The sequence below is a fragment of the Magnolia sinica genome, chromosome 2 (genome assembly GCF_029962835.1).
Source record: "Magnolia sinica isolate HGM2019 chromosome 2, MsV1, whole genome shotgun sequence".
Classification (NCBI taxonomy): Eukaryota; Viridiplantae; Streptophyta; class Magnoliopsida; order Magnoliales; family Magnoliaceae; genus Magnolia; species Magnolia sinica.
Window position 1 is genome coordinate 10,692,754 of NC_080574.1, and position 52,774 is coordinate 10,745,527.

The following is a 52,774-nucleotide window of genomic DNA, read 5'->3' on the forward strand; positions in this document are numbered from 1 at the left end:
GACAGATTCCTACTTGATGCATTGATGCATTGCATTTGCATTTAAAACAAAAAAATTTATATTGTGTATGATTATTGGCATCTATTATAATTTGATATAAAAAACATGTCAGGAATTCTTATTAGGCCTCGCCAACTTATCCTTTTTATCGATGGAAAAATCATACAGATGTGAATGAGGGTGAGCCGGTGGCTCAAGAATAGGAATACGTGGTCAAGCCGGAAATGACTTAAGGGACACGTGAACCTACTTGACACAGGAAGGAGTTGCTACCTTAGACTAATCATGATATTTTTACTTTAATTATATTTGATTTTTTTAGATTGTTAATCAATTTTTTTAAGTTGTTGGACGTACTTATTTCACTCATAATACTCCGAATGGGAGGGTCTTTAGTTATGTTTATGATAGATTATTGGAATAAATGATCATTTCTTATTTTTTTGAAATGTTGTTGAGTATGAATGGAATGTAAAGCTACGGTAAAGCTAGTAGGTAGATGAATAATTGTATAATTAAATTAAATTAGTACACTCAGTGTACGTGTCATGGGCCAAAACTCGGATCTGAGGATGCACACTGTACTCGAATTTCGAGACGTGACATATCTTTTTACTTAAAAATCAAGCCATGTCACAAGCTCAGATGGACCACACCATAAGAAGTATAATAGATGGCTAGAAAAATGGTTTTACCCATAAGCTTACATGGTAATTGTGGTTATGGGACCCATCACATGCGTGTCACTGTGTGAATGACAGGTGTAGATTTTAACATACTTAGGTCCTTATTCCCTTCACGGGATGCCAACTGTTCTTGGTTGCCTCAGATGTGGGCTTCACCGCCAACTTACCAATGTGGCAAATGTGTGACATTGGAGCCATTCATCAGGTGGGTTCCACCACGAGCACCCCCAGGAAAAAAAAAGATGCCCTCTCATCAGGTTAACCACTTAAAAAAAATTACTAATTGCTCCCACATTCCCATGATTAGGAATCCCAATCCTTTGTTTGCCAAAGGTAGGATTGGAGAAAATTAATTATCACTGTAAATGCCACCTTTTATCCCGCGCGTCTTCGTCTTCTATGAATAGTGCAAAACTTACCTTCACAACCTAGACCTTATATGTACGGATAAAGCATTTGAGGGTGAAAATACTTTTGTCCGTACGTGCAATGCTATGCGAAGAGCATGAGTATTTTCGACCTGAAATGCTCTGTCCATACATACAAGGTGTAAGTTAGGAAGATAAGTTTTGGACTCTTCATCAAATACGCTGGATAAAATAAAAGGTAATAGTTACAGTAGTAATTTTCTTACGGGAAAATTCCACAATCTAAATCAGCTGTATTATTGCACACTGTATTTAATGTAACTGTGATGACTGACATGTACCAATCACAATACAGTAAAATGGTATTTTTCAGCTTTTGCACAAAGTTCCTTGGTAAGGCCCACTGCAATGCATATGAGAAATCCATTCCGTTCATCCATTTTGAGAGACCAATTTGGGGAGGTGCTGAAAAATCAATTGAGTTACAAGGGAGGTAAAATTGGGAAAAGTAATTCCTACCATTGATATCTTCCTAAGCTCTACTTTGATGTTTATACGCTATTCAAACCTTTTTATAAGGTAATTCCCAATGGGATAAAGTAAAAGCACAGAAAAGATAACCTTATACAAAACTTTTATGGCCATAGGAATGCTTCAATGGTGCTCAGTGAATTCTCACTGTTTCGTTTGGTGTGGCCCATTTGAGTATTGGATACACTTCATTTTTGGTCTAACTCCTAAAATGATCTCGAACCACAGATGGACAAGTGGATTTCTCATAAACATCTAGGTGGGGCCCAACCAGTATCCTTCCGCAGGAACTCTGTACCGAAGGCTTTGGAAGGAAATCCCTGTCTGTATGTTTCTGCTCGTAGCAAGGAAAGGAACCGAATGTCATGATTAATTGACGGTGGTCCCACCAGATGAATTACCCAAATATTTTATATGCCCTTCACGTATGCAGTACGGCGGAAGCGGATTGAGCATCGAGATGTATTTGTGCCCGGGGGTGTGAAGTGCCCACAGAGATGTCTTTGACAAATCTACTCCTTTCATCTGTTTTGAAAGACCTCGTTAGGATAGGATTCTAAAAATCAGGTTTCGTGTGGATGAAGGTCGCGGTGACAGAAGTTTTTTATCAGGATGGTAATTGTTATTACAGTTTATCTGAGTGGCAATAACCATTTGAACGGTTTGGATGGCATATAAGCATGATGGTGAGCTCCAGTAAGCTTTCAACAGTGGACATTTCTATTCCCACGTTGGTATGGCCCGCCTAGGTTTTGGATCTTCCGGTTTTTTAGAATCTTGTCCTAGGTCTTTCAAAATAGATGGACCGAGTGGATTTGTCAAGGACGGACGTGGATTGCGTCCTACCCTGCCGGACGGATTATGGTCTGAGCAGGGCTTTGTGGGGCCCACCGTGATGTAAGTGTTTATCCACGCCTTTAATCACTTTTCTCAGATCATTATAAGATATGAGCCAAACACTGAGCAAGGAATAGGGTTTAAATGGACCACAAAGTAGGGATTTAATATCCACCATTAAAAACTTCCTGAGAGCTAAAGAAGTTTCGGATCAAGCTAATATTTGTTTTTTTCACTTCATCCACGTCGACGTGACCTTATTAATAGGTTGGATGATAAAAAAACATCACGGTGGCTCTTATAAAGTTTCCGACGATGGATGTCATTATCACTGCAGCTTCCTCCAATGTGGTCAACTGAAGCACCTATTTTGATTTTACACATATACCTTAAAATGATCTGAGAAAAGTAACGAGGTGGATAAAACACGCCTGTTTGGCCAGGTGCATTAGGTGGTATTAGATGGGATGGTATTCATGATCCCATCTAATACAACTGGTTGATATGTTTGGAATGGAGGATGAAAATCATTTTGAAATTGGTGTCCAAACACTATGGTTATGGGTGAGATTTTGCCATCCCTCTTGATTCTTTGAATCTCACCTCTACAACTTGTAAGGGAAGGGGCCTCCACTCGTGGGTCCCAACTTGATGTGTATGTTTCATCCAAGCTATCCATCCAATTTTCCATTCTGTTTTATCCTTAAAACCTAAAAATGAAGTCTATCCTCATCCTAGGTGGGCCACAGAGACTGAAAAACTCCTACCTCACACTCGCATGCATAGAATTTTATAGTGAGTTTCTACTTATGGGACCCATAATGAGGTAGTTGTTAAATCTACCCCATCCACCTCTTTAGTTAGGTTATTTTGACCACTAGAACCAAAAATCAAGCTAATCCAACCATCAGTGGACCACACTATAGGTGACGGTGGGTTGGTAAGACCCACTCACGTCACTGCTCGCGGAGGTGGAGTGGAGTGTCCCACTCGTGACCCTGCCATGATGTATATGATATATCCACACTGTAAACTAGTTTCTCTATATCATTTTAGGCCATGGGCCAAAAAATGAGGCAGATTCGAGTTTTAAGTGGCTACGTAGAGGGAAATGAACTCCTGCTATTAAAACCTTTCAAGGCTCTCTGTGGGGTCCCTAATCATCCAAACCAGTCAAAGTTAGGATCCATAAGACCTGCTCGAGCTAACTTACTTGGTGAATGGGTTGGATTGTCCAAATGGAGCCCACCTCGATGGTGACACAAAAAAATATATAAAAATGATTTATACATTTGTAATCCTATGATTTATCATTCCTAAACAAGATTTGGCTCCAATCCCGTTGGATAGAAGTTACTCCCATATCTTCCAAACATGCCGTTAAAAAGCATAGGATACACCCAATTCATACGATACCTTACACATGCACGCGTTTAATGCTACTTTTTCAAATTCCATCCAGCTTAAACCCACCTAATGCAGGTGGCCAAACGGGCCCTTACACCTCGGGCGTGTGTTAGACTCAATCCGCGTCCGTCAAGGACATCTCTTTGGGCCCCACACAGCCCCGGGTGCCCGGGGTCACAGGCAATCCGCTTCCGGGTGGCGCGAATCCACTATCCCGTATCCCAAGTAAGAGAGATTGCCCGAGATATTCGAGGAATACGAGGAACCAATGGTACTCCGCAAGAGTATCTAAAATACTATACACATGCGTGCCTCGGTCGTTCTTGTCCGGTAAATATTTAGATGGAAATGATTGTAGATTCACCGTAAACGTGGGACATAACTTAAGGTCACGCTGGAATCATGGTCCTACAGAGAGGATCAACCGACATTCTCCTGTCAATTTGAACCATTTATTTTCAACCAATTAATTGATTGGCACAGATATCTTTCCAACTATTCTAAATTTGTGAAATGTTTGGATGACCCATCATCAAATCTGAGATCCTTAAATTGAACAGTCTTGATTGAATGTAATTCATCTATACTTACAAAATATTCATGCATGTGTATGATTAATCATAAACTTGACGATTGACCCCTTATTATTTATAGGAATAAAAACCGACGTTTCGCTTTCGACGTGGGAGATGAAACAGTTGGAATACTACGGAGCCATATCTCACCGCAAGGACATTAATTGCCTGTAACCCAAAGCTTTGCGGGACTCAACAAAATGTCTCCGTTATATCCGCTCCGTCCATCCGTTTCGTCAGCTCATTTTATAACATTAAATATTAAGAAGATTCAAAACTAAAGTGGACCACATGAGTGATAATTGAACTTCTACCGTTGAAACCTTAGTGAGGTCAAATAAATCTTGGAACATAGTTATATTTGTGTTTTCCCTTCATCTAGTTAGGACTTCCGAGTCACTTTATGAACGGGTTGGATGATATCTAAGCGTAACGGTGGACCCGAGAAAGGCTCAAATTCAAATTGGGTTTCTTCATCCCCTGTTTCCTGTTGTAATGACCCACTTCAAGTTCCTCAACGGATCGACGAGTGGATATAAAAAAAATACATCGTGGTGGGCCCCACGGAGCAAAGGTTACAGACAAGTCGCATCTGCACAGTACACGTGGTAGGGTGATGCATCAACGTGAGCCGTCGATATAGTTATAAAGATCGCCATGTGTGGTATATGACATTTTTTTCCATTTCTTTCTTTTCTTTACTGTAACGGAAGTTTCCCTTTGAAAACTAGTGATCAGATGCTAGGATTATATTATCGATGTTTTCTTTGTATCAGGCTCCATCCAAAGCACGAAAAACGCTATGGACGGTCCCGATTGACAATCCACACATACCACGTCTTCTTTGAACATATCACTCTACCGAATCCCGGTTCTGCCTACTCTACTGTTTAAAACGTTTCCTTCAATGCTGCAATGCGGGAGCACCAAAGAATCTCTGTCGTACACGTAGCACTTGTGCCACCATGGTCAGAACAGTTGATTTGGTTGGCCACCATGTAGATGGGCCATACCCTAAAAATCAAGAATGGACTAATGCCAAAAAGAGGCGGTTTACAGAGAACAGAACAACGGTCTATATTCAGAAGGCAAAGCTAACAAGAGAAGGTCATAGACTCGTAGGATGCTCAAAGGAGTCTGAAAAGTGAGGTCCGTGGTTCCGTAAGCCAGACCATCAGTCCTTGTCTTCTGATCAAGGATGGACCCTATCTAGAAAATTTCCTTGATAGGACAATCCTAGCCATTGAATATGGGACTAGAATTAGACATGTCATACCCCAGAAATACAAAAACAGACCTCATTCAACTGAAAAACGTTCCATATCATTGGCCACGATTTACGAATCAAAGAGATGTTTACAACATGGTCCCCCCATTGTGGAAGCAGCATATGAATAATCAAAGTTACAAAACCGTTGGGTTCAAGTTGTTAGAAGGTAAATTGGGCAGAGTTTACAACAGTTAGACTAACCTAAAACTCAAGTGGGCCACACCACCAGTAAAACATTGGAGATGGGAGACACCGATTAGGTCAGTGTCGTAGCGATGTGTTGAGCTATATGGGACCTACCGTGATGTATTCGATCTATATTCATGTTGTCCATCTGCTTTGCTAGCTTTTTATTTTTTAACCCAAAAAATAAAGTAGATCCAAAGCTCAAGTGAACTTGGGATAATGAAACTCACCATTGAAACGTTCTTAGGAGCCACTATAATGTTTATTTGTGTTGGATAAGGTCACATGGACCTTGATAAGAGGAAAACACAAATATCAACTTGATTCAAAACTTTCATAGCCCACGAGAAGCTTTTAATTGTGGGTGTTTCAATTACCACATGCTCCTTTAGTGTGTTCTACTTGAGTTTTAGGTATATTTAATTTTTTATGTTCATGCACTAAAATGAGCTCAAGAAACAGATTGACAGTATGGATATAAAACACATACATCAATATGACTTTACAATGCCCAACACAACACCAACGCCACTTGATCTATGTCAAGACGCTTGCCATTAAAATCTTGGGCATGTAATGATATGTTTATATGCCATCCAATTCATTTATAAGATGAGTCATGCCACGAGGAAAGGAATACTTGTTTCCAAACTCCAGTGGGCCTAAGAGAGTACTAAAAGCTAGAATACCCATTCTCCATTCACTCTAGTATATACCCTATTAAGTTTCAGATCAGCAAGATAAACCCTAACCTGAGTTGTTACAAATGATGAAAGTAATGAATGTCACGCAAACACAATGGTGGCCTTGAAACTGGATTCAGTGAGGATAAGGAAATACCAAGTTGGGTAAGGCCCTGACATAGAAGGATTTGATTAGTCCAGCCCATGTAACTTGGGTCGAGTACATATTTGGTATCAACTTTCAAACATGCGTTTTTATGACTTCCATCTCTTATGGTAGTCTATAGTCCAATCAATTCCTGCTACATCAGAACCTTGCTTCACCGCTGGTTTCGGTGGCCTAACAAAACTTTTTGTTGCTGAAACTCCAGTGTTGGAGAATTGGATGGGCGGAGAGCGGATGCTACTTGCTTTGAACGCGGGTTATAGCAAATACTCTCTAAAAAAACTGAGCTTTATAAGGTTAACTTGAATTTTGTATAATATCCACTATGTAAATCCATTTCACTGTATTATCATAGAATATTAGTCTGAACATATGGGAGAAAATAGACACCATTGAATGCTATCATTGGACCCTTCTTATGACGTGGTTACCACCTAGATGGAGGGGAAAACACAAAACCAACGTGATCTAAAACTTATCTCACCTCAATCAGGTTTAGGTGGTGGGTGTTAAATCTCCACTAATTATTTTGGTTTGGCCCGCATGAGCTTTGAATTTGTCTTATATTTGAGATCATGCCTTGAAATGATTTGGAAAAACAGATGAACAGAGGAAATATAAGACAAACATCATGGTGTGCCCTATGAAGCTTGGCATTATATGGCAAATTGCATGGTTTGCTTTTAACCGGCCCTGTAACCTTCTTAACATAGATCCATGATAACATGCTGGGTGCGCTTATCATTTGGAATCCTACTGTGGAAAGTAAGATGCCTGCCTTTTTACCTACGCTGGCGGCATCTAAGAAATGTGGGGCTTAGGCAGCTTTGCATCAAGATTTGACAACTCAATTAAGAATTTGATGAAAAAGCATCATGCACCGCTTAAGTTAAGGTCTTTAATTTAAAAAGCAAAAGCATAATTTTGTGTAGAGAAATCTTTACTTCTCAAGGGTGTTCACTTCTAAACAGTATCATGTTGCTTTTCCTTGGACCGTTCCAAGGGCCTGTTTGGTAGCGTGGATTTGAAACCCCCTAGATTCAGAACCCCTGAATCTGAAATCCTTGGACCATTCTAAGGGCCTGTTGTGTTTGGCAGTCTAGATTGAGAGTTAACTTTAATCCAAAAGTAGCTATTCATAGTATATTTGTAGGGGTTTGAATTTAATTACTAAATCAACTTTAATATTTCTTATTAGTGAACTTATGTAATTTTTGACACAACAGTTATAATAAGCCCACTTAAATATATACTTTGCCAAAAAAATGATGAAATTTCAAGTCTTGGATGGGCCACAAGTACAAGATCACGTTCGAGTGATTAACTGACAATTTTTAGCCGTTGATTTACATGGACAATGTTTGGACGGTGTTGATCATTATATTAAAGTAATTATAGTGATGCAATTGATAATCTAGTTATTTTAGGATATCACCAGTGGGCCATGTGTTCAATAGATTAATAGTCTAGTAATACACATGTTACACATGAAACTATGGGAATGATTTTAGATGTAACCAAGGTCTCACCTTGGATTTGAAACCCCCTTGTTGAGGGGATTTGAAACCCCCAAGCCTGGATTTGAAACCTGGTTACACAGATCATCTGTGATTTAAGGCTATGTGGCCCGGTTTCAACACAATGTTGGTGTTATATCCATTCTGTCTCTCTATCTCATCAACTCATTTTAGGACATGCATGAGCCTAAAGAAGAGAGATCCAAAATTCAATTGGGCCATACCACGTGAAAACAGTGAGGGTTAGTGTTCAAGTCCCTTGGTATACATTGATAGGCCGTCCTATAACACCTCAGCTTTTTGATCAAGTGATGAACTGACATGGTATCATAGCAGAAGAACATTTCTCTCACTGGGGCTGTGTCCGGTGTGAGTTGGTTGTTTATGTACATTGATACCCCCATCCTGTAACGGCTTAAGCTCTTCAAACCCCACAAAGGATTAATTCAGTGGTTGTCATTCAATTCTTACTCATGTGGTCCACTTGAGTTTTGGGTATCCCTCATGTCCTAGAATGAGCTCATGAACGGATGTATAGAGTAGCCATAACCTAGCCTTAGGTGTGAGGGAAGCCACGTAACATGCGTGCAGACTTGGAAGGCAGGGGTAAGAAGGTGAGGCCTACCCTGAGGCATGGGTTGTATATCCACACATGATCCTACGCCTTCGACCTCATGGGAACTTTTCATGAGGTCGAGCTGTGTGGGCCCTACCATGATGTGTGTCGAACATCTACCCCATCAGTCAGAAGATGCACCATTCCATGGTGGGCCTCGGGCTTAAAAATTAAGTCAATCCGTGACTTGTGTGGGCCACACCACATACAAAAGTTGAGAGGGGTTACCCTCCATTAAAACATTTATAATCATTTATTGGCCCCATTGATATGTGGTCACAAATTCAGTCCATTCATTATATGTGTCCCACTTGGAAGAGGGGTGGAAGAGGGGTCAGACCAAGTTTTCGACGCATCCAAATTTTAGGTGGGCCCTACCAAGTGCTTTTATCTATTTGGACCGAACCCCACCTCCCACCAACCGCCCCCCCCCCCATGAAGTCGAGCTGCGTGAGCCCATTGTGATGCATGTTGTTAGATGCACCATTCCATGGTGGACCTCGGTCTTAAAATTCAAGTCAATATGTGACTTGTGTGGGTCACACCACATACAAAAATTGAGAGGGGTTACCCCTCCATTAAAACATTCATAATCATTTGTTGGGCCCACCGAGATGTGGTTCACAAATCCAGCCCATCCATTATGTGTGTCCCACTTGGATGAGGGGTCAGACCAAGTTTCAGAGACATCCAAATTTTAGGTGGGCCCCACCAAGTGCTTTTATATGTTTTAGGCATGTCTTCACATGATTTTAGATGGTATGGCCCACTTGAGTTCCGTATACGACTGATTTTTGGGATATCCCATAATTTAAAGGGGACCCATCAAATGAACGATGTTGATGTTCAACATGCATCACGGTGGGACCCACACAACTCGTCCTTATGGAAGTTCCCATGAGCTCCACCGTATAGAACCTTTTTCATATATATATATATATATATATATATATATATATATATTAAAAGGTACTATCTCTCGAGCTCACGATAAGCTCCCATGAGGTTGACATGTGTGGGCCCCACCGTGATGCGTGTCGACCATCAATACCGTGCATTTGATGGGTCCCCTTTAAATTATGGGATATCCCAAAAATCAGCTGTATACAGAACTCAGGTTGGCCATACCATCTAAAATCATGTGAAGACACCGTTAAAACATATAAAAACACTTGGTGGGGCCCACCTGAAATTTGCATGCGTCTGAAACTTGGTCTGAACCCTCATCCAAGTGGGACACACATAATGGATGGGATGGATTTGCAAACCACATCTTGGTGGGCCCAAAAAATGGTTATGAATGTTTTAATGGTGCACGGCCCCTCTCCACTTCTATATGTAGTGTGGCCCACACAAGTCATGAATTGACTTGATTTTTGAGACCTAGGCCCACGATGGAATGGCGCACCTGACTGATGGGGTAGATGTTCGAAACGCATCACGGTGGGGCCCACACAGCTGGACCTCATGGGACAGACTCGTGAGGTCGAGCACATGGTACCTTTTCCCATATATATATATATAGCAGAACGCTCACCTGAGAACCAGTTCGCACGGACTACCTACGAACTTTTTTGAGAACTCATCATATCTGATGATTCTTGAAAATCTGAACGGTCCACATGAAGAAGAACCTCATGAAACCCCCTGATACCAATTTTTACTTTGAACCAAAACTTTAGTGGGCCATAAAAATGCAAACAATTTCTTCCCTTGATTTGAATTTCTCTTTACTATGGCCCACCAGAATCTTAGATTAGGTTGAAAATTCACCCCCTAAGGTTTCATGGGATTCTGCATCTTATGGACCGTTCGGATTCGACACCCATGACATGTGTGGAAAGGTGCACACGTGCATAGGTGCGTAGGAGAGCATGCCTCTCTCTCTCTCTCTCTCTCTCTCTCTACAGGGAAAAGGTACTATGCGCTCGACCTCACGAGTCCGTCCCATGAAGTCCAGCTGTGTGGGCCCCACCGTGATGCATTTCGAACATCTACCCCATTAGTCAGATGCACCATTCCATCGTGGGCCTAGGTCTCAAAAATCAAGTCAATCCGTGACTTGTGTGGGCCACAATATATACAGAAGTGGAGAGGGGCCGTGCACCATTAAAACATTCATAATCATTTTTTGGGCCCACCGAGATGTGGTTTGCAAATCTAGCCCATCCATTATGTGTGTCCCACTTGGATGAGGGTTCACACCAAGTTTCAGACGCATGCAAATTTCAGGTGGGCCCCACCAAGTGCTTTTATATGTTTTAATGGTGTCTTCACATGATTTTAGATGGTATGGCCCACCTGAGTTCCGTATATGGCTGATATTTGGGATATCCCATAATTTAAAGGGGACCCATCAAATGCACGGTGTTGATAGTCGACATGCATCACGGTGGGGCCCACATGGATCAACCTCACGGGAGCTTATCGTGAGGTTGAGCGCATAGTACCTTTTCCTATATATATATATATATATATATATATATATATATATATATATAGGGAAAATGTACCGTGTAAAGTGGATTACGCTACTGAGTAACTTAGTACGCTAAGTGTACTAGTAAATTCTGTGGGGTCCACTGTGATTTATGTATTTTATCCGCTTTGTCCATCCATTTTTACAGATAATTTTAGGGTTCGAGCCTAAAAACTAAGTATATCCAAACCTCAAGTGTACCACACCATAGGAAACAGTGTGAATTGAGCATCTATCGTTGAATATTTCTTGGCGGCCATTGAAGTTTTGGATCAAACTTGTATTTGTGTTTTCCTTTCATCCATGTTTGTGTGATCTTATGAACAGGTTGGATAAGAAATAAACATCATTGTGGGCCCTAGTTAGGTTTCAATGGTGGAAGTCATTATTCCAACTGTTTCCAAGTGGTATAGTCTACTTGATTTTTGGGTATGCTTAAATTTTGGTCTCAACCCCTACAATAAGATGGAAAAACAGATGGACGGCATGGATAGACCAAATACATTTGCAGTGGGCCAACAAAGTTTACTAGTACGATAACAGCATAGTGAGTAACTCAGGACGCAATCCGATTTCACAAAATACGAACCATTAGGAAAATCCAACATGTTGCAATCTAATAAGACCCGAAAATCCTACTCGTTGCAATCAAATTGGACCATATCATCACAAAATAGAAACCATCAAGATGTTCCTTCTTGTGGCAAGTAGAGGGTCCGGATTCACAAATTACACATCACGGTGAACACCACAGTCAGCGTGAGTGTGTGGGGTGTGTGTGCGTGTGTTTTTTTTTTTTTTTTTAAAGCCTTGTCGTGTCGGTTAAGGCGGGAACGCACCTAATCCATTTGGCCTAGTCCGCGGCCGAGCGATTAGGCATTACCCACGTCAGTGGTGCTAGCATGACCGTAGGGCCTACTTGACCAATTTGTTATATATCCACCCAGATAGACCAGACTACATGATGCAGTGGTGGTTTAATGCCCGTCATTAAAAACTACTTAGGGCACAACTTAATGTTCATATTCTATCTACTCTGTTGATGAAATCAAACAAATTTGAAATAAGGGAGAATACAAAGATACGCATGATCCAAAGCTTTAATGCTCTATGATAAGTTTTTAATGGTCGATCACCACAGTTTATAGTGGCGCAATTCACTTGAGATTTGGATTTACTTAAGCGCGTGTTTGGCTGGGTGGATTGGAAGGGATTGAATGGTATTAGGGTGGATGGCATGGATTTCAAGGTAATGATGGTGTTGTCGATGGATTGTCCTAAGATCTGGGGATTGATATATCGTGTCCGTTTGGCAAGCCCGGCCAATCCCAGGATTAAACCTTCCCATCCCTTCCAATCCCTCGAACCAAACCAACGGATTAGGGTGGATTGGATGAGATTTAAAGGTAATAATGGTGTTGTCGGTGGATTGTCTTAAGATCCATGGGATTGCTATATCCCGGGATCAGATCACCCAGTCTGTTTGGCATGCCTGGCCAATCCCGAGATTTAACTTCCAATCCCTTCCAATCCGCCTGGCCAAACAAGCCCAAGTTTTGAAATTAAGTTATTTAATGATATGAAAAAAAAAAAAAAAAAAACAAATGAAGTAATTAGATATACAACAAACTCATCAATATGGCCCTCCGCGTAGGACTTGGATGATCCGTGCTCGAAAATCTAAGTGGGTCCGATTACTGTGCATGTGTTTTATCCACGCAGTCCACTCATTAAAAAAAAAAAAAAAAAAAACTCATGGTAGGAAATAGACGGAAAAATGAGGTAAATCCATAACTAAGGTGGAGTAGATCACAAGAAATGGTGGTGATTAAATGGCCACCATTACGAATTTATTAGGTGCACAATAATATTTATTTTCCATCTAACATGTTGATTAGGCCACAGACTTGAATGGGAAAAATACAACTATCCGCTTATCCAAAACTTTCGTAGCCCCAAAAAGCTTTTAAAAAACTTACCACTGTTTTCTACGGTGTGGTTCACCTGAGATTTGTATCTGCCTTATTATTTCCTCGGAACCTTAAAATGATATCTAGAAATGGATGAACGCTGAAAATACATACATCATCATGGGGCTCACAGAGCATTTCCATCACCGACTATCATGGACGTCGGTATTGGACGTGGATTACGTCTTGGCCCATTACCGTCTAGGCAGGGCTCCGTGGGATCCACCGTGATGTAAGTGTTTTATCCATGCTGTTTATAGTTTTTCTCAGATCATTTTAAGGTATGAGATAAAAAAAGAGGCAGTAAAAAGGCTTAAGTGGACCACAAATTTGGGATTGAACGTCCATCATTAAAAAATTCTTGTGAGTTGGAGAAATTTCGGATCAAACTGATATTTGTTTTTTTGCTTCATCCACATCTACGTGACCTTATGAATAGGTTGGATGGTAAAAAAAAAATAATCACGGTGGCCCTTAGAAAGGTTTCAACTGTGAGTGTCATTATCATTGCAATTTTCTTTGATGTGGTCCACTGGAGCAGTGAAACTACTTAATTGTTCTATACATTAAAATGAAATGAGAAAAATGATTAATGGCATGGATAAAATACTTACATCACGGTGGGCCCACAGAGTCGGTACTCAAAGGGATTCTAGGTGGGGCCCACTGTGATGTTTGTGAGAAATCTAATCGATCCATTCATTTTTTCTTGATCTCATTTTAGGACATTTGGCAAAAAAAATTAATGGATCCAAAACTCAAATGGTCAACACGAGAGGAAACAGTGAGTGGGATTTACTGACAACCGTTGAAATATTTATATGCCCGTGAAAGTTTTGTATTGGTCTAAATTTTTGTAGTTTTTACTCCATCCCAATAAAAATGGCCTTATAAACAGTTTGGATTGCATATACACATCAAATTGGAGCCTATGAAGGTCTCAACGGTGGGAATTCCTTTCCCCACTGTTTCATAATAAGAAGGTTGAGTAACCTTCTTATTTGTAGCATGTCATGAAATGAAATGAGGTCGAAAAATGGATGGACGGGTATTTTTCATAGACGTCACCGTGGATCCCGCCTCCCATTTAACTTCCTGTGGAAGGTTTTGGCAGGCAGGAAATCCGCGTCCGAGTACGTCTGTATATACGGGACAGGGATTGCGTACTACCCCGCCCGTCCCTAGCTCCGAACGGGCAGGTCTGCGGGCGGGCCCACCGTGATGTATCTGTACATCCAAGCCGTCTATCCCTTTTCTCAGATTATTTTAAGAAATCAAATAAAAAATGAGGCATATCCAACGATCAAATGGACCACACCACAGATAGCTCTAGCATTTAATGGAACTGACATTTAATGATTTGTGCATTTTAACGCAACTAAGCTTATTATTTGGTGTGGTCCACTTGATCGTTGGATCTGTCGCATTTTTTTTAATGCCGAAAACTAATCTGAGAAAAGGGATTGACGGCTTGGATGTACAGATACATCACGGTGGGCCCACCCACAGACCTGCCCGTTCGGGGCTAGGGACGGGCGGGGTAGGACGCAATCTGCGTCGGCACATACTGTGCCACGTGTACGGTTGAGGAGGTAACGGCATTAAACATGCCGAGCGCGGCATTGCATCTTTCCAATACTACAAAGACTTCTAACAACTGCAAGTCTGCGACTGTTCTTCTTCTCCCTCCCTTTTTATCCCAAAAGTCTATTTTATTCTTCTTTCATTTCAAAATTCTATGAAGAGGACATGGAAGGAGTAAAGCAAAAGATGAGGAGACAGCTCTGGATTCCCACCCGTCCCAACTTCGCCGTCGAACTCCACTCCGGCCTCCGGTCTTTCTCCAAATCCGACTTGGATACCCTTATCTCCGGCTGCCCTTCCCTTCCCGATCACTCCGTCTTCCTCCCATCCGGCCCCGTCGCTGCCCGTCTCTTTTTTCGGCAATGGCACGACGCCTTGGATGCCGTTGCCTTCTTCTGGGCCCGCTGCCTCGACGGGTCCCACCACCTAACCCCCACCGTCCGATCAATGCTATCCGTCCCCTCCGACAGCGACGAACTCGCCTCCCGCCTCAAGGAGCTATTCGCCGCCCGAGCCCGCGACCTTCTGGAAAGCGAGTCAGTACACCGGTGGCGGAAGAAGATCGAACGGCTGACGGAAGAGATTATACAAATTTCGACGGCTCTGCGGAACCTGAACCATGTGGAGGTATTCACTAGCCGCCAGCAGAAGAAGCGGGGGTTGGTAGCCGAGAGGGAGCAGATTGAGAAGAGATTAGAGGAATTCAAGGCCGCGATGTACTGTATCCTGGTGCAGCTCGATGGAACTAGGTGGGAGGAAGAAGAGTTGGAGGTTTTCGGGTTTGGGGGTGATTTGGACTGGGAACGGATTCATCATGTAATGGCTCGGGAGTGCCGGAGGCTCGACGAGGGCCTCCCAATTTACAGCTATCGGCAGGAGATCCTACGGCAGATACATTGCCGGCAGGTATGGTTCATATCATATCAATTTGATATTTTGAAGAGAAAGAACTGTCATTTGATTCTGGAGTAGTTACTTATAGAGGGGGACTTTCTATCTATTCTCTTCATGGAGTGGGTCCGGCTCCGTAGATCAGTGGTAAACAGGCTCTGTTTGAATACAGATCATGGGATCGAGTGCCTTTGTGGTGTGGGTGGGTCGGTGGGCTTTTTTGGAAAAAAAATCACTTCATGGAGTTCCTTGGGTTGTACTTGTTGCGCTTGAGTAGGTGATCAAATCACCGTTGATTTGGTGGGCCTCCTTGGGTCTGCCTGTATCATGGGAAAAGACCCAATGCTTCCCGAGTCATGGAATTCATGCCTCCATATCATGTATTTTACATGCGACTTGTGTATGATCTGAACCGTGCATCCCGTGGACTATTCCATTTGATTGGCCACTAACCAAAACCTTACACACACACACAGGGTTTTCTTTTGGTGACCATTTGTATGCCACTGATTATAGGTTCATGATCCTCTAGGCAGTTTTTTTTTTTTTTTTTCAAATTTTTTTAATATTAACCATTCACCATTGGACCTACTGAATGAATGATTCTGATCTTGTCCATGTATGCCTAGTTGGTATGAATGCCATTGAGGACGGTTCCTCCCCTGCAATGGAGTAACTGTATCAGCTCTACCAAATCATTCCCATTGAATAAGGAAGAGTTCGACTCTTTCAAGTAGCTGGCTTATTTTAGAGCAATTTTCCAAACTGGTTTTCTAGGCAATCCTTCCGGTCTGTTTAGGTGCCACTTAAAAATGAGTTAATCTCATTTTAGTTAATCTTAATTATGTGTTAGAGATCATATTTCTTATTTTAGTAAGGATTAAAGCTAATCTTGATAACCAACATTCATGATTTCTAATACCTAATTATGATGAACTGAAATGAGATGGCCCTTAAATTCACCTTATATTTCCTACTCTGCTATACATTATGATAATTTGGGAATGCTAATATACCAGATTGATTATAATTGTTTACTTCTCAGCAAGGTTGTTGACATTTATCATGATACAAATTATAATTCATTTAATTCAAATGGAACCAAACCCCATAAAGGCAATGTAGTTCTGCTTTCTCCAATACCTATTTGGGGCGTGCACTATTTTAGGTAACCACAGCTGAGGGGTTCATTTCTTCCCCCAAATGACATTGGTATGCCTTTGAGTTCGACTCAAAGTTATCCCGATGGTGAAATGGGTGAACCTCTTACTATCCACAACAACACGTAGAAATACCAATATGCCCTCTCAAATCTTTAGCTGTCCTTTGTTTTAGTTGTTCTGGGAAAGTTTGCCTCTGGGATTTTTTTTGGACATGTCAGTTTCTTCAAAGTATCATACTAATATGTTGTGATGTTCAAGTCTTACATTCAATGTTAATAGGTGTATGTAGTTCACTGTGTTTGAATCTTTGTGCCTTACCCATCCGAGCTTCAGCATACATCGATGTGTACGGATGTCTGGCATGTTGTCTTACATCTGTCAGTTTTTTGATGATCCATTTCCCTGGATACTAGTGTTCATTTGATTTTGATTGACCATGCATCCTGCAATGACGTTTGAACATCTGTTATGGAACTTTATTTCTTATGTTCTTGAGTGTGTTGTTTGCTTCATAGCCCGGGAATTTAGAGGACAGATGTTTTGAATGTGAAGGACTCTCTCTCTCTCTCTCTCTCTCTCTCTCTCTCTCTCTCTCTTCTTCTTCTTCTTCTTCTTCTTCTTCTTCTTTTTATTTATTTTTATTTTTATTTTTAAATTCTACCTGGTCTATTTGATTAGAGGAGCTATTTGATATTCTGGCATAGCATGGTGGTCTATTTGTATGCATACAGCCACTGTACATATGGCATGCATGTAACTCAACATAAAATTTCAAAATTGTGGGCTCCACTGTAGATGCATGTATTGAGGTTCATGTATATTGAGGTGCCGACCTGTATAGTTGCTGTTTGCATGGGTGTGGATTGTGAAACTCTGGAAGGGTATTGGGGAATTCCTCACTTGTCTATGCATGTCTTCATAATTTGCAAGTTTTCAAGCTTGATTTTGAATTTTCCGACATGCAGTAATGATCTGCAGCAGCTTTGCCGTTCTGGAGGCCAGCCTTTAATCTTTCCTTCTAATATGACTCATGCAGGTAATGATCTTGATTGGGGAGACAGGTTGTGGAAAGAGTACTCAGTTGGTTCAATTTCTTGCCGATTCAAGTCTTGCCACAAGTGGGTCAATCATATGTACGCAGCCCCGCAAAATTGCTGTCATGTCATTGGCACAAAGAATTAGGGAGGAAAGCAATGGTTGTTATGCAGCTAATTCCGTGAGTTATTTTGGGTCATACTCATCTGTTCAGAGACTCGATTCCAAGGTAATATTTATGACGGACCATTGTCTCCTGCAACATTTCATGAATGGTACGAATTTGGATAGCATTTCATACATCATTGTAGATGAAGCTCATGAAAGAAGCTTGAACACTGATCTCCTGTTGGCCTTGGTAAAGAAGTTATTGCTTCAGAGGCTTGATTTAAGGCTTATTATAATGTCTGCAACAGCAGATGCGAGCCAGCTTTCAGACTATTTCTTTGGTTGTGGCACTTTTCTCGTGAAGGGACGAAACTTCACTGTCGACGTTGAGTATGTTCCAAATGCATATGCTGGGAGCTCGTGGGCTGCCATTACAGAAAATAAACTTGGCAGTTGCCCTTCATATGTTTCTGATGTGGTGAAGATGGTGGCTGAGATTCACAGAACGGAGGAAGATGGGGCAATTCTGGTATTCCTGACTTCTCAGTCGGAAGTAGAATGGGCTTGTGAAAAATTTCAGACCCCTTCTGCAGTTGCTCTGCCATTGCATGGAAAACTCTCTTGTGAAGAACAGAGACGTGCCTTTCAGAACTATCAGGGAAAGCGGAAAGTTATTTTTGCCACGAATTTAGCGGAGACATCTCTGACGATTCCGGATATCAAGTATGTGGTTGACTCGGGCATGGTTAAGGAGAGTAGGTTTGAACCTAGCACTGGTATGAATGTTCTTAGAGTTTCCAGAATCAGCCAAAGTTCCGCTTGTCAACGGGCTGGCCGGGCTGGACGAACGGGGCCAGGCAAATGTTACAGACTGTATTCAGAATGCGATTTTCAATCAATGCTGTGCTACCTGGAACCTGAAATTCGTAGAGTTCACCTTGGCATTGCTGTTCTGAGGATTCTTTCTTTGGGAATCGAGGATGTAAGAGATTTTGATTTTGTTGATGCACCTAGCCCAGAGGCAATCAATATGGCAATCAGGAATCTAATTCAGTTGGGTGCTGTTATTTACAAAAACGGTATTTTGGAACTAACTGATATTGGCCGCCCCTTGGTCAGACTGGGTGTTGAACCTCGGCTTGGAAAAATTATTCTTGAAAGCCTTCATTATCGGTTGGGCAGAGAGGGTCTTGTTCTGGCTGCTGTTATGGCAAATGCCAGTAGTATATTTTGCAGAGTCGGTAATGATGAGGAGAAATCTAAATCGGACTGCCTTAAGGTACAGTTCTGCCACCGTGATGGTGACCTTTTCACGCTGCTTTCTGTTTACAAGGAATGGGATGATGAGCCCCAAGAGAGTAAAAACAAATGGTGTTGGAAGAACAGCATCAATGCAAAATCCATGCGGAGATGCAAGGACACTATTCTCGAATTAGAACACTGTCTTCAACATGAACTCCAGATAATTGTTCCGAGTCACTGGAAGTGGAACCAACATGTTCCTACCGTGTATGATAAATTGTTGAAGAAGGTTATAATTTCATCCTCTGCAGAAAATGTAGCTGTGTATTCTGGTTACAGTCGACTTGGTTATGAGGTGGCTCTGACGGGACAGCATGTACAACTCCATCCATCGTGTTCGTTGCTAATATATGGTCATAACCCGAGTTGGGTAGTTTTCGGCGAGCTTCTCTCAATTTCAAAGCAGTATTTGGTTTGTGTAACTGGTATTGACTATGAATGTTTGCTTACACTTCAGCCTCCTCTTCCCTTTGATGTCGCACAGTTGGATAGCCGAAAGATGCAGATGAATGTGATTACTGGAGTCGGTGGCAATCTCTTGAGAAGGTTCTGTGGTAAATCAAACAACAGTTTGCATCGTCTAATTTCACGCATTCAGACAGATTGCATGGACTGTCGAATCGGTATTGATCTTGACTTTAACAAGCGAGAGGTTCACTTATTTGCCTCATCGAAAGACATGCCAGAGGTTTCTAGTATTGTAAATGAGGCCTTGGAGCATGAGAAAGAATGGCTAAGGGATGAATGCATTGAGAAATGCCTATTTCGTGGGGGACCTAATTTCTCTCCGCCTGTGGCGCTATTCGGTGCTGGTGCTGACATCAAGCATTTGGAACTGGAGAAGAGATATCTAACCGTTGAAGTTTTCCATTCAAATGCAAACCTGCTTGAAAACAAGGAACTTCTAATGCTTTTTGGTAAAAGTGCCTCGGGCATAGCTAATTTCCACAAGTATGCAGGCATGGGACAGAGTGGTGACTCAGAAAGGTGGGGAAAGATAACATTCCTTGCTCCTGAATCTGCCGAAGCTGCAGTTAAGCTGAATGGCATAGAATTGCATGGTTCTTTGTTGAAGGTGTTCCCTTCATGGGCCTCCTTTGGGTGTGACGACAAAACGCTCCCATTTCCTGCAGTAAGGGCCAAGGTTAGTTGGCCACGCAGGCATAGTAAGGGAGTTGCGGTGGTCAGATGTGCGAGGCAGGATGTTACTCTTATTCTTAAGGAGTGCTCAACCATGGTGATTGGAGGACGGTTTGTTCGGTGTGAGATTAGCAAGAAATATGAAGATTGTTTTGTCATATGTAGACTGGGTCGAGAAATTACAGAACAAGAAATATCAGATGCTTTGAGAAATGCTACAAATAGGAGAATCATAGATGTTTTCCTTCTAAGAGGTGAAGCTGTCAATCAGCCCTCGGGCATTGCCTGTGAGGATGCGCTTCTTAGAGAAATCGCTCCTTTTATGCCTAGCAAGAATTGCCCTCAGAATCATTGTAGGGTCCAGGTGTTTCCCCCTGACCCAAAGGATTATTCAATGAAAGCATTGATCAGTTTCGATGGGAGTCTGCATCTGGAGGCAGCGAAGGCTTTTCAACACCTAGAAGGGAAAGTGCTTCCTGGTTGTCTTCCATGGCAGAAGATACAGTGCGAGCAGATATTTCACAGCTTTGTATCTTGCCCTACTCCCGTCTACCATGTCATTAAGAAAGAACTGGATATTTTGTTCGATAGCTTCAATCGTCGGAAAGGTACAGTTCTCTCTCTCTCTCTCTCTCTCTCTCTCTCTCTCTCGGAAGGCAATACAAATTTTATTGAAGAAAATAAGACAAAATGGGTGATGATGAGGGATCATCACACCACAATCAGTACAGAAAAATAGACCAAAATGAAGGAGAAGAAAAAATAAAAATAAATCAAAAGAATAGCAGATGAATGGCGTGAGTCACTTGGCACACGTCTTTTCTTGGTTAAAGGGGATTCTTTTCCCTTTCATTTTCTTTCATTAATGTCTTTCAATTTAGTCTTGTTCCTGGTTGCAGAAAATGGTAGTGTTTATTTTTCTGAGTCCATTTCAGTCCTTGCTAATTTTAGTTATTGTGGACTATGGGCCCCTGTTGCTGCTGAAGACGAGTCCGGAGCCATCACTTTTCTGGGTCGGGGCTCTTGCTTCCTGTCAATGGGGATCTATGGTCTTTGCACGACTAAAATTTGTGAGGACTGCCACCTTTTAAAGTTGTCACTGTTATTCTATCTATACTGCCCAGGGCAACTATTTGGTCCTAATGCTACTAGTCAATACAGGTGTTGTCGATGGATTTGGTGGTCCAAGCCATTGATCCGATGAGCCCCACCATGGATGGGGAATGTCCAAATATTTTCCAGACAGGAAGATTCTTACCTTGGCTCATGGCTTATGGAGTACAATAGATGGTTAAAGGCACATACGACAACAATTGTGTATAATGATCAAAGGTTGGACGGATAGGTGCTTTCTAACCTAGATACTTTTTTGAACATCCCATCCACTTTGGGGCCCGTCTGAGCAACAGTATGTATCACCAAATCATGGGCCCACTTGCACAGAATGAGCATGTCAGGACACTTTATGTACTGATGCATCAAGATCTTGTAATCATGGTTCGAAATTTTGTCTGAAGTATGATTTTGACATATGAATTTATCCTGAAATGTGTCTGATAGTTGCAATATATTCCGATATCATTGACCTTTATTTGATATTGAATTCCATTAGAAGTATCTGGGGAGCAATGGTTCATGATACATTCTGACACTGGGTGTTTGTATCTGAATGTAGCAACAATACAAACTGACTTATTTTGATGCTGTCCATATCGGAAGTGAACATTTATATCATATCGCTGGATGGATTTATTGTGATGCATTCTTGATATTTTACAATCCATCCCAATATCTTGAACCTTGCCGATGATCCCTCTAACTGCTAGAGGGTATGGTACGTGCAAGGCACATGTAGAGAGTAGGGAAGAAAGAAAAATGGAGAGAGAATGAGGGAAAGGGTGCGGCTACACACAGAGAGAAAAAGGAAGTAGGGTTTTGACAGTGGGTGACCCATGCCACTTCTTCCAGTGCCGTGACCCACTTGAGCTTTAGATCTGCCTTGTTTTTTAGGCTGGCATCCTAACTGAGCCGGCGCAACAGAGGTACAGTGCGGATGTTGCAGATTCATCACAATGGACCCCACTGAACCCTTGTTGCACTGGCTCCTTGACACTACGATCTTACTTGTGGGCCACACACAAAGAAGAGATGAAGTGGATGCGGGCTGCTCCTAGGAAGTTGTTGGAAGGACAATGATGCCCTTAGGTTGAAGGGATACATGGATGAAAGAACTGAATTTTTTTTCCTGCCCATGACTAATTACAGGAGAAAAGTGTCCAGAAGCTACTCACATTATGTACATCATAGGTTACTTCCATGTGTAGAGATTCATATGTTTTGAAAAAGTTTTAGATAGAAAATCACTTCTCGTTATGTTTGGTCTGGCTTCATTGGAAAACAGAGAATAGCTATTGGATTTCATGAAGTAAAAACAGTCAAGTCTTGACAATATGTGGATGGCTTCTGATTGTGCAGGGTTGTCCTATAATCTGGACAGGACCAACAATGGCTCTTATCGGGTCAAAATATCTTCGAATGCGACGAAAACCATGGCAGAAGTAAGAAAGCCGTTAGAGCAGTTAATGAAAGGGAAGACCATAACTCATGCTAACCTCACTCCAAATGTACTACAGCTGCTATTCTCCCCAGAAGGCATTGGTCTCATGAAGAGGCTGGAACGAGAGACGGGGACATATATCCTGCATGATAAGCAGAACCTGAACATCCGAGTCTTTGGTCCCCCAAAGGAGGTCGCTACAGCAGAGCAGAAGTTGGTGCAGTCCTTGTTGCAACTTCATGAAAGCAAGCAACTCAAAATCCATCTCCGAGGCAGCAATCTGCCACCCAATTTGATGAAAGAGGTGGTTGGAAGATTTGGAGCTGATCTGCATGGGCTCAAGGAGAAGGTGCCAGGGGCGGATTTTGTGCTTGACACTCGCCGCCATGTACTTTCCATTCAAGGAAGCAAGGAACTGAAGCAGAAGGTAGAAGAGATAGTTTTCAAGATGGCACAATCTCCGTGCCATGGGCCCTCTGAGCTGTCAAAAGCAGAAGACACATGTCCGATATGCTTTTGTGAGGTAGAGGATTGCTACCGGCTTGAGGCCTGCGGGCATGGGTTTTGCTATATGTGCTTGGTAGATCAGTGTGAGTCTGCGATGAAAAACCGTGACGGGTTCCCACTCCACTGTGCTTGTGAGGGTTGCAAGAGCCATATTTTGCTCGTGGATTTGAGGTGCCTGTTGTCCAGTGACAAGTTGGAGGAGCTCTTCAGGGCATCGTTGGGGGCATTTGTGGCATCGAGCGGTGGTGTTTACAGGTTCTGCCCATCACCTGACTGCCCTTCGGTGTATCGGGTGGCGGACCCCCATATGGTGGTTGAGCAACCTCCATTTACCTGTGGCGCATGCTTTGTGGAGACATGCACTAAGTGCCATTTGGAATACCATCCATCTGTCTCTTGCGAGAGGTATAGGGAGTTCAAGGAAGATCCAGATGCTTCCCTGACTGAGTGGCGGAAGGGCAAGGATCATGTGAAGAACTGTCCCATTTGTGGCTACACCATTGAGAAGGTAGATGGTTGTAACCATATGGCGTGCAATTGTGGGAAACACATTTGCTGGGTCTGCTTGCAGTGCTTTGATTCAAGTGGTGAATGTTATGGACACTTAAGGATGCACGACATACAATTGGATGAAGCCTAGAATGTGGTAAGTTAGCCATTTAGTATAGCTTTGCCATGCTAACATGAAATATGGGTGTGAGATCCAAGCTGTTCATCAGGGGGACTCATTGTGTGGATGTGCTGGCCCAAAAATTAGGTTGGTTGGGTTACATTTTATGAAACAGATGGATAACTAGTATAAAAAATTGCCCTAGTTTTTCGAGCCATCTGCCTGTTTCTAACATTGGGGTCCTGATGAGTGGACTGGTCTCGTTTTGGGCCGAGGATATCTACATCGTTGGGACCGACCTGATGGAGCTTGGATTTCACACCCATGTTCCATGTCAGCATGGCAAACCTAGTGTTTGTATAATACATATATATTTACTTTCTGTATTATAATACATGTATATAAACTTTCTGTATTATATATGGCTTATTTTTTTGAGTTGTGGTGATGACTCCTTATTGCTCACTTCGATGCTTGCCTGCAACTGTCTTTTCTTTCCTTGTCTTTGTTAAGCAATGCATCATCTAGTATGGTGGAGTTGTATGCCATAGATTGTGTTAGATCTGATCTTTCTTCTATACACTCTGATGTGCAGCAGCGCTACCATGCTGAGAAGTAACCACATCTTTGTGCAGCTCCATGAAATGCTGTCCCCACTGTGCATGTGTGGTGGTAAGGATGGTTATCTGGAGAGCTAGCACCCGGACAGAAAATCGCCTACAAATCACGATTATTGGATTTTGTTGGGTATATTCAAAATCTGCAATTTGCTCAGCCTGGGCTTTGGCCATTTCCAGTCCTAGGAAGACTACATTGACCAGATGGTTAGAATTGTCTGAAACTCCTGCGGTGCACCCCATCCTTGCAGTCTACCACATGTTCAATGATCCCAATCACCGAACATAACTATTCAGGTATTGTCTTTTACTAATCCATAGTTCCAATGCTGCCCATTCCTGGAAATAGGGAGAATAGCATGCTATCTACCACTGAGTCACAGGCTTGAACTCAAATAATCTTTTGCCTAAATTTCTCAACTAAGGCTTCATTTAATCTCATAATAATCTGCAACCTTATAATATGTTACAAAAGGCTGAGTTCCTCCCAAACTGGGAACTTTGAGCGGAACTTAGTTTGAAGATGTGGGGCCCGTGGTTGGTCTAGCCAAGCCATTGATATGATGGTCCCTATTGTGAATGGACCATTCCTTCAAAATCCACCAAATTGGAGGATTGGGGTCATTGAATCTTTTGCCTTTCCTGCAATTCAATGTGGTATGGTTTGTCCATTTCTTTTTAACCATGTATTTTCATGCCTACAACTGGAAGGTTAGAGTTGAGCAATCGAAAAGATATTTTGGGAATGGTCCATCCATGATGGGGGCGTCAGATCAATTGCTTGGATAGACCAACCATGGGCCCACGTCTACAAACGAAATTCGGAACAGGGAACGAATAGGGCTCGGCCTTCACAAAAGTACATACAAATGTTTGGGTAAATAAAACAAAGATTATTACACTGATGACTTTAATTTATTTATTTATTTATTTTTTATTTTTTAATTTTTTTTTGTTTATTTTGAGATATGCCAAAGACATGGTAAGGATCAACACCAACCCAATTGTTTCTAGGCTTCCTTTTTGACAAATCCAGCAGCTTCTACTTTGTTGAGTAAAGGCCCCACAAGATTCTCCACCTCTTCCTTCATTTCATCAACCTGCATTTTTGCATTAGGAAATGAACATATCACCCTTACCCATTTACAATATCACTTTTCATTATCTAATAGACCCCGTCCTGTGGGGATTCTAATCTTTTGATAAATAGGCTTTTTTTTTTTTCCTTTTTGTTGAATGTGGACCATGAAAATTGTTCATCTTAACCATCCATTTGGTGGGCCCAACTCATCCTTCCAGCCCATGATTTGGACAGTTGGGATAGGATTACATGCTTCCAAAGTTCAATTTCTGCCAGGGTACCCATGTTTTCTCTACTTTGAGAAATACTGAAAAGAGAATGCATCTCCTCTTTCATGTCTATTGCTCGAAAGTCAATGAATTGGGATCCACCTAGTTGTCATATCTTATCTTGTTTACTACATTAATGTGCATATGTTAGCCTAAACAATGATTAGAAATAATAATAGAATAACATGATAGGATGGATCATGGCACCTGATCATCAACACACATCACATGTTAGACTATAATTATGTGATCCAAACCATTGATCTGATGGGTCCCGCAGTGGATGTTGTATGCTTCAGGAATCTCCCAGTTTGGAAGCTCCTACACCCTTTGATCAATGGCCTATGAGAAAATACAGGCATGGTCCACACTAGAAGGAAAATCGTCCAATGATCAAAGTGTTAGGATCTTAAGATCTAGAAGATACCGTATTCCATCATCGAGGATTTGGAATATGGATCACCAAACCATGGTCCCCCCATGTAGGGAATCACATGCATCAGTGAGCTACACGTTTGGACCTGATCTGGACCATATAACCCTGTGCAGGAAGGTAATAGGAAAAGGGGAGTTACTTGATACTCTGGCAGAGTATACCAGATACGCAAGCACTCAGAAATTACACACGTTGCTTTTAATAACTCAAGTTAAGCTGACTAAACTGTGGAACACACAGGGTCACTTGGGGCTTGTTTGGATACCACCAAATAAGTTACTTTTTCCATTTACGGAAGTAGATAAGTAATTTATTTCAAATAAGTTTCGTTTATGATGCGTTATAAGTAACTTTTTTTTACTTAAAAGTACTTAATCACTTCAATTTTTTACTATTATAAAGATTTTCTACTGTTTATAAGTTGCTGAAGACAGGCATAAGAGAGAAGAAAGAGAGGAGAAGCTGATAAATATGTTGTTTACCAAACATACTTATCTTTTTAATAAGCAGAAACTAAAATAAGTTGTGGCATAAGTAACTTATCTTAAGCAACTTATGATTTGAACAGGCCCTTAATTAGATTTCGTTGAACAATCCTAACCTCTGATTGGTGCACCGTTGTTTGTTGAAATAAGACCATGGGATGTTTTCAATTTTTAGCTGTCCAATAAAATGTCCAGCAATCCAATGGTCAGATAATTAAATAAGTGTAGTTATTATTATTATTATTTAACACACGCGCACATGCCCCCACACGCTCACACCGTAGTGGGCTTTCACCACCTATGGATACTCGAACCCTTGACCGGGTGTTGAAACTCCCGAGAGTCTACCACCAGAGCAAGAGCAAGGATCCTAGACTCGGGTGTTGAACCAATAAGTGTAGTTATTGGTTCATGGGATATCTAGACTGGGACCCATAATTTAAATGCTTTAGTTTGAATTACCTGCATCCCACCCATATGTGCAGTTTCTGAGTAATTTCTAAGTTCTTGCTATCATCTATCAAACTAAGCCAGACCAGACCGAGCTAGGCCTACTGTAATCTCAGTGTGGCTGGACTCAACAAACATGCAATCTTGACCATATGCATGTAAGCCATGATGGCCCATCTGATGCTGGGCCCAATCAATTTCAAGAAATGTCCTGTACCCGACCATCGAACAGTCATCAAGTCGACACACACCTTGATTGGATCTGATGTAAACAAGTTGGTAAACTACCTTATGAATGAGTTCTTCAGCTATTTCGGCATCCTTTTCTACTTCCTTTACTGCGTTCTCAACCGCAACAAACGCTTGCTTTAGCTTCCCATCTGCAGGAAGCTTTTCTTCCACCTCTTCAATTGCCTTTTCTACTGCCCCTGCCACTTTCTCCACTTCCTCAGCTACATTTTCCACTGCTTTTTCTAACATATCTACGCATCCGAAACCTCACACCACAAGGATTAGAACAAAACACCTGACACTTTAAAAGTTATTAACTACAGTAGTCATATACACAATGTTAGGGTGTGCAGCTGACACGGATAAATGGGTGTGCCCGTCTTTACCTTCTAACTTGAGAAATGCCATCAATTTTGTCTTCCAAAATGGTAGAACCATTGATAGAATCGCCCCCAAAATCCATGTGACCCTGCACCAGTCAGCAGCTTAGTAGGTGCATACACGGGATTTCGGTGTACATGGATGATCAACCCAAGAGAGAGTACATTACTACCAGGCTGGGTACGGGGATTTGGCTGCTACTTCTGGGGCTGCTACAACTCGGACGCTGTCTTCCCTGCTCCAAATGCATGCACATTTTTAACTAGAGAGAGAGAGAGAGAGAGAGAGAGAGAGAGAGAGAGAGAGAGAGAGAGAGAGAGAGAGAGAGAGAGAGAGAGAGAGAGAAGATCTAACATGCGCCATGGGAACAAGTGCTCACAAGCTAGCCTAATCATGGTTGAAGCCGGATCTCAACCAACCATATAATGCGTGGGGTTGACCGTGATGCGTGCATAACACCTAATCCATCCATCATTCTGCCCCTCATCGTGTTCTCCCTATTGCTAAAAGAAAAAGCCCAATACAAACCTCATGTGGTCCACACCATACGATACAATCTGGATGGAGATGCCCACCATTAAAAGGGGGCGCGGCTTCGGTGGATCCCTGACTGTGGGACCCACCGTGGTGTATGTACCTTACATCCACGCTGTCCATCCATTTCGACAACTAATTTTAGGGTGTCAAGATGAAGCTGATCCAAATCTCAGGTGGATCACAGCACATGAAACAGTGGTAGTTGACCATAAAAACTTCTGCGTGCGCCTAAGATTTCATGGATCAAGCTGATATTTGTGTGGTTCCTTCATCCAGGTCTGTGGCCTTATAAACAGGTTGGATGGTAAGCAAACATTTCGGTGTCACCCAAGAAAATTTTAATGGTGGGTATTCAATCACCACTGTTTCCTATGGTGTGGTCCGCCTAAGAAATGGATCTGCTTCATTTTTGGGATCATGCCCTAAAATGAGCTTTCAAAACGGATGGATGGCGTGGATGTAAGGCACATACATCAAGGTGGCCCCACACTCAGGGTATCCACCCACCTCGGTGGATCTGGGGATCCACGAATCCGCGCCCGTTAAAAGCCATATTGTGAGTGGGGCCACCATGTTCTTTCTTACATCCAATTAATTCAGAAGACGCGCACAACCAGGATGAATAGACGTCCCAAAATCAGGCCACTCAAAAACTCAGTCCCTCAATAACATGTGATGTTAGAGTCTTGACCCTTGGGGCATGCTTTTACATGGTGTGGTCCAACTGAGTTTTTAATCAGCCTGATTTTTTGTGCACCAACGATAACATGAGTGGGGCCACATCATGTGATTTTAGAGCTTTGAGACATGATTGTACAAGGTGTGGTCCAAATGAGTTTTGGATCGGCCTTGTTTTTAGGCACCAACGAGAGCACGATGGTTTGAAATATGATGGATGGATTTGATGTTATGAAATATCACAGCGAGTCCCACACATGGCATTAATGTAGGTTGAGCTTAACTCATGTAGTTTTCAATCTAGGACTTAGCTTGAGACTCGGTTAGTCAGCCAGATTAGGTTGACCCGATATTCACTGAGTCGACCAGGCAAGTCGAGTCAAGATAATTTTTACATAATAAAATAAATAATAAAAAACAGTTCTTAGTTATCATTAGAGCTGGGCATCGGTCTAGATCAGATGGATTACGTCCAACCCGATCCGACCCGAAATCCCAACTGCTTGACCTGAACCCGATCCGACTCGAGACCCAATCCGGGTCATTGGATTCAGACAGATCCGATGCATGGTTGGCCTGACTTGAACCGAGTCCGACTCGGTTAGGGAAACTGAGTCGGATCTGGTTGGGTATGATTCGGATCGTATAAACTTTAATTCAACTGTTTCATGTGGTGTGGTCCACTTCAGTCTTTAATATACCAACTTTTTGTGCGCATGGTCTAAAATAATATTTCAAAATGGATAAATGGCTTAGATGAAATACATACATCAAGGTGGGCCCCACATGGTTCTGGAAGACTTTCAATCTAACGTATGCGTGTTTTTACTTAACTTTAACTTTTGATGCGCACGGTGCACTGCACGAAATGGCAGCAGCTTGCCATTCACGTGAGCACAGCGTCCGCCTAATGAAATTTTTTATTGACGTGTGTGAGTTCTGTGGGCCTGATTATGGGGTATGTGTTATATCCAAACCATCCATCCATTTGGTGAACTTTTCTTAAGGCTTGAGACGAAAAATAAGACAGATCTAATTATCAAGTGGACTACACAAATTTTTTAACGGTGAAAATCATTCTCTGCTGTTATTTGTAGTGTGGTCTGGATGATCTTTGGATATTGTTTATTTTTTAGATAATTCTCTATAACTTTCTTTAAAAATATATGAACAGTGTAGATATAATAAATACATCACTATGGGGCCCATATCACTTTGATCTCCTTTGAACCATTTGTACAACTCGGAGCTCGAGGAGCGCTAGATGCCCTTTCCTCTAGAGCTGGGCATCGGTCCGGATCGGATCGGATTACGTCCAACCCGATCTGACCCAAAATCCCAAATGCTTGACTTGAACCCGATTCGACCTGAGATCCAATCCGGGTCACCGGACTCAGACAGATCCGATGCATGGTTGGCCTGACCCAAACCGAGTCCGACTCGGTCAGGGAAACCGAGTCGGATCAAGTTGGGTACGATTCGGATCGTATAAACTTTAATTCAACTGTTTCATGTGGTGTGGTCCACTTCAGTCTTTAATATACCAACTTTTTGTGCCCATGGTCTAAAATAATATTTCAAAATGGATAAACGGCTTAGATAAAATACATACATCAAGGTGGGCCCCACATGGCTCTGGAAGACTTTCAATCTAATGTACATGTGTTTTTACTGAATTTTAACTTTTGACGTGCACGGTGCACTGCACGAAATGGTAGTAGCTTGCCGTTCATGCAAGCACAGCGTCCGCCTAATGAAATTTTTTATCGATGTCTATGAGTTCTGTGGGCCTGATTATGGGGTATGTGTTATATCCAAACCGTCCATCCATTTGGCGAGCTCTTATTAAGGATTGAGACGAAAAATAAGACAGATCTAACTATCAAGTGGACCACACAAATTGTTTAACGGTGAAAATCATTCTTTGTTGTTATTTGTGGTGTGGTCCAGATGATCTTTGGATATTGTTTATTTTTTGGATAATTCTCTATAACTTTCTCTAAAAATATATGAATGGTATAGATATAATAAATACATTACTATGGGGCCCATATCACTTTGATCTCCTTTGAACCGTTCTTACAACTCGGAGCTCGAGGAGCGCTAGAAGCCCTTACCTCTGCCAGAAACGGACTGGCTACTCCCCTTGCCACCGGCCACTGGCTGACGGTCGGTGCTCTGTGGGCCCCACCATGATGTATGTGTTTCATCCATGCCCTCCATCTATTTTTATAGATCATTTTATTTATGAGATAAAAAAATGAGGCATATCAAAATCTCAAGGGGACCACATTATAGGAAACAGTTTTGAATGAACGTTGACCATTAAAAATGTTTTGGAGGCTATAAAAGTTTTTGATCAAGCTGATATTTTATTGTTTCCCTTTATCTGGGTCCTTATGACCTAATCAACAGATTAGATGTCAAATAAATAGTACAATGGGCCTTAGGAGGATTATAATGGTGGATATCCAATCATTATTGTTTTCCTATGGTGTGGTCCACCTGAGATTTATATCCATATCATTTTTCTGTATACAGCCCTCGAATGATCTGTAAAATGGATAAACGAAATGGATGAAACACATGCATCTTCGGATCGGGTTGAATCAGATCGAATCGGATCCAATCGGATCGGATTACGGATCGAGTCGGTTCGGAATAAGGCCTATCCGGATCCGACTCGAAAATATTTCGGATCTGGCTTATGCTACCCGATCCTAACCGATCCTGACCATCGGTTCTGTTCGAATTGGGTCGGATCGGGTCAGATCGGGTCAGATCCACCGGTTTGGGTATGAAATGCCCACCTCTACTTACCTCTGCTAGAAACAGACTGGCTACTCCCCTTGCCACCGGCCACTGGCTGATGGTTGGTGCTTTGTGGGCCCCACCATGATGTATGTGTTTCATCCATGCCCTCCATGTATTTTTATAGATTATTTTATTTATGAGATAAAAAAAAATGAGGTATATCGAAATCTCAAGTGGACCACATTATAGGAAATAGTTTTGAATGAACGTTGACCATTAAAAACGTTTTGGAGGCTATCAAAGTTTTTGATCAAGCTGATATTTATTGTTTCCCTTTATCTGGGTCCTTATGACTTAATCAACAGATTAGATGTCAAATAAACAGTATAGTGGGCCTTAGGAGGATTATAATGGTAGATATCCAATCATTATTGTTTTCCTGTGGTGTGGTCCAACTGAGATTTATATCACTATCATTTTTTTGTATAAAGCCCTGGAATGATTTGTAAAATGGATGAACGGAATGGATGAAACACATGTATCTCCGGATCGGGTTGAATCGGATCGAATTGGATCCAATCGGATCGGAATACGGATGGAGTCTGTTCAGAACAAGACCTATCCGGATCCGACCCGAAAATATTTCGGATCTGGCTTATGCTATCCGATCCTAACTGATCCTGATCATTGGTTCTATTCGAATCGGGTCGGATTGGGTCTGATCGGGTCGGATCTACTGGTTCGGGTATGAAATGCCACCTTTAGTTATCATTCTTTTTCCCCTCTCATTTTCATCTTCCTTTCTCTCTTTCTTTTCTTCTTCCCTCTTCGTTACCAAACTGAGTTGACTCAGCCAAGTCCCAAGTTGACCCATCTAATATAGAAAACCATTGGCCTAACAGTTACCACTTTATAAAACATGGCTCAGTAATATCAGGAAAGCTGCAACTCACCAAGGCAAAAAAACTCATCCCATCAACTTGTTCCATACAGATTGTGGGCCCCATTGTGATGGAATGATCCAGATCATCTGATTATTCCCATTGAATTTGTATGCTGACCATTTTCTTTTCATGGTCACCAACTGGATGGTTGGGATCAGACAATTAGCATGATCTCTGAGCCCTGTTTAAATCTTTAGATTTATCGACATCAGGACCCATCAAACCACGCCACGTGTACGGTGGATGAGATGTAGCATGCCTGATCTTACTTTTTCACACGAAAAAATTACATCCCTTACTTCCACTCAGGGGAGCTAAAGCAAGGTTAGTTAGAAAAAAGAAAACGGAAATAAAAAGGAAAATGTAAAAAAAAAAAAAAAGAGTTTCAGTGAAGATTACTTCTGTACTGCATTGAATTTAGAGTGCACTTTGCGAAGGATCCCCGACGAATGAACGCCTCGACACACCAAGAAACCGAAGCCAAACTTCAGTAAGGAGATCGGTCCAAGGCGAGAAACAATGCTGTTGCGAGAATCAGATCCGTCGCGACGGATGGGATTGAGGCTTCCGAAAATGCGGGAAGGGAGCGATCCCATCGCAGTCATACACTTGGTAGGTCTCCCTGTTCAAGCTCCCAAAGCAGCTGCTTCTTCTTAATATAAAGAAGAGCATCTTGAAGTGCATAGCTTGCTACAAGTTTCCAAAGTCCACATGCTCGTGGAGCCGTGCTTTTCCAATGGGCAACCACACGTGCAATCTGTAACACGTTTGCGATATCCCAGCTTTCCATTAGGTGGGCCACACTGTTTACACCTCAGACGTTAAATGCACTGTACAAAATATATGGATGGCTAGAGAAATTGTTTTAGCTGTCCGGCCGTTTTATGCACCGTGGCCCACCTGTGGAGGAAAACTTCTTGATTGTTTTTGTGAGTGAAGATATAAAAAGTTGGGGCAACTGATGGAAAGCTCGGATCTTTCACACGTGCGGTATTGACAAGAGAGATTGCGTGTTGATGGGCAAGGCCCACACGCGCGTGCCCCGCATGCTTCCAGCTTAGTAAATTAGGTGCCTCTTGTAAGTTATGAATACACCAATCAGAGTTTGCCTGATATGGAGTCGCGCTAACAACGTACATTAGCGATTGAGCAGCGCTAGCGTAACTCGCGATTGGTATCTCGTGCACTGAGAGCGATGTGGATGGAGTTTTGGTGAGATCCACCCCGTCCATCGGGTTCGCTGTTCGATGTTCACCTTGGAATCCTAAAATCTTGACCATCAAAAGCGCCACACCCTAGGAAATAATTGATATGAGACGAGACGCCTACTATTAGTTTTGTGGTGGGCCCTACTTGATGTTTATATGAAATCCATCCATTCATCTGATTTTCCTGATCAGGACGAAAGAATTACCTACAGCTGGGCCATACCATTTCAATTTAGGGGCGCGGATTAGGTACTACCCCCGCCTGTTCGGAGCTTGGGACAGGCGGAGGCTCCGAGGGCCGCTGAGGAGCCACCGTGATGTATAACCTTTATCCACACGGTCCATACCATTTTACATATCATTCTAGATTTATTTAATAAAAATAAGACAGATCCAAGGCTCAAATGGACCACACCACAGGAAGAAGCGGTGCTAAGGACGCCCACCATTGAAACCTTCTTAGGGTCCACTGTCGTTTATTTTCCATCCAACCCGTTTATATGGTCATATACACCTGGATGAAGTGAAAAAAATAAAAAATATATCATCTTGATCCAAAACTTCAACGGTCCCTAAGAAAATTTCAACGGTAGAAATTTAATCCCGACCGTGTGGTCCATTTGAGGCTTGGATCTTAGCTATTTTTGGTAAAATATTCTAAAATAACATGAAAAGACGGTGTGGATAAAGTTCACACATCACGGTGGCCCCTCAGTGGCCCTCAGAGCTTCCGCATGTCCCGAGTTATCACTGGCATCTCTGTGGGCCCCACATAGCTTCCGAACACAGGAAGAAATTCACGTCTTTCGAGAAAGTACATGTATATTATATATACACGTGAGATTCGCAATTTCCTTCCATTCAAGCACTATAAACGTGCATTGACCTGGCTGGTGGACGCGTGTGCGAGATCACATCCACTCGTCACACAATCCCAACAACGTAATGACCCACATAAGAAAATCAGGCCTACATGATCCAGTTCACTCTTCATAGTCTTTCTTGAAAAGTTCACACTGATTAAAAGAATAGGAGCCTACAAAATGCAAGTTTCCGTGCACTTACGCCATTGGATAAAGAGAAACATTCATATAAAACATTGCGAGTGTACACTAACATGCAACGCTTTCTTTCCTACCATCATGTCGACTCTGAAAACATCCTATCCGTGTGAAAAATGTGGGGCGCTCTACAAAGATTGCCTGATGTGAAAATCAGGATGGCCCACTTGCCAGGGCGTATACACCTTCTAATTCAATGGACGGAAAATGGTCTGAATCAATGTACAGTTGTGGCTCACCTAATGAGTGGATTGTTCTCGATTTCACCGCAAGTGATCTTTATGGTGCGACCCCCATTTTGCACGGCTAGGATGTTCTCCACCCGTGATAGGTTGGTAGGACATGGGTGAGTTGATTTTTTCTTCTACCTTTTTTGCTTTCTTTCTTTCTTTCTTTCTATAATTTAGATCCATTCGCTAAATTAACAAGATAATCAGATTCAACCAACCACATGAAGGTTGCATGTGAAAACTTTGATACTCTGGCGGTACGGTAGTTGATAGGCATGCACTCCGTCATTGTACATGCAACTCAAATTAAACCGAAAAAATAATGGTGGTCCACACCTCAAACGCACACAGATACGCTGAAATTGGCTTAAACGGTCCATTGGTGGACATATATTAATTGAAAATAACCAATGGCTCAAATTCAACAGACAAACTGCTATTAGTTAAAGTCCAGGATCGTTCAATAATCCGATTTCCGTGCTGATCACCTAACTGCAGCGGGGCCAAGGAGTTAGATGGTCTGATTTGATTGCATATCTCGCACGTGTGATAATGACCAGTGCATGCATATGACCGTTCAAACACTGCCAAAGCATCAAAGAACTCTCCTACTGTCGGCTTATCTACGCACGTGGGTTGTGTTGTACGTATGCATGGAATGTAGTGAGGAGCCTATAGCCGGGTGTGAATTCTCTGTGGGGCTCACCGTGATGTATATGTTTTATCTAGGCCGTCCATCTGTTTTTTCAGCTCATTGTAGAGCATGGGACCAAAATTGAAGCATATCCAAAGCTCAAGTGGACCACACCACAAAAGAACAGTGGGGATAATGATGTCTACCGTTGAAACCTTCTTAGGGCCCACAGTGATGTTTATGTGTCATCCAACCTGTTCATAAAGTCACACAGACCTGGATGAATAAAAAACACAAATATCAGCTTCATCCAAAACTTCCGTGGCCCCATGAAGTTCATGAAGTTTTCAATGGTCGGCATTCCATTCTCACTGTTTCCTATGCTTTCGTCCACTTGAGCTTTGGATATGCTTCGATTTTGGGCTTATACCCTAAGATGAGCTGAGAAAAACGATGGACGGTGTGGATAAAAGACATACGGTACAGTTGGCCCACAGAATATCCACAGCATGCTGCAGCGTGGTGAGCTCCTCACCGCGCAATCCGCGTTCATTGCTTAACGGGCCATAGATAAAAAAATTCTAACGTCTCAGACGTCAACTTAGAAAAGAAAATAATCAGGTCTCCTTGCTCTGCATCGGCTTCACACGTGTGCCTAAGATCCTCGTTATGTTCATTCCGTGCATGCGAATGTGATCACTAGTAGGGCTACACGTGTAATCGGAACTTAAAACGTGCGTCTCTCCCAGTCGTTCATTAATTTTGTGCTGGTGTGGTCCAGCACATAATTATGTAAGCCTTCGCTTTTAGAGATGACACTTAAATCTTTCGGATGGGCTGACGAATGGATGGGATCTCCCAGATGGCATGACGAAGTTGACCTACGTGGTGGTATTTGATTGGCCACCTGCCATGGTCCAATGCCACCTAACAATTTTAAAATAAGCTTTGCGTGGCCTTAGTCCTACTTCCGCCTCGAAGGACTCTCTCTAGGTGAGGGCTATGTGGAGTCCAATGTGCGGGTTTTATCCACATACGATGTATAAAAGGAGGCATATTCAAAACTCAGGTGAATTATGTTGTGTGGATGTGTTCACTTTGTACCTACAAAAACATTGAGTTCCATCAATTGAATAGGCTGGTCGATTGATGAATGAATTTCAGATTAGACACGTAATTTCTAGACAGTTTTAAATAGGGTCGATTGATTAACTTTAGAGGTTTGAGCAATCGACATAATTCAAAAAACTCTTTATAACTCTAGCTCTGAACATTTTTGAGCACGTTCGATTGATCGAACTTGGTGGGGTCAATTGATTGAGGGTTGATTGGTTGATGACAATCAATTGATGATTAATTAATGATGCACGGAGTTGTCAAATTTCATAGATAAAATGTATACGGTATGAAACTTTAATACATTTCAGCTCTTTGCGACACTTTATGACTAGAGTGTGACTTAACATCTCCAGAGTAGAATGTTCAGAACGATTTCAAGAGAATAATCAATTGTATGCCAATGTACATGTAAAAATGACCCTAGAAAAGACCATAAAATAGAGTGCAATATTATGGTTTTCCAAACTTTAACTTGTAGTTAATTTTACTTGAAAAATCAAAGATTTTCACCCAGCTCAACCACACTTTCGGCCAGCCAAACCATTTTGGCTTAGCTCGAGATCATTCTAGGTCAAGTTTTCAGCAACTAAAATTTTTATATCTTATGGAGCTTCAGCCAGCTTGATCCTTCCTTCGGCCAGTTGAACCCAGCTTGGGTCAGCTCGAGATTGACCCAGGTTAAGTTTACAACAATATATATATTTTTGATTTTCGGAAGCTTAGACCAGCCCAACCCTGTTTCCGGCTAAGTGAAGATTTGCTTAGGCCAGCTTAAGTTTTGATAAAATTAAATCCTGCGAAATTTGATAGCTATTGGAATAGTATTGTGGAGATCTAGCTAGCTGAAGAAATTTTTAGGCTGACTGAAGATCCAAAATTTTAGATATAAATAGAGACTATTTCTCATTGTTTCAATATATGAAAATTAGAGAGAATTCTTTCACAAACAAAAGAGAGAAAAGTTTAGTAATTTTCAAGGTATTTGCTTAGTCATTCATATATTTATTTTATACGTTATTTAATTCTCTTATTGATTAGATTTAAATTCAATTAAAAGAGTACTTTATACTCATCTTGAGATTAGAGAATTAAATTTGCAGCTTTTAGGATTTTATTATTTGAGAAACCATATATTTCTATATCCTTCTTGGTTGAGCATAGATTGATTCATTATTATCTAAGAAAAATGATTGCTACATCTATTGAAGCATTTACTTCTAAGAGATTTCATTAGTATCTTTGTATTGACATTCGTATACTAGAAGATAAGTGTTTACTTTCAGTATATTACTTTCATTTCGGGTTTGTTGAGATTGTCCGAAAATCTCATTGGATTGTGGAGTGGTTAGCCTATGAAAATCACTTGATGTTTTATAATGGTAAGCCTGTGAAAATCACAAGAATTGTAAGAAGTTGTCGAGGTGATACTATGAAAAGCTTTAAAATAGTGGAAAATCAAAATTATGTGGAGTACTAATTTTAGAAGCGAAGTGGGTGAAATCACTATAATTCTCTGTGTATTGTGGTGATTGATAATCTTATTATCTATTTTATTATTTTGAAATATTGGATTTTAAGGACGTTATGAAATATGGTTGTCCTACCTTAGATTTTAGGTGAAGGTTGTCCTACATCTAAATTGAAATCAAAATTTCAATATCTATTGCCATTGTGAATTTATTTTCCACAATTAATTATTAAAAATTGATTTGGTTGTGAATTTATTTTTCACAATTAATTATAAAAAATTGATTTAGTTCTATTCACCCCCATCTAGGACATTGGTAGCTCAACTTACAAATGGTATTAGAGCGATGCTGCTCTTATTTGGATTCATCTCTCAGATCTATATCTAAAGTTATAAGATATCAAATTTTGAAAGCTTATCCATATCCAGTGTACATCCCTTTGATGGCTCAAATTATTTATATTAGAAAGTCCGGATGAAGATCTTCCTCAAATTCATAAATAAAAGTGTGTGACAAGTCACTGTAACTCAATGGTCCCATCCTATAATGGAAGTAGTATTCGATGATAGAAGCACGTCCATAAAATAAATAGCCTATAATCTTGGACAAGTACTCAGAAAAGTGAAAATAGTGTTAATGTAAATCCTTGAATACTATAACTTGTGTCATATCATCATATGAGTTTAAAAGAATTATTTCGTGTGATACAACAAAACAAACTTGTGATATATTTGAAATGACACATGAATGAACAAATATTGTAAAAATGTCTAAGATCCAAATAACCATAATCAAATTTGAGGAAATTCATATGTAATAAAATGAGGTATTCATGGACTTCTATATAAAATTAAATGACATAGTTAACTTTATGTAGAGTCATGGTGAAAGTATCACTGAAAGCAAGGTTTACGCATAAATACTAAGATCACCTATTGAAAGGTTTAATTCCAATGTTACTTGCTATCTAAGAATTGAGGGATGTCGACAAAATGAATGTTGATGAATTAGTTGGATCTCTTCAAACTTATGAGCTGAATTTTAAAGCTCCAAAGAATAAGTCCTTCATCTTTAAATCTTCTACGTCTAAATTAAAAGTATTGAATGAAAATTCTGATAATGAGAAAAATGAGGATGATATGTCATTTTTGACAAAGAAATTTTATAAAATTTTCAAAAATGAGAAGAAAAATGATTTTCAAAAATCTTTTGACAAGTTTAAAAGAAATTCAAGTTAAAAATCAAAATCCACAGACACCTAATGCTATAATTGCACCAACTCCACTTCATGTGGATAACACCAGTGCAGTTCAAATTGCTTCTAATCTAGTCTTTCATAAGTAAACCAAACACATTAATGTTGCTCGTCACTTCATTTGAGAAAAGTTTCGGTCCGAAATCAGTTCACTTTCACACTTGGCATCTCTGGTTCGGATTGCCGATATTCTCATAAAGACTATGACAATTGCCCATCACTTGTTCCTAATTCACAAACTGCTGTTGGTTAATCCCCCACATTAATATGAGGAGAGGGAGATAGCACATATCATTTCACTCCGTGTATATTCAGATTTTGGGTTTATCATTTTTTTCATATAAAGAAAGATTTTTCATTTCATATATAGGATGTCCATTTCTATATATATCCTATTTAAAATAATATACAGAAAACACAAATAAAAAATTTCCAAAATTTCTTGAAATTTCTATGTTATCAAGTGTGGAGCTCCATAAAATGCAGTCCCATGTGTGGTGGTAAGGTTAGTTATCTGGAGAGCTAGCACCTGGACAAAATCTCCTACAAATCATGATTATTGAATTTTCTTGGTATAATTCAAAATCTGCAATTTGCTCAGTCAACGCTATGGCCACTGCCAGTCCTGGGAAGACTACATTGGCAAGATGGTTAATAATTGTCCGAGCGCTGAAACCCGGTGGTGCGCCTCATCCTTGCAGTACATGAACCACACCTTCAATGATCCTGATCAGCGAACATACCTATTCAGGTAGTCTTTTACTAATCCATAGTTCTAATGCTGCCATTCCTTAAAATCGAGCTTGCTATCTACCACTGAGCCTCGGGTTGGAACTCATATAATCTTTAGCCTAAATTACTCAATTAAGACTTCATATAATATCATACAACCTTATAAATATGTTACATGGTGAGGTCGATCGTTCCCATCAATTCAGAAATAGGAATTAACTTCTCTGTGCGGAACTTAGTTTGTTGATGTGGGGCTCGTAGTTGGTCTATCCAAACCCTTGATCTGATGGGCCCCATCGTGGATGGACCATTCCTTCAAAATACTCCAAATTGGAAGATCATGGCCATTGAATCTTTTGGCCCTTCCTCCATTGAATGTGGTTTGTTTGTCTATTTCTTTTCAACCATGTATTTTCATGCCAATAACTGAAAGGTTAATTAGAGTTGACCAATGAAGAGGATATTTTGGGAATGGTCCAACAATGATAGGGTCGTCATATCAATTGTTTGGATAAATCAACCATGGGACCCACATCTACAAAGTTGCGAACAGGGAACAAATAGGGCTCAGGCTTTACAAAAGTACATACAAATATCTAATTGAGCAAATAAAATAAAAGCTAACATATTACACTGATTACTTCAGAGAGATTTAAAAGGGTGTATGAGAATTTTTATTTTTAGATAAGAAGGCCGCGAAAGGCATGCAACCCAATTGCTTCTAGGCTTCCTTTTTGACAAGCTCAGCAGCTTCTACTTTGTTGAGTAAAGGCCCCACTAGATTCTCCACCTCTTCCTTCATTTCATCTACCTGCATTTTTACATCAGGAAATGAACATATCACCATTACCCATTTACAATATCACTTTTCATTATCTAATAGGCATATTTTCTTTTTTGTTGAATATGGACTATGGCAATTGTTCATCTTAACCATCCATTTGGTGGGCCCAACTCATACTTCCAGCCCATGATTTGGACGGTTGGGATAGGAGTACATGCTTCCAAAGTTCAATTTCTGCCAGTGTATTCATTTCTTCTCTGCTGTGAGAAATATGGAAAAGAGAACGCATTTCCTCTCTCATGTTTAATATTGCTCGAAAGTTAATGAATTGGGGCCCAACTAGCTGTCAGATCTTATCTTGTTTACTACAATAATGTGCATAAGTTATAGCCTAAAAGTCAATGGTATATGCTAAACAATGATTATAAATAATAATAAAATAACATGATAGGATGGATCATGGCACCTGATCATGAACACACATCACATGTAAGAATATAATTATGTGATCCAAACTGTTGATATGATGGGTCCTACAGTGGATGCTGTATGCTTCCAGAATCTCCCATTTTGTAAGCTCATACACCCTTTGATCATTGGCCTATAAGAAAATACAGGCATGGTCCACATCAGAAGGAAAATCATCCAATGATGGAAGCCTTAGGATCTTCAGATCTAGAAGATTTTGTATTCCATCACCAAGGATTTGGAATTTGGATCACCAAACTATAGTCCTCCATGTTGGGAATTACATGCATAAGTGAGCTACACGTTTCTACGTAATTTCTAAGTTCTTGCTATCATCGGTCCATCAAACTCAGCCAGACCAGACCGAGCTGTGTACTGTAATCTCAGTGTGACCCGATTTAACAAACATGCAATCTTGACCATATGCATGTAAGCCATGATGGCCAATCAGATGCTGGGACCAATCAATTTCAACTTAATTGGATCTGATGTAAACACGTTGGTAAACTACCTTATGAATGAGTTGTTCAGCTGCTTTGGCATCTTTTTGTACTTCCTTTACTGAGTTCTCAACTGCAACAAGAGCTTCCTTCAGCTTCCCATCCGCAGGAAGCTCTTCTTCCAACTCTTCTATTGCCTTTTCTGTGGCCTCCGCCACCTTCTCAACTGCCTCAGCTACATTTTCAACCGCTTTTTCTACCTCATCTACACAACCGAAACCCCACACCACGATAATCAGAAGAAAGCACCTACCACTAAATTATTAACTACAGTAGTCATATACACAATGCTAGGGTGTACAGCCGACAAATGGGTGTTCCCGTCTTTACCTTCTAATTTGAGAAATGCCATCAATTTTGTCTTCCAAAATGGTAGAACCATTGATAGAATCGACCCCAAAATCCATGTGACCCTGCACCAGTCAGCAGCTTAGTAGGTGCATACATGGGGTTTCGGTGTATATGAATGATCAACCCAAGAGAGAGTACATTACTACCAGGCTGGGTACGGGGAATTGGCTGCTACTTCTGGGGCTGCTGCAGCTTGGACGTTGTCGTCCCTGCACCAAACCAAATGCATGCACATTTTTAACTAGGGGTGCACATCGAACAATAGAATCGTGAAACCGGACCGGAACCTTTCAAACGGTCCAGTTTGGTCCGGTTCTAGAGTGCACCGGCTCCGATTTCGGTTCCAAAAATTAAAAAATCATTTAGTTCGATTCGGTTCCAGTTTGGGGGTATGGAGAACCGATCCGAACCGTGGATCCGAACCGTGAATCTGAACTATGGAACCGAGCTTGGAACTGTACTTGGAGCCGTGAGTTTACAATATATTTTAGTTGTATATTGGACTCATGATTTATGGTTTACAATGCATCCTTTGATTGTTTTCATAAATATAATTTTTCACGCCATATACAATATCTAAACCATTCATCAAATGGATTATAACATGAATGGACATGGGCTAAATTATAAAATAGAACATGCATGCAATTGGGTTGAATTATGAAAAGCTCAAAACTATGGAATTGATCCGGAGCCAAACAGGTTTTCACGGTCCGGTTCCGATTCAGTTCTAGCATACTAACGATTCGGTTCTGGTTTCTAAACTCCTAGAACCATAAGGAACGGTTCAATTCGAGTTTCACCCCAAGACTGGATCGAACTAAACCGTGTACGCCCTTATTTTTAACTATACAAAGGTAGGCATAAACAAATAAATTATTTTTGCGCCAAGCGGTAAAATTGTGGTTGTTGCAATCTAACTGGAACATGTGATTGTGTAATGCATTAAATAATTCATTGCTGACTGAGATGGACCAATCACTGTACAGCAAAGGAGACAAAAAGCAAGAAAGTCGTGGTTCTGGCAAATAGAGGATCCGGACTCTAACATTAAATGCGCATTTTTAAATAGCTTAGTAGGTGCATACACGGGATTTCGGAATCTAATATGAACCAAGGGAACGAGTGGTTACCAGCTGGCCCTTTTATGGTTTGAGGCCGGATCGACCATATAGCTTTTCATGTTAAGCTCCACCAACCAAATGATGTGTGGGGTTGACCGTGATGCGTGGTTCATAACACCTAATCCATCCATTTATGTCTACCCCTCTCATGTTCTCCCTAGTGCTAAAAAGAAAAAGGGCAATACAAACTTCACGTGAGCAGTAAGCCACACAACAATCTGGATGGAGACGCCCACCATTAAAAGGGCGCGGTTTTGGTAGATCCTCGGATCCACTGAGGGGGGTGGATTCCTGACTGTGGGGGCCACCATTATGTAGGTGCTTATCCTTGACTGTGGGGAAAACTGTGATGTATGTTACTTATATCCACACCGTCCATCCGTTTTGACAGATCATTTTAGGACATGATGCAAAAAATGAAGCAGATCCAAATCTCAGGTGTAACACGCTACAGGAAACAGCGGTGTCAACCATTAAAAACTTATCGTGGGCCTTAAAAGTTTGGATCAAGCTGATATTTGTGCGATCCTTTCATATGCATGTGAGCAGACAAACATTCCGGTGGCCCCCAAGAAAATTTTAATGGTAGGTATTCAATCACCACTATTTCCTGTGGCGTGGTGCACCTAAGATTTGGATCTGCTTCATTTTTCGAACCATGCTCTAAAATAAGCTTTTAAAAACGGATGGACGCCATGGATGTAAGGCAAATACATAAAGGTGGGCCCCACAGTCAGGGATACACCCACCTCCCCATTAAAAGCCCGGGACACCCACCACCCCATTAAAAGCCCGGGGCCACCTTGTTCTCTCTGACATCCAATTAATTCAGAAGATGGCGCACTACCAGGATGAACAGACATCCCAGAATCAGGCTACTCAAAAACTCAGTCCCGCACCATGTGATGTACACGGTGTGGTCCAACTGAGTATATAATCGGCCTGATTTTTGTGCACCAACGGTTATAATTGTGCGAGGTGTAGTCCTAGTGAGTTTTGGATCGTCCGCCTGTTTATTGGGCACCATGGAAAAAATGAGAGTTTGAAAAATGATGGACCGATCGGATTTGATATTACAAAACATCACGGTGAGCCTCACACATTGCATTATAAGTTAAGCTTAACTTACATTTGCATTTGGATCTTGCTTTATCATAGTTTTCAATCTAGGACTTTGGCAATTGAGACTCGGTTAGTCCGCCAGATTAGGTTGATCAGAGATTCACTGAGTCAACCAGGCAAGTCGAGTCAAGATAATTTTTACATTATAAAATAAATAATAAAAAAACAAATATTAAAAAAAAATAAAATTCTTAGCTATCATTCCTTTTCCCCTCTCATTTTCATCTTCCTTTCTCTCTTTCTTTTCTTCTTCCCTCTTCATTTTATTCTTCTGATGTAGAGTCAGTCTTCAAACCCAGATTAATTATGTAACAGCTTCTAACTCGATCTGGTAAACTTGGATTGGGTGAAGCACCATGCATGGTCATCTGGTTTTCTAATTCAGTGACCAGGCTCATGACCAAACTGAGTTGACTCGGCCAAGTCCCAAGTTGACCCATCTAGTATAGAAAATCATTGTCCTAACAGTTACCACTTTATAAAACATGGCCCGGTAATATCAGGAAAGCTGCAACTCACCAAGGCAAGAAAACTCATCCCATCAACTTGTTCCATCCATATTGTGGGCCCCATTGTGATGGAATGATCCAGATCGTCTGATTATTCCCATTGAATTTCTGTGCTAACCATTTTCTCTTCATGGTCACCAACTGGATGGCTGGGATCATACGATCAGCATGATCTCTGAGCCCTGTTTAGATCTATATATTTGTTGATGTTAGGGCCATCAAACCATGCCACATGTACGGTGGATGAGACGAAGCATGCCTGATCTTACCATTTCACTTGGGAAAATTACATCCCTAGTTATCATTGAGGGAAGCTAAACTAAGGATAGTTAGGAAAAATTAAAATAAAATAAAATAAAATAAAGAAAGAAAAATGTAAAACTAATGAGTTGTAGTGAATATTACTTCTGTGCATTGAATTTAGAGTGAACTTTGCGAAGGACCCCCGATGAATGAACGCCTCGACACACCAAGAAACCGAAGCCAAACTTCAGTAAGGAGATCTGTCCAAGGCGAGAAACAATGTTGTTGCGAGAATCTGATCCATCTTGGCGGATGGGATTGAGGCTATTGATAAAGCGGGAAGGGAGAGATCCCATCGAAGCCATACCTTGCTAGATCTCCCCGTTCACGCTCCCAAAACCGCTGCTGCTTCTTCAATATAAAGAAGAGCGTCTTCAGGTGGACAGCTTGATACAAGTTTCCTAAGCCCACACGCTTGTGGAGCCATGGCTTTCAAATGGGCAACCACACATGCCAAACTGTAATATGTCTGTGATATCCGAGCTTACCATTAGGTGGGTCACACTGCTTACACCTCAGGTGGCAAGCAGTGTACAAAATATATGGATGGCTAGAGCAATTGTTTTAACAATCCGACTTTTTTATCCACCGTGACCCACCTGTGGAGTGAAACTGCCTATTTTTTTTTTTGGGAGAGAAGACAGAAAAAAGTGTGGGCAACCTGATGGAAAGCTCGGATCTTACACACGTGTGCCATATTGGCAAGAGGAATTACGTGTTGATGGGCAGGGCTCCACACGCGCGTGCCCCACAAGCTTTCCAAGTAGTAAGTATAATTACTTCTACGGACGCGGATTTCCTGCCAAAGCATTTCGCAGGAAGTTCCTGCACTCGAAACCTAGGTGGGGTACACTGTAATGTTTGTGAGGAATTCACCCCGTCCATACGTTTTTGAGATCATTTTAGGACATAGTTCAAAAATTAGACGGATCTAATAAACAAATATGCAGAAAACGTCAGGATTGAACGTCTACAGTTGAAATATCCGTGGGACCCAAAAGGTTTTGAATCAAGCTAATATTTATATTTTCAGTTCATCCAAATAGGCATGACGTTATGAACGGTATGGATGGCATGTAAACATCACTGTTGACCCCACGAATCTTTCAACGTAGGAATTTCCCTATCCACCTTTTCCTTTAGTGCGGCCCACTGGAGTCTTGAATCGTGTTCGATTTTGGTGTCAAGTCCTAAAATGATCTCAAAAAACGGATGGACATGGTTGATTTCTTACAAACATCACAGTGGGCCCCGTCTAGGTTTTGAGTGCAGGAACTTTAGCGGGAAATCCGCGTCCGAAAAGTATGTTACGATCACACCAATCAGATTTTGCCAAATATAGTGTCACGCGAACAACGGGCGCAGATTAGCTACTGACAGGTTGAGTAGCGAGACTGCTACTGAAGTGACGTCACCAAGTTCTGTGGCCCCACCATGATGCATGTTTTGTATCACGCCGTCCATACATATGGAGATATCATTTTAGGGTAATATCCAAAGAATTAGTCACATGCAAAGCTCAAGTAGACCTTACCATAGAAAACATTGGGAGAGTGACGCCACCGGTAAAAACTTCCAAAGGCCACTAAAGTTTTTTATCAAGTTGATATACGTGTTTTTCGTTTTTTAATGTCTTTGTTAACTTTTTCACAGGTTAGATTTCGTAAAAGCATCACGGTGGGCCTTAAGTATGTTTCTACAGTAGGCATCAATCTTCCTGCTGTTTTTTTTGGTGGGGTCCATTAAAGCTTTAGATATGCATCGTTCTCTAAGTCATGCCTTAAAATAATATCTTCAAATGAATGGACGTCGTGGATACAACACGAACTTGGTGACGTCACTTCAGTAGCAAGTCTCGCTACCCAATCTGTCAGTATCTAATCAGCGTCCGCGAACTATTTGGTGACGTCACTCTAGTGAATGATCGGCTCGGGCGTAGCTCGCAATAGGTAGCTCGCGCAACGAGGGCGACTTGGATGGAACTTTGGTGAGATCCACCCCGTCCATCAGGTTCGCTGCACGATGTTCACTTTGGAACTCAAAATCTTGACCACACAGAGCGACACACCCTGGGAAATAGTCGGCAAGGAGGCCCGCCATTAGTTTTGTGGTGGGCCAAACGTGGTGGGTATATGAAATCCATCCATTCATCTGATTTGCCTTGCCTAATCGGGTGAACGAATTACGCAAAAATAACAGTATTCCAATTCAGCTGGACCATGATATTTAAATTTAAAGGTTTTTAGGTATAATTTCATAGAATAGCCACTTAGCCAGCGTGAGTGTTGAATCACTTTGTTTTTGTGATAAGACGCGAACGAGAGGTGATCTACCCGATGGACATAGTGGATTTTATTACTGTTAAGCCGTTTTAACGAAATTAGAGGAAGGGACGCGAATTTCCTGTCCCCTGGCAACAGGAAGTACATGTGGTAGGAAGCTAAGGGCCTGTTTGGCCGGTCCAATCCCACGGTATTAGAAGGGATGGGATTGTGATGTCCCGGGATATGCATGACAAGCCAAACAGACCCTGTGAACTTGTCCGGGGATATAAGCAATCCCATGGATCTTAAAACAATCCACTGACATCACCATCATTACCTTAAAATTGATCCCATCCCTTGGTTGGACGGATTGGCAGGTAAAATCCCGGTATATGCTGGGCGTGCCAAACAGACCCAGTGAACTTGTCCCGGACATAGTAGCAATCCCATGAATCTTAAACCAATCACCATCATTACCTTAAAATCCATCCCATCCCTCCTAATCCCATGGGATTCGCCCGGCCAAATAGGCCCTAAGTGGGCCCACCAAGATTCCCATGATAAATCTACTCCATCCATCAGTTCTTCAAGATCACAATAAAACAGGTTCAAAAATCAGGTAGATTCAAAACTCATGTAGACCACGCGGTAAAAACAAGTGAGAACCAAAAAAAAGTGCAGCGTTGAAACCTTCCTGGAGTGTACCACAAGACCTTTATATTCCATCCAAACCGTTCATATGTTTATTATGACTCAGATGAAATTTGGAAATTTAGACACAAATATCATCCTAGTACAAAACTTCCGTGGCCCCACAAAGTTTCCAACGGTGGGCCTTCAATTCCTGCTGTTTCATATGGTGTTGCGCATCTGAGTTTTGGATCTACCTTATTTTTGGACTTCTGTGTCATTATGATCTTTGAAAACTGATGGACGGAGTGGATTTGTCACGGGCGTCTCTGTGGGAATTGACTGGGTCAGGGGCACAGGCAATACTGATATTTAAAGAAAGTATGGGTGCAAACGTGAGATGCGTAAGTTTTTTCCATCCACGAAATTTAAAATTTCGTTGGAAATGATCCTTTGCTGCTAATTTCACTAGCTTCAAGGCACTTTATACTTGCACTAACCTGGCGCGTGGAAGTGAGACACGCATGTGCGAGATCACATACACTGGTCACACAATCCCAACAACGGAATTTCCTACATACGAAAATCAGGCCTATATTATCATTTATAGGTGGGCCACACCTCTACAAGGTAAATGAATGATTAAGAAAAATTGAACAATGTTTCAAATTCTGTCTACTCGTCTGGTCCATGATGATATTTTCCTCATTTTACACATCTAATCTTAAAAAGTAGATCGTGTGACTGTCGATCCAATCTCAGACATGTGATTCGTTTACAGCTGTCGAATCTCAGGTACGTGATCCCTTCTGATAGGTCATGATAGGTCGTTTGTATTCGGTGTTATCTACGTCTCATATCTGGACTGTTCGTTACGTACCGTTTTGGAAGCGGATTGGCTGGTGTACCACACGCCACTGACTTGACTGGTGTGTTGATGTCACCAAGTTCTGTGGGTCCCAGAATGAGGTATTTGTTATATCCAAACCGTCCTTCCATTTTGCGAACTAGTTTTATGGCTTGAGACGAAAAATATGACAGATCCAAAGATCAGTTGGACCACACTGCAAAATGCAGTGGGGTATTGAACATATACTGTTGAAATCATTTTGAGGGTTAAAGGAGTTTTGGATCAATATGATATTTCTTTTTCCTCTTTATTCAAGTCCGTGTGGCCTTATGAATGGATTGGAAGGAAAATAAACGTTATGGTGGGCCTATGAGTGTTTAAGGGCGAGAATTATTGTCCTCACTGATATTTGTGGTGTGGTAATTGGATATAACTTGTTTTTTTGATCAAGCTATAAAATGATCAAGCCAAGTGGATGAACGGTGTGGATGTAATAAATATATCATTATGAGGCCATGTAACTTTGATATCCTTTGAACCGTTAGTACAGCCCAAAGTTAGAGGAGCGTCAGCGGTCGTCTTCACACGACACGTGTGTGGTACACCAGCCAATCCGCTTCCTTCAATGTCAGTCTTTCTTGAAGAGTTTAAACTGATCAAATGATTAGCAGCCTGCAAAATGGATTTAGAAAAGATTGTCAGTAGAATGGACGGTTCTGATAGGTAATGTGATTTCAAACAATTCCAAATACGTGCATGGAAAGGTTCCGTGAACTTACGCCATTAGATCAGGAGCAACTGTAGAAATATTCACATAAAACGTTGCATGTGTACTCGAGCATAAAACTCTTTCTTTCCTACCGTCATGTCACTTTTGAAAACACCCAAGCCGTGTGAAAAACGTGGGGTGTTTCAGAAAGATTGCCCGATGTGAAAACCAGGATGGCCCACTTGTCAGGATGGATTCATCTTCTAACTCGATGGACAGAAAATGGTCTAAATCAATGTACAGTTGTAACTCACCTAATGTGTACGATTGCTCTCACTTTCACAGCAGGCGATCATTACGGTGAGACCCACATTTTTCACGGCTAGGATGTTCTCTAGCCGTGACAAATTGGTGGTACATGGGTGAGCTGACATTTTCTTCTTCTTTCTATTATTTAAGTAGTAAAGCGACATTAAGAAGATATTCAAACTCCACCAACCATATATATGAAGGTTGCATATGAAAAACTTTCATACTCTGGCGGTGCGATGGTTGATAGGCATGCACTCAGTCAGTGTACATGCATCTCAAATTAAACTGGAAAAATGGTGGTCCCCACCTCAAAAGTACAGGTGAATTTAGCATAAACGGCCTATTGTTGGACATGTATTAATTGAAAATAACCAACGGCTTAAATTCAACAGACAAATTACTACTAGCTAAAGTCCATGATCGTTCAATAATCGGATTTCTAAGCTGATCACCTAACTGCAATGGGGCCCATGAGTTAGATGGTATGATTTGATTGCATATCTTGCACGTGTGCTAATGATCAGTGGATGCGTAGGAACGTTTCAAACACTGCCACAACATCAGATAACTCTCTTACTGTGGAGGTATCTACGTACGTGGGCGGTGCAATTATTGATCATTTGACGTCACCAAGCTATGATAGGTGAGGCCCGAGGCGCCCACCAGAAAGTCTGTTTTATGCATCCTCTGTTTTTATTAACAAAGACGTAGGTTTGTGATCCTCTTTTTGAAAAACGAAAGAAAAAAAATTTGACATAAGCAAACAAAAGGAAAAAAGAAAAAGTAGCTATGAACGTGGGAATGCAGTGAGGTGCTACAGCCCGATGTGAATTCTCTTTGGGCCACCGCATATGTACGTGTTTCATGCTGTCCGTTCATTTATTTTAAATCATTTTAGGAGTTATCCAAAATTGAAAGATATCCAAAGCTCAAGTCTACCACACCACAACAAACAGTGGGGATAATGACGTTCATCATAAACCTTTCTAGGGTCCATAGTGATGTTTATTTGCCATTCAACTTGTTCATAAGGTCATGTATACAGGGATAGAGTGGATGGAGGAAAAAAATAATGCAAATATCAGCTTGATCCAATACTTCCGTGGCTTGAAGAAGTTTTCAGAGGTGGGCATTCAATTTCCATTGTTTTACATGGTGTAGTCCACTTACACTTTCAATATATTCCAATTTTAAACTCATGCATTGAAAATAAGTTGAAAAAATAGATGGATGGCATGGACATCCATGGATAAAACACATACATTATAGTGAGCCTCACAGAAAATTCACATCATATTTAGAGCTGGGTATTGGACTGAGTCGGATCGGATTGGGTCCAACTCGACTTCGTCCGGATTCCACATAGCCTGGCCCGAATCCGATCCGATCCGAGACCGAGTACACGTCATCTGACTCGATTTGATCCGATGCGCTACTTGTCTGACTTGAACAGAGTCCGACTCGGTCAAGAAATCGAATCGAATCGAGTTGGGTACCGTTTGAATCGGAAGAGAGAAGTGGCCGGTGGTGGAGGTATGTGTTATATCCAAACCGTCCATACATTTGGAGAGCTTGTCTTAAGGCTTGAGCTGAAAAATAAGATAGATCTAAAGATTAGTTGGACCACACTGCAAAAAACAATGGGGGATTGATCGTTTACCATTGAAACCCTTTTCGAATCACATAAGTTTCGGATCAATATGAAATTTGTTTTTCCACTTCATCTATGTATTTTTAAAATTATTAACGGATTAGATGGAAAATAAACGTTATGGTGGGGCCTATGTAACTTTGATCTCATTTGAGCTATTCGTACAACTCGGAGCTTGAGGCGCGTACGCGCTCGTCTTCGCACGACACATATCTACAGGAATAGGCTGTCACCCTGTCTAGCTTGCTTGTGGCCGTGGGAAATGGATGGGCTAGTCTACTCCCTTTGACACTAGCCAATGGTTGGTGGTCGGTGCTATGTGGGCCCCACCATGATGTATATGTTTAAGCCATGCTGTCCATCTATTTTTGCAGATCCTTTTACAATATGAATAAAAAAATGAGGTATATCCAAATCTCATGTGGACTACATTATAGG

The 52,774-nt window shown here is 41.3% G+C and overlaps 3 protein-coding genes across 4 annotated transcripts; 1 reads left to right on the plus strand and 2 right to left on the minus strand.

Moving 5' to 3' along the window:
• Nucleotides 1-14,944: 14,944 nt before the first annotated feature.
• Nucleotides 14,945-24,653, plus strand: LOC131234553 (ATP-dependent RNA helicase DEAH11, chloroplastic-like). Its single transcript, XM_058231493.1, has 3 exons — nt 14,945-15,781; nt 17,966-21,122; nt 22,990-24,653. The coding sequence occupies exons 1-3, from the start codon at nt 15,041-15,043 to the stop codon at nt 24,216-24,218; spliced, it is 5,127 nt and encodes a 1,708-aa protein (XP_058087476.1). The 5' UTR covers nt 14,945-15,040; the 3' UTR covers nt 24,219-24,653.
• A 543-nt stretch (nt 24,654-25,196) lies between these two features.
• On the minus strand, nt 25,197-33,690 carry LOC131234561 (uncharacterized). 2 transcript variants are annotated; one of them, XM_058231500.1, is made up of 5 exons: nt 33,451-33,690; nt 28,311-28,373; nt 28,144-28,226; nt 27,815-28,008; nt 25,197-25,905 (listed from the first exon to the last, which is right to left on the minus strand). In XM_058231500.1, the coding sequence occupies exons 1-5, from the start codon at nt 33,654-33,656 to the stop codon at nt 25,816-25,818; spliced, it is 636 nt and encodes a 211-aa protein (XP_058087483.1). In that variant the 5' UTR covers nt 33,657-33,690; the 3' UTR covers nt 25,197-25,815. The 2 variants fall into 2 exon arrangements, with proteins under 2 accessions (XP_058087483.1, XP_058087488.1); XM_058231505.1 differs by lacking the exon at nt 33,451-33,690 and adding an exon at nt 28,493-28,694.
• Nucleotides 33,691-41,231: 7,541 nt separating this feature from the next.
• LOC131234575 (uncharacterized) lies at nt 41,232-46,267 on the minus strand. The gene is made up of 5 exons (XM_058231512.1): nt 46,023-46,267; nt 43,009-43,071; nt 42,842-42,924; nt 42,523-42,716; nt 41,232-41,570 (listed from the first exon to the last, which is right to left on the minus strand). Exons 1-5 carry the CDS (start codon nt 46,223-46,225, stop codon nt 41,481-41,483), a joined length of 633 nt encoding a protein of 210 aa, XP_058087495.1. The 5' UTR covers nt 46,226-46,267; the 3' UTR covers nt 41,232-41,480.
• Between the last annotated feature and the right edge of the window lie 6,507 nt (nt 46,268-52,774).

What these genes read in the sequence shown, in the direction of transcription:
- LOC131234553 (XM_058231493.1), top strand. Translation starts at nt 15,041, where the DNA reads ATGGAAGGAGTAAAGCAAAAGATGAGGAGACAGCTCTGGATTCCCACC. An exon ending in GGCAGATACATTGCCGGCAG is followed by an intron (nt 15,782 to 17,965) that starts GTATGGTTCATA and finishes TGACTCATGCAG; the next exon opens with GTAATGATCTTGATTGGGGA. An exon ending in TAGCTTCAATCGTCGGAAAG is followed by an intron (nt 21,123 to 22,989) that starts GTACAGTTCTCT and finishes CTGATTGTGCAG; the next exon opens with GGTTGTCCTATAATCTGGAC.
- LOC131234561 (XM_058231500.1), bottom strand. Translation starts at nt 33,656, where the DNA reads ATGACTGCGATGGGATCGCTCCCTTCCCGCATTTTCGGAAGCCTCAAT. An exon ending in AAATCCCCGTACCCAGCCTG is followed by an intron (nt 28,227 to 28,310) that starts GTAGTAATGTAC and finishes TGACTGGTGCAG; the next exon opens with GGTCACATGGATTTTGGGGG. An exon ending in GGCATTTCTCAAGTTAGAAG is followed by an intron (nt 28,009 to 28,143) that starts GTAAAGACGGGC and finishes TCGGATGCGTAG; the next exon opens with ATATGTTAGAAAAAGCAGTG.
- LOC131234575 (XM_058231512.1), bottom strand. Translation starts at nt 46,225, where the DNA reads ATGGCTTCGATGGGATCTCTCCCTTCCCGCTTTATCAATAGCCTCAAT. An exon ending in AATTCCCCGTACCCAGCCTG is followed by an intron (nt 42,925 to 43,008) that starts GTAGTAATGTAC and finishes TGACTGGTGCAG; the next exon opens with GGTCACATGGATTTTGGGGT. An exon ending in CTGAACAACTCATTCATAAG is followed by an intron (nt 41,571 to 42,522) that starts GTAGTTTACCAA and finishes GTAAAAATGCAG; the next exon opens with GTAGATGAAATGAAGGAAGA.